Source organism: Pipistrellus kuhlii, unplaced genomic scaffold (genome assembly GCF_014108245.1).
Source record: "Pipistrellus kuhlii isolate mPipKuh1 unplaced genomic scaffold, mPipKuh1.p scaffold_m20_p_11, whole genome shotgun sequence".
NCBI lineage: Eukaryota > Metazoa > Chordata > Mammalia > Chiroptera > Vespertilionidae > Pipistrellus > Pipistrellus kuhlii.
Window position 1 is genome coordinate 9875636 of NW_023425416.1, and position 72089 is coordinate 9947724.

The 72089-nt window shown below is 41.0% G+C and overlaps 1 pseudogene; it reads right to left on the reverse strand.

Annotated features, from left to right (window-relative positions):
- Window positions 1-17784: 17784 nt before the first annotated feature.
- Window positions 17785-18828, reverse strand: LOC118715726 (annotated as a pseudogene).
- Window positions 18829-72089: the final 53261 nt, after the last annotated feature.

Below are 72089 nucleotides of genomic sequence, written 5' to 3' on the forward strand. Positions count from 1 at the left end.
ACGTCAGTTGTAGGTGTGTCTTCTCACTTGGGAGTTACTTTGATGAGTTTTTAGTAAAAGATTTAAAACTACTTAAGTGGATAAGATCTCTCTTGGCTTAGCCAATCATGCAGGAACAACTGAGTGCAGAGAACAAAAGTGAAGATAAGTTGTACACTCCCCAAAACATCTTGAGACAGAAGAACCCATGCCAGTGAATAAAGTGACATGTTTGCATTTAAAATCAAACAGACGTGTCAAAACCTATCTGTGTAGTCAGAACTTCTAGTGAGTGATTGGCAACTTTCAGAATCTCCTGTTTTGGAAAAAAAAAAAAAAAAAAAAAAAAAAAAAAAAAGAGGAATCCTAAACTTTATTTTGTAAGTTCAGTGGAGCATTGAGATGAGCATGAAGAATAACAGGATGAGAACATGGCCCGCTGTGTTGTGTATGGATAATGTGCACACACAGTCTGAGGATAAAGGAGTTTGATTCCATTCCTCTGTTCCACAGCACATGGAGGTCAGTTTCAGTCACTGGTGTTTTGATTCACAGCTGTTATGAAGTAGGGATTCCAATGATGAAATGTTGGCTACAAATATTTCTTTTCCAGCAAATGGGGTTCTTCTTTCTGAGGCGGGAGTAAAATTCCAGAGGATAAATGTGGGTAAGTGAGGAGCTTGGGTAAACTGCTGGACTAGGTCCCTCTGACATGCCCTGGAGGTGCCGAGAGTTGATTGTCAACAGGAAGGCCAAGTGTGCTGAGGCCCTGTGAGCGTGAATGCTAAGAAATTACTGCTGTCTGCGAAGTGAATTTTCTTAGCTTTCCTGGGTATAGTAGGTGAGAATTGGAAGTAAGAATGTTACTATCAGACATTCTCCTTCATTTTAGGATAAGAGCTGTAGTATGTTGGCTCAAAATATATCACTCTTAAGAAAAGCTGAGAGATTTGAGGGAGCTAGGTTCTTTTTGGATCCTGAGGTTCAAATCCAGAACAACAACAAAAGAAAAGTTGGTATCTAAAAAAATATTTAGCGCTCACCAATGTTGCTCAGTTGGTTGGAGTGCCACCCCATACACTGTAAGATGTTAGGTTCAATTCCCAGTCAGGGCACATACCCAGGTCCCGAGTTCAATCCCTGGTAGGGGTGCATACAGGAGGCAACTAATCAATTTCTCTCTCTCTTTCTCTTTCTGTTTATCCTTCTCTCCTTTCCTCTCTAAAATCAATAAAAAACAAATACTCGGGTAAGGAAAAAAATTAAATTAAAAAATATTTGAGGATCAAAGGGCAAAAATTACTAATTTTATATATACACATATGCATATATACATATTTGCTTATGCATATAATACAGTAATATACACATATGTGAAATAAAAGTATATAAATATATATATTTGTACATACATGACAGAACTAGCACATATGGAGATTAACAAGTGGTATATGCCATGGACATGGGGAACAGAAAAATGGTTCATAATCTCTTTCTAAGGTATGGGCCAGATGACATCTTCTGTTCTTCTGTTGGTCACCTCCTTCACCTCTTGCATGAAGTTCAGAAAAGAGGCATTGTTATCTCTCCTCCAGAATTGAGGAAACTGAGGTCCCACAGCTGGTGACTAATGGGCCCAGATCTGAGGCAGGCCTTTGTGACTCCCAAACCACATGCTCTTTCTGCTCCCCTGTTCCTCTCTCCTTCGGAGGGAAGGCCGACTTTGCAGTTGGTGCAGTGTGCGCCAGTTGGTAATTCTCATGCTCTGATACATAAACACACTGCTCAGTGCCCATGACAGTGCCACTGCTATGTGCCATGATAGTCTGCACCTGTGAGCTGTTCAGATACATCATATCATGCAGAACAAGAGCTCTATCTTTCTTGAGCATCACCCAACCAGCCTAGCCACTGGAAACCTTTACCATCTTTTCTGAACTTGTTTTAGAAGACAGAATTTGATGAAGGATTTTTCTGTCAGTTCCAGATACAGGAAACGGTTTGGTATATAGTTTGAATATTAAATGATTGGAGTTTTTGAATATTTGTATGATTTGTAGAGGCAGTGTGATAGAGTTTTTGTAGTTAAGTCTGTTGTGGAAAATCAAGTCCTGTGGTCTGTCATATGTAGCTGCAATGCTGGTGGGACTCCCAGGAGCAGCGATGGATGGGAGAGCTGCAGCCTGGAAGAGGTCAATGGTGGGAAGGGGATGGGAAGAGGGCTGTGGTGGGAAGGGGGCTGTGGTGGAAAGTGGACTGTGGTGGGAAGAGGACTGTGGTGGGGAGAGGAGTATGGTGCGAAGAGGACTGTGGTGGGAAGAGGACTGTGGTGGGGAGAGGAGTATGGTGCGAAGAGGACTGTGGTGGGAAGAAGACTGTGGTGGGGAGAGGAGTATGGTGCGAAGAGGACTGTGGTGGGAAGAGGGCTGTGGTGGGAAGGGGACTGTGGTGGGAAGGGGACTGTGTGGAAGGGGACTGTGGTGGTAGAGAGGGAATAAGTGACTGTGTGTGGGCGGGGTGGAAGGGGCCTGTGGTGGGAAGGGGACTGTGGTGGGAAGAGGGCTGTGGTGGGAAGAGGGGTGTGGTGGGAAGAGGACTGTGGTGGGGAGAGGGGTGTGGTGGGAAGAGGGCTGTGGTGGGAAGGGGACTGTGGTGGGAAGAGGGCTGTGGTGGGAAGAGGGCTGTGGTGGGAAGAGGGGTGTGGTGGGAAGAGGACTGTGGTGGGGAGAGGGGTGTGGTGGGAAGAGGGGTGTGGTGGGAAGGGGACTGTGGTGGGAAGGGGACTGTGGTGGGAAGGGGACTGTGGTGGGGAGAGGAGTGTGGTGGGAAGGGGACTGTGGTGGGAAGGGGACTGTGGTGGGAAGGGGACTGTGGTGGGAAGGGGACTGTGGTGGGAAGAGGGCTGTGGTGGGAAGGGGACTGTGGTGGGAAGAGGGCTGTGGTGGGAAGGGGACTGTGGTGGGAAGGGGACTGTGGTGGGAAGGGGACTGTGGTGGGAAGAGGGCTGTGGTGGGAAGGGGACTGTGGTGGGAAGAGACTGTGGTAGGAAGGGGACTGAGGCCAAACATATTTACGTGTGTTTGTGGAAGCTTCTCTACAGTATGCGGTCCATCTTGCCTCCTGCTGCCTCTGGGATGTGGCTCTTTTTCAAGATCTCAACATAAAAGGGAAAAAATAACTTTGTTTTGGAATATGTTTAATAAATGGCAGCTTGGATATGTGACTTTTCTTGACAGTAATGTGTGATTTCATATTTTGAAGGACACTTCAGGGTCCTTGTGGAGCGTGCACGGAGTTGGACTGCCCCCGATGACCAGGATGCAAACTATGTTCTTCATGGCACCTTTGGACATTCAGTCCCTCGTGCACTCTCCATGTCCCCACGCTCCTGCTATCTCCAGCCTCAGAAATGCTGAGAAACCCCATGTCCTGGTCTCCCAGGTGGCTTTCAGCGTGTCCGTCTCATTTCAGTGCTGGCTTTCAGTATCATAACCCAGGGTTTTTGCCATAGTTTTGTAGCATTGCCATTAGAGTCTACTTATTTGTATTGAGTATGATCAAATGGGCTATGCATTTTTAAAATTAATAATTAGCAGCAGAGGAATAATCGTTGTATTTGTGAAGCATTCCTTTAGTGAGAACTTGTGTGCACAGGAATAATTCAAGCATTATGTCCTTTAGGTCTGCAGCGAGTATATGTGAGGTAGTGTGCATGCTCACATAACAAGAGTAGTTGAAGTAGTGAAGCAACAAAAAAACAGCATTTGTGCTCCCGGAAGCAGACTTTTAATCATTATTTGACTATTTTAATTCTCTGGTATTGCTCCATCTCTTCCTAGTGGGTAAGAAGAAATAGAAAATGTGCACATTGTGATTTTTTCCTACCCGTTGATAAGATGTATTTATTCTTTATAGCACCATAATTTATCCCGTTGGGGAGAGAACAATGTCTATATTGTGAGCTTAGCCTGAAAGAAATGCTGGCAAGCCTGGCTTCCTCCTGTAAAAAAGCAAAACCATAATTCATCAGCAGCTGCGTTTTTATGAGTTTCAGCCTGTGTGTGGCCATGGCAAGTATCAAACCGGCATATATAAATGAAATGCTGTCCACTTACTTTTCTCTCTGTCTTCATCTCTAAGCATCCCTCGTGAGCTCACCACACGAACCATGGAAAGTGTCCTGGGTTTGGTTTGACATAACGTAACTGCCGTGACGTGATTTCGCTCCTTTGTATTGCAGACATGTGCTTTTCTCTACCCCGCTCACTCATCTTTTTTTAAAACATTTCTCGGAATGCTAACTTACCGCACCGTATTATCTTATCCACCTGTCCTGCAGGGCCTCCTGCAATGATAACATGATCTGTGTGCAGTGCCACTGGCCACGTGTGGTTATTGAGACGCAGGAACGGAATTAGCTGCCTCTGGTCCTTGTCTTCCATTTTGGACAGCGCAGATCGAATTTAGGTTTTGACAGGTAGAGAGGTTCTTGACCACAAAATAGGATAAACGGGGGTCTTGAAAGGTGTGAAAGAATTTCAAGCTCCTGTCCAAGTGTCACAGAGCAGACTGTGCTCTGTGCTCTGTGACAGTCGGCTCTGCCATTTTCTTCCTAGTCCTCCAAGGGACTGCCATATTCTAATCTCCTCTTTAGCCAAGGAAGAGCAGTCGTGGTGCTCACCTGTCAGGGTTGCCTTGGGTCAGTTTGCTACAGGCCTTGAGTAACCCACATGCTCTGAGCAGCCCGTGTGAGCCCTTTGCATTTGCCACCTTGAGAGGGAAATGGCCAAGAAGTGGGCCAGGAGGCCGCCGACTTGCTTCCCACGTTCAGAGAACACGGGGATGCACAGCTTGCTGCTGGTGTGACACATGCGGAGAGAGTGCATGGGAAATTGTCTTTATTCCCGGATTGAATGCTAGTCCTTGGTGGTTATGGAGAAAGCCTCCTGCTTGTGCAGGCAAACAGCTGTTGTTATCTGAAAAATAATTATGATGACAGAAAGCGCAGTTTTCATGTTTTCTGTCAGATCTGTCAGAAAATGTTCTGTATTAAAATGTGTATGTTTCATCTGAAAAAATTGGTAACTTAGCATATTTTTAAAAGTTCTTTGTTTGAAATAGGAGCATTATTAACTTTTTTAAATTTTTACCCACTACTGCCCAATAGAAATAAAATGGTAGTCACATGCGACTTAAAATTTTATTCAGTAGCCACATTAAAAAAGCAAAAAGAAATAGATAAAATTAATTTTAAGTAGTTGATTCAACCCATGTATCTAAAATGTTTAAATACATATCAATATAAAAATTAATGGGGTATTTTGTGTTCTTTTCATTCATGATGAGTCTTTGAAATCCAGTGACTAATTGACGCCTGCAGAGCATGACATGGACTTACCCACTTGTCACATGCCCCGTGATGGCATGTGGCTAGTGACTACCCGAAGGGGCATACAGCCAGGTCATGTTTGCCTAAATCCTTGTGCCTGGGAATGACACTGGGACCTCTTGTGAGAGTAACTTGCAAAAAGGTAAACGAGGAATTAGCAAATTCCAGACAGAGAGGGTCAGTTCACCTGCATTGCCTTCCATCAACCCAGTGATTGGGAAGGAGACGAAGATGGGAAACAATTTGTACAAACATACTCATTAAAATTTCACTAGACATTTTGGTGTGTCAGCTTTTTCTTGTTCCAATCATGACAACTTCTGACAGCATTTTTAATTCTAAGTTTGTGGAAGTTTTGTCATTTTTTTTCTCTATTTCATTACTCAAGTCATAACATTAACCATTTTCTTATGAACTACTTTTTTATATATAAAAATCAGAAATTATCTTGTGGCTATAACTCAATATTTTATTCTTATAAAACAAAATATTTCTGTTCCAATTAAGTTCAACTAATACTTTAAATGGTCTTTTTCTGACACAACCTTATTATTTTACAGTTCTATATATCAAATCTAAGTTTTTTTAAAAATTCATATTTTGTGTGGGTTTGTTGTCTAATGCTATTTTCAATTGCTAGGCATTTGAAGAGGCATTTCAAAAAAAAAAAATATGTTCCTGACATACTTTAACCACACAGTTACTTGAAAGCAAAGGAAAGTAACTTTGCTCGCAGGCATATATCTATGTTACCACAAACAATCAATTGGCTTAATTATTTTTTTTTTTAAAGTAGGCCACTTGAGATACAGAAGTTTAGCTAAAACTCACTGGCTGTTTTGGAATTGAGTAAACATACTTATATAGAGTTTTTGGATTCTCTTGCATTATCAGATATTTGAGTCTTGAACTTGCTGCTTTTTGATATGGAATGTTCACATTACATGAAAAATTTTGATGTTGGACATGTGCCAATAAGGCTTCCAAGAACAAAACACTTGTTAAATGTCATCAATGAAAACTTTGGTACCCTTGCCTTCTGCCGGAGATGGCTGGATCGCTTGGGAGAAAGTAAATATTTGATGGCTTTGAAGAATCTGTGTGACTTGGGCATTGTAGATCCGTATCCACCATTATGTGACATTAAAGGATCATATACAGCACAGTTTGAACATACCATACTGTTGCGTCCAACATGTAAAGAAGTTGTCAGCAGAGGAGATGACTATTAAACTTAGTCCAAAGCCACCTTAACGTCTTTTATTTTATAAGCTTTGTTGGAATACATTATACCAGAATTGATTTGCGACATGTTGTCTGTTTAACAGTGGACCTATATACTTTTATTTGTGTTTAAAAAGGAATTTGATCAAAGGCAAACAGTCTAATGTAATTAACCACGGAAAAAGCTTTCAGGACTTTTCAAAAGTTAACTTTTTTCTCCTGACTAGAAAATGCTATAAAGTTCAAAATAGTTAGGAATGACTTAAGCATTTTGTTTTGAACACCTAAAAGATGCTTTTCAAATATTTATATTGCCATATTCTTATTTGAATGCTTTGAATGAATACATCCAATTCTGCACCTATAACTTCTAGTATTGCTTTTTAACCTTCCTGGAATCCATTTTCTAAAAAATAAAGACATTTTCAGACCTAAAAAAAAAAAAAAAAAAAAAAAAAAAAAAAATCTCTCGGAGCCTAATTTTCTTTGAATATAAATAATACAATAACTATTGTCAGACAATTGGATGCTATGGGTGTCCCCAAGTATACACTTTGGGAGACATTTAAGCTTAGCTCTGTGTGTCTGAATAATTGCTAGGAATTATAAACAGAAAATATGTAGGATAGCAATTATTATAAATAAGAATCCATATATTTAGGAAGTAAATAATGCTATAGGAATTAAGCATATGTATTACATATATTTCTTATGTATATTTGTTATTTTCCTATAACTTGGAAACTTTTTATAACAAGTAAAGAAGCTTTTAATAGTTTTGTGGTTCCAAATAAAGATATTAAAGTTCAAATATGCCTTCAGGGCACGCCATCCTAGGTGTTTCCGCATAATGCTTTCTCTGATGTGAGGTTTGCTGTGTGAATCAACCGTGCTTACCTCTCATGCCCCATTAATAGCAGGTCTCTGTGTCTTCTTCACAAACTAGCTGAATGGTTTCCCATCTCAAATGTTACCTTTGTTTCCACCTTGACTCATAGGAGATCAAGAGTACAATTACATTGATTTTAAATCACATTTAGCATTGTGTATTGATTAGATCCAAGTGCTCTGAAGCAAATGTCACATTATTCAGCTCCAAAAAGCATCTGAATCGGATAACAGAAGCAACGCGAGCTTTCATTTCTGTTAAGTAATTCAGCCGATGTTGGAAGTCAGGAGAGTGAGGTCCATGTGGCCAGTAAATGGCTCTTAAACCTTGTTATTGAAATGCAGCCTTCAATCCGGTTTATTAGCTTGTCCTTTATTCTCATTTATCTTTTATAATGTTGGAATACAATCATAAGATCCTGAAATTTTCTTTACATAAAAATGTTCGTTCAAGTCTGTCAGGTCTTTCGCTAAGTGAGTCCAGGTGCAGACACGGTGTCGGCCAGGCCGGGCTTTGCCATGAGGGTGCGACTGTGGCAGCAGCTCTGTCCTTAGCTTGCTTCCTGTCCTTGTTTCTGGAGAGCAAACTTGTGTTCCAGGGGGAAGCGTTGCGGGTGAAGGGAAGAAGTTGGGTGTAATAAGCCTTCTACAGCAGGCCCTTGAGTTATAATGTTGATGAGGAAAATCGCTTCCTGGCTGGGCCAGTCTGTGCGAGTTTGCAGATTCTCACCGTGTCTGCGAGGATTTCTGAAACAGAGGCCATAGTGTATGTAACATACAGGCTAGACCTGTGGTCAGCAAACTGTGGCTCTTTGGCCCCTTGAGTGTGGCTCTTCCACAAAATACCATGGCCTGGGCAAATCTATTTTGAATAAGTGGCATTAGAAGAAGTTTAAGTTTAAAAAATTTGGTTCTCAAAAGAAATTTCAATCGTCATACTGTTGATATTTGGCTCTGTTGACTAATGAGTTTGCTGACCACTGGGCTAGATCTTTCCCAGAACTTGCAGCCCATTGGTGCAAACGTACATGGAGGGAGGAGAGAGGGTGAAGAAGCTATAGTTCGAGGTTCCCTGCAGATCAGTCACACAGCCAGACAGAGATAAAAATGGAAAATCAGTCCAGCCAAGCTCATGTCTCCTGCAGTATAATGTGGTATCCACAAGGGGGCGCACAGGATGGGCGTTGGGATCCCCTCAGGCTTAATAAGGGCTGCAAATCAGGATGGCCTCTGAGGGATGCAGGGCAAGTAGGAGCTACCTGGAAGGGCTTTCCTTGCAGAATGAACAAACAGTGTATGCAAAGGCCTGAGGTAAGAGCACTTAGTGAAATCCAGTGTGATCCGAAACCTTTAGACGAGGTGGGGAGTAGCAATAGGTGAGTTGGGAGATAGGCAAGACTTGGATCAGGCAGGGCCTTGGAACCCATGGTGAGGGGTTCACAGAGTCCTGGTGGCAGTAGGATGACTTGGACAGTCTGAATAAGGAGAGGTTGGGGTCACATCTGTACAATACAGCTTCGTGAGGTCTGGAGCCTTTCGGAGAACTGTGGGATGTGAGCAGGACTGAGGCTGAGATTCCACTTTGACATACTCACCTCTTTGACTTTCTGTTCTTAAGACGCTAGGGAGTGTGATGCTCCTTTAGCTAATAGCCACAGACAGTGTGCTCTGGCATTAGCTGGCAAGATGTCTCAGCTGTAAATAAGGCTTTGCAATCCAGCTCAGCCAATAACAGAACTGAAATTGATACATTGGCAATCTTTTACTTCTCTAAAGAACCCAGCAGCGTACAACCTTATACATACACCTCTTAGGCACTTGTCCAATTATTTCCTTAGGATAAATTCCTAGAAATAGGCTTGGTGTTTTCAGGCTTTTGATATATATGGTCCCAGAACAATTTGGACGCCTGGAGAGATGGAAGATGAACCAGGTGCGGGGCTTACTGCGAGCGCAGGTATAGAAAGTGTGCGGTGAGCAGTCCTGCCCACACAGGCATGCACGCCTCATTGTCCTCTGGACTTCGCACCTCTGGCTCCCTTCCCTGATTTGCAGGGAGACTCGACTGGATGAGTACGGAAGACTGACGGGGTGTTTGTCTACAATGACAAGCACTTGACTGCAGCAGCAAATGATGAGCCGCCCTAGGGAGTCATCACCACCCACTTGAGAGAGATCCACGGAGGGTTCGTGACCCGCTGGAATCCTGATCGAGCTTCGCAGACCTGACCCTCGGGAGCCAATTGTCTGGAACACTTGCTCTGTCAGTCTGAGCGATGATGGGCTTAGAATCCCTCGGAAATGTGGAGCCCAAGTGTAAAACACACAGTGGATGTTCAAGAAGATCTAAAGACTGGAAATGTTTTGTGGCCACATGCCTCAGCCGTGTTTGCTACATATATTGGTAAGACCATCACAGCCTCCAGCTAGGAGGTGCATTGACCACATCCAGCTAACAATTATTATTTGAAATGACAAGGCAATGGATTTTTTATTCTGATCATACCAAAAATTAACAAATGGTTTGTCTTTCCCTATGGGCCCTTGTTTACAGTAGGAATGTTTATTTATCACATATAATGCAAAAATGTAAACACATATATTACTAGCAGTTGCAAAGTGTGTGTCTAATCTTCTGAGTTTCTCCTACTGTTTGTGGAGGGGTGGGAGTGTCAGAGGAGAGAGGGAGGGTAGGCAGTCAGAGCTGGCCAGCTTTGCTCTTATCGCCAAACTTTGCTTGAATGCCCCTGAGGAGAGGCAGCAATGCTGGTGGTATAGCGGAGAGCCTTAAAGGTCTGTACTTTCCGCTGCTAATTACCCACCAAACTCCCTCCTCACTCATTTACATGAATCAGGCTTCTTTTCCTTGATTTAAAAGAATCTAGTGGTGCCTGCCCTGAGGAGCTAGGCGAGGGTCGTTCCTGTAGGTCAGTGGTCGGCAAACCACAGCTCGCGAGTCACACGTGGCTCTTTGGCCTCTTGAGTGTGGCTCTTCCACAAAATACCTGGGCGAGTCTATTTTGAAGAAGTGGCATTAGAAGAAGTTTAAGCTTAAAAAAATTGGTACTCAAAAGAAATTTCCATCATTGTACTGTTGATATTTGGCTCTGTTGACTAATGAGTTTGCCAACCACTGCTGTAGGTTAAGGTAGAGCGTGGTGATGATCAGTGGAGGCGGTGCCTGGTGATCCATACTCTCTGTTCGCTTTTCTGTTTGCACATGAAAATGCTCTTGTTAAAGCCCTCTGTGATGGTGTGGATTGACCGAAGTGGCCTCTGGATGCGGAAGGAGGTATTTTTGCCCTCCAGAGGCTGCTCTTGGCTCTGTTGAAGGCTAACAGCTAGAGCTCTCAGCTAGAGAACAGTAGTCACAAAAGCTTCATTAAATGTTAAAATGGTTAGCTCAACTAAAAAAAAAAAAAAAAAAAAAAAAAGAGTAGGAAAACTCCTGTGTAAGTAAGTGCGGGAAACATCAATATTGCTCTATTCTTCTCATTTGAAAAGAGCAACTATTTGTCATGGTCCTCGTCCTTGGACTGGCAGTTACCTAATTACATGCATATGAAATTCAAAAGGCTTTACTGAGGGACAGTAATTTTCTTGGTTGTTTTTAAAGTTGCTGGAACGAGAGAATTCCGTCGAGCAGATAATGGATGAGTTCCTCCATTGCATGTTGAGGTCCTGAATTGACTAATCATGCCGTGGTCATTCATCAGTGTGTTGCCTTATAATTTAAAATTAAAGACACCATTTTCATTTATTGCTGACTCTAGGGGTACTGTTGCTTCCAGCTTTTGAGGTTTGTAGCCTGAGTGGGAAAGCTGCCCGTAGAAAAGACTTGATGTATAAATCAAAACCAAGTTTCGGCATGGGATCGGTTATTGAACATTTATGAGGAACATCCTGATCCTCGGTCTTCTTTGTAATCTCTGCACAAGGCATGGAATTTGAGATTTTCATATTTTCTTTGACCATAATTAATCAATGAGTTGTTATCACCCACAGTCGTGCCTCTGCCCCCTCAGCCTTGCTCTGTGTTCCTGGGATTGCACTGCCCCGCTCCCTTAGAGATCGGATCAGGAGTTGATTGGCATGCCTGTCAGGCAGGGTATCAGAGGCCTGTAGCAGAGGCACTGGGCTCCTTCCTAGAGGCAGCACTGCAGTTGGCAGCTGGCGATGGCTGCCCTCCTGGTTGCTCTTCCTTCCTGCTCTAGTCCTCAGGGCCCTGGTGTCATCGTGGCTCCCCTTACCCTAGGCTGCCTAGTGATGCCATAGCTGGTGCTGGTGCTACTCGGAGACCCGCCTCCCTGTTGGGTTTGTTCCCTGCCTACCCTGGTGGCCATATCCTTTTGATCTAGTTTCTTTATTTGAAACACCAGAGTCGGATTCTATTTCTTCTGGGACTTGAGTTCAGTAGACAGGTCATTCAGAACATGGTAGTGGGTTTCAGACGTGCATTAAACATGCATAGCTTTGGGCTTTAATTGTCTGGAGTGAGTTCCCAGAACGATGGTGCCAATACGTTGAGGGGTCTGGCCACGGAAGAAGTTAGTGTACACCATGTCCTTGACACTCCCCTGCACAGCTCCGTGAATGTCCTCACGGAGCAGGGGCAAGCTGCTCTTCTTCCTCTTTCCCCACCTCACATGGTAAACACAAATAGGGTGTTCTTATCCAAAGTGAAATGTAGATTAATCGGTGGCAGGTACCCGGTTCTCCTTTAGCACAGATCCTCCTCAGTCATGCAGAAGGGACTGCAGGTTTTATTCACCTGCTCTGCATTTAATATCACTTAATACACTTTACCTTAAAGCACTAGTTGTATTTTGCAAGAATTTGCTTTGATCTGGGTAGTAAACAGGGGAGCTGGCTGGTTTGGGGATATCACATCCATTTATTCACTTACTCACATATTTACTTAGCATTTACCATGTGTAAGGTTGGCACTTTGCAGCTCTAGACCAAATCTGGCCCTCTGCCTTTTTTTTTTTTTTTTTTTTTTGTAAATAAAGATTTATTGAGACAATACCTTGCCCATTCATTTACATATTATCTGTGGCTGTTCTTGCCCTACAATGGTTAATTAGTTTCAAAAGAAACTGTATGTCTTTCAATCCTAAAATATTTACCATCTGTTACTTCACTGGAATGACAGACCCCTGGACTAGATCCCAGGAATATATTGTAAATAAGGTGGGCATCACCCGTCACCCACTGCTTGGTACTCTCTCTTGTGGGAAATACAGAAAGCAATAAAGAAATGAGATTATTTATAACAGAAACTGTGTTAGAGGGTAAGGTCAAGGGAGAAAATAGAGCCAGAAAGGAGGATGGATAGGTTATAAGTGAAGGTTCTGTGAAATCTATGGATGCCTGAGAAGACCTCAATAATGAAGGAAGACCTTGAGCCTCATTTTCCTGACATTTGTTTTTAGCATTTTCCACTTCTTTATCTTCTCACTTATAAAATTAACACTGCAAGATTCTATCCAGTTTAGATCTGGAAAGTAGAGTGTTGCTTTTCAATTATTGGGGTCCTTCAGTAAGAGAAACCTGGCGGGAATCATGGATTTTTACATTTCTCTTCTTCAGCTAAGGGGAGGTGTGGGTCACAGCACAGGTATGTTTTACTCCAGCTTCATCCCTTGGTTTGTGGATGGTCACTGCTACTGGTGGCTCTTGGCAAAGGCAGAGAGTTCTGGGGAGGCAGACCAGCGCATCTCTTCCATGTACTGGGTAGCAGTTAAGAAGTACTGTGAGATGGGGTGCACGAGGTGGATGTGTGTAAGATTTAGGACATTGGAGAAGTTATGGTTAGCTGTTAGCCAAATTCTGATCCATTTTAAGTGATGTGAAGTGCCTACACTAGACATATTTGTATCCTATTGCCCTTTGATTTCAAAATTTAAGTAGAAACCTGCCATTGCATGACTGATGATTACATACATTTGGAAACATTTCAAGAATAATTGTATAGGCCAAAATGTAACTACATTCAGTAAAGGAGTATCATAACATGGTTATCCTATAAAGCTAATCTGCCTGGGAACCTTCCTCTGATAAATGCCCTCTCTGTAGGACAAGACACACTGAGTCAATTTTATGCTGAAGGGGCCATTGTACTTTTACTCTGTATTATTAATTCTCTTTTTGGTTTAGTTTATTACATTTGACATTTTTTCTAGTGTAGGAATTTTAGCTACATACCTATGTTATTATTTTTTTCACCAAATCCTTTTATATAAAAATTTTAAAAAACTGTTTTTAGCAATAGAATGAATTTAGAGAGAGAAGCTTTAAAAAACAATAACACACTCTCAAGGCATTTCTGTATGCTAGATTATTACTCTGTAGCTTTCAATAATTAGATTTCTAAAGAGCAAATTTAAAACAAAATACTTTTACTAGAGGGAAAATGTATTTAGAACACTTCAGGTCTTAGTTTTGCTTACAGATGTGCAAGGAATCTATTTTAAATATATAAACTATGTCTGATACTTATATACTGCATATTATTTAGTTTATCAGGGTTTCTAGTGGCAGCCTAAACTCAATATGAGGCTTCAGGGGTTTAATAATAATAATTTCATTTGGAAGCAGCTTGCCTTCTAAAAACCCTCTGGCCACTTAACAGAATGCAATAAAATGTAATTATAAAATAAAATATGTAGAATTCCTTCATATTTCCATACTTTCAGCATGTGGTTGTCTTTCTTTAATAATCTAAAAATAATAATAAAAAGACAGAGATGAGTAATACGGAAAAACCCCAGTTTGCTGTTTCACTATATAAAGTACTGACACATTCTTTCACAAATATTAAGAATGAGAATCAGAGGGACATATTAACATATACTAATAGTGGAAATCATCTGGCCACCTTTACTGGACCTTTGGAGTATATTCATAAATAGCTACAATGCTCATGTTTATCAAATGCATGTTACTGATACCTTGTATTTCTGAGAAGAAAAAAAAAAAAAGGAAAATTTTTTAATCCCTTGAAGGTACCAGTACAGTAACTATGTCAACTTTCAAAAAGAAGGAATGGCAGAAACCGGTTTGGCTCAGTGGATAGAGTGAAGGGTCTCAGGTTCGATTCCAGTCAAGGGCATGTACCTTGGTTGCTGGCACATCCCCAGGGGGTTGTACAGGAGGCCGCTGATTGATGTCTCTCTCATCGATGTTTCTAACTCTCTATCCTTCTCCCTTCTTCTCTGTAAAACATCAATACAATATATTTTTTTTAAAAAAAGAGGAGTGCACCAAGACTTTATCATCCAAGGAAAATAAGAAAAATGTCGAAAGTGATTATCTTAAAGGAAGAAAAAAATTAAGAAGTAATACAATGAATAATCCTCAATGAACCAAATCAAGGCTTGAAGTGGATTCCTTTGACTCTCCTGCCACTTGTGTGCTGCTGCTGAGCAGGCTGTTGGGAAGAGGAGAGAACAGAGCTCCCCTCCTTCGTCCCCTTCCGCCAGAGGACCTGGCTGTCAGTACCACTGCTCTCTCCGCTGGCACTCTGACAAGCCTGGGAACATCTTCCCTTTCGCTTCGTTCAGCTTTCTCAGTAGCCAAAGGGAAGTTTTACCAACTTCCTAACACTGGCTAATGTATTTTAACTGAACCTGCACAGGCCCCAGGCTCAGAGCCTCGGGCAGGGATCCCTTCTCACCAGTGTAATATCCACTTCATTGCAAGGTTAACAGGTTAACTGTCTATCTCTGGCAAACGATATGGGTTTTCCAGTTATGGCAGAGATAGAACATTTCCATTTAAATCAAAGTGATTTAAAGACAAATTGAGCAGATGTAAAGAAAACAGACATCAAATGACAGTACAAGGTGTGACCAAAACAGTGAACATGACTCCAGTTAGGGAACTGCTCCAGGGCTCAGCCTCAGGATGTGGAGTCTCGGACCTCAGGGTACTGAGCTTTGCTTCCAGCCTGCAGTGTGACCTGGGACAAGCCACATAACCTCTCTGTGCTTCACTGTCTGTACCTTTGGGACACTAGCTTGCTGAGGTCTCTTTAATGAAACAACACCTGGAGATGTTTTGCCCTCAGGAAGTACTAAAATTGCTCAGTAGAAATCTTTAGCTCCAAAATTCTTATTTCCTCTTTATTATCCATGTGATTGACAAGTGAAAATAATTGGAACATTGCTGCTGGCTGTAAGTAAGAAGGCTGGAGGCAGGCCAAGGATGGGGAGCTAGAAGTCCCCTAATGCACCCAGAACTGTGGGAGCTGAATCCCAGTGAGCACCCTTGTTTGCTAGCTGAGCAATCTTGGAACAGTTTGTGCACCTCTGGCCTCTCTGGACCTCAGACTTCTTGTCAGTGAAGAAGGATCAGGAAATAGAGCGTCTGAGTTGCCTACAAGGTCAAGAGGTTGATGCTTCTTTTGTGCCTGTTGGCTCAAACCTTGATGGGCTGTAATAACCCGTTTTTTCCTGATTCCCTTGTCAAGTTAGTGCGATGTCATGTATGGTAAAGTGTGTGAAAGCACCTTAACTTTTTAGGCATGTCATCTATTTTTAGTATTTATGATACCATTGCGATGTAATGTTACTACAAAACAGAAATTTCAATCCTAATTACTCTAGGATCTCTTGAAATAGGATGGGATTAGGCTCCCTTCTGCACCCTTGGAGGGCATCATAAATACCTGGAGATGTGTAATAACACAGGCATTGGGCCCAGGCAGGTATGGTTTTTAAAAAATGCCATGGGGCCAAAACTGGTTAGGCTCAGTGGATAGAGTGTTGGTCTGCAGACTGAAAGGTCCCAGGTTCAATTCCGGTCAATGGCATGTACCTTGGTTGCGGGCATATCCCCAGTAGGGGTTGTGCAAGAGGCAGCTGATCAATGATTCTCTCTCATCGATGTTTCTAACTCTATCCCTTTCTCTTCCTCTCTGTAAAAAATCAATAAAATATACTTAATAAAAAATGCCATGTGAATTTCTGATGTGGCATTGGTGTTGAGAAGCAATCATAGAGCCTTTTTATATATCGGAAATATTTGATTCCAGCAATTTCCTTGTAGGCTTTGGAGTTCTTTTGTCACTTCTGAAATCTTGGGCAAGTTATTTAATCTCTCAACACTGTTTCCTCCCTCTAACGTGGGAATAGTGACATTTCTCTTTCAAGTTTCTGTAAGAAGTAAAGGCGATGTTGGCTGTTGTGTTTTGTAAGGTGTGTGCCATGTAGCAAATGCTGTAGCAACTATTGTTCTTGGTTGGGGAAGCCCTGAGCCCACAGAACAAAGAGGACCAAGCAGGTTGTGTGTGTCCCTGACCACAAAGATAGTAAGTTTAAAGACCTTTCACAATTTCCTCCTAATCTTCGCTGAAATTTGTCTGGCTGCCTTCATTCTGGTCATATCATTAGATTTAGTGTAAAATTGGACATGTTTTATTTAAAAAATTAGTTAAATGGATGATCGTTATGATTTGGGTTTTAATTGAGTCCTTGGGGCAATATTTGCTGATAAAGAAATATTAGGTAATTTTAAAGACTTATCAGGAAGATTAAAATATTAATGTTTCTCTATTTCAAATTTATATCTTCCTAATTATAATTATCTGTCTTTTCCTTTCTATTACTTATAATTTTAAATTTATAGCACAAGTTTCATAGAAATGTGTGTGTGTTTTAATTTGATTGAATGTTTTTAGGTCAGGAACGTGATCATTTTTTTTAAAATAAAGATTTATGTGAATGTCTGAAATTGATACCAGCAAGATAACTGGCACCTAATTTAAATGTAGCTTTCAGAATATACAGCCTTTCTCCCAGGACAGTGATGGGACAAGGCTTAGCACTCTAGTGTAAGTCAGGTGAAAGGCATTGTTTTTTGTGTGAACGAGTTAAAATGCTACTTTATTGAAGACTATTTATGATGTGATTAAAATTCTAGACAAAAATGTTTATCTCCAGAAAGTCATTTTTGTCACTTGTTATTGCTTCATTCAAGTTTATTTAAGGCACTTAAATATTATTTTGAGGTTTTATCCTGAAAATATTTTCTTACCAGCACTCAATCACTGTTAACACTGCTGCCGTCTCCCCAACCCTCTCCACCCCCAGCCCTTTTCCTTTGGCTTCTGAAACTTTACACAAGGACAAACAAAATTAAAATGATGCATAAGCATAAAGCTGTAATTATTTTCACCTATATCTAAACAACATGAAAATATGAATCATGGCTGGGTGATTTTCCCGGAATTTGAAAGGTTTCTTTTAAATGGTTTAGCTTAAAATAAGGCGTTGCATATAGAAAGTCAATTTACAGGGATGTCATATGTGGTGGGCCCTGGAGGTGTGGGTCCAGAGGGCAGTGAAGGTGAGAGTCCGGGGAGCTGTGTGGCCACCCCCTCCAGTGCTGGGCATCAGGGGTACCTCGGCCTGTGTTTGCCCCTTGGTGTCACCAGTACAGCTGTTGGGCGCCGCTGGTGCTGATTCTTTCCTGCAAGACACAGGACCGGTGGTAACCACATGCCCGACTCGCTTAAGGCCAGGAGCTCCATTTGTGCTCCAGAAGCTGTGATACCAACTCCTGGACCACAGCGCTGCCTCGCAGAGCCCATGGCGCCTTGAAGAAGCAGAAGAGCAGCCACAGAACAGGGTGAAAGCCCCGCGGCTCTGGGTCCGAGTGGGTGAGAAGGAGTGAGGCCTAGCAGGTGTGTGAGCACCAGCGTGTTGGTGCCGCCAGCATCTGCTCTGATCCGCTGCTTGCCTACTGTCGCCCACGCCCGGCACCTGCCTGATGGCCATGCAGTGAGGGCTCCTCTCCTTGGAGTGCATAGGCACTGCCTGCTCTGGGCCACCTTCATGAGCGGAACTGCAGCGGCGCTGACGGGTTCTGCCTGCCATTGCTGCCCAGGTGGTCGGAGCTCAGATGAGCAAGGTCTTCAAGCTGGAGGTGATGAGGCAGTCAGCAAGCACGGACTTGACCTTGGCCTGGCCTGACCTGAAGTCCTTTCTGCCCTCTAAGGCGCTGCAGGGCCACGCAAGCTCCAGTGTACTAAAGTGTCCTGCAGGGACAAGGAGGAAGGCACAGCCCTCTGAGATGCTGGCAGGTGGAGAGCAGCGTGGAGGGTGACCCCTCCAGACCCAGCGGGACGGTACCGTACGGTACCCAGTGGGTTCTCAGCGTGTCCCTGAGGCCTGGGCCAGTTTGCAGAAGCCTCCACGGCCGTCACAGCACAGTGACTCTGTCCAGCCTGCAGGGAATAGGAGTCGTGGATGTCCCTGCGGACCTGCTCCTGCGGCTGCGTGCGCTCCGTTAGCTGTGACCCGCTCTGGGATGTAGAACGAGGGCCTTGGGCTCCGGGCCCCCATGGGCGGCCCCAGCTCCTCCGCAGCCCAAATCCAGCCCCTGCTCGTCGCATGGCCTCAGCCAGGTTCCACCACAACGTGTCCCAGCTGGCAAACAGGAAGCTGTCTAGCAACTCCATGGGCAGCAGTGCGCAGGGTGCAACCGCCTGCGTCAGTGAGCAGTAACAGTGGGCCTTCTTGCAACCCATGCGCAGGGCGGGGCGGCGGGGGGCAGAAGCCTTTGTTGCATGACCCAGGGAGGGGGGGAGCAGGCCCCTAAGCGGAGCACCTGCCTGTCGGGCAGTCCAGAAGGCGAAGCCGGGGCCAGGAGTGCGCCTTGAGGACTGTTCTCGCCGCAGGCTCTTGTCCTCCGGTACTCGATGGCCTCAGAGGCATGGACCACATGGGGACCTTTGACCGTGGACTGGGCTGGGGACCCATGAGGCGAGCTGAGCAGCGTGGGTTCAGAAGGTGGAGCCTCTATGGATCACTTCACACTGAGGTACCCAAAGAGCCCTGAGGGACTGATATTTTGGTAGAGGTGCCAGGATGCATGCACCCTTGTAGTGGATTTCCCTGTTTTTTCCTAATAGAATCCTATTTAGGAAAACTCAGAGATATTGTGGGCTGAATATTGAGTAAGCAACTACTTACCTACCCTAGGGTTATAGGAAGATAACTCCAGCCCCAGAACTAGGGCTCCATCCATTCTCATGTGAAAAGACTAAAAATCAACAATCCAAAACAAGTCATAACCCCGGTGCAATCGCTACTGGGCAGGAACGGTTTCCCACGGCATCTGGAAGCTTCCACAGTTATCACCTTCGCCCAGCCTCGCGGTGCTGTGCTGCTGTGTGAGTCGGGCAGCTTTCTGTGGGCTTGTATGTGCTCAGAAGGCAAATTCCTGTAAACAAAGGAAAACCTGTAAACAACTCCTGCACATCCCAGAAAACCTGATACATTTCCCTAGCACCACTGGAATGCTAAGCGTTGTCTCTGCCCTTTTACTTGCAGCTGGTTATCCCAATCTATACAGTCCTCTGTCACCTGCGCTGCTCAATATATTTTTTTTTTTCTGAGAAACATCTCCTTGTCAGAATGTAGGCTCAGTTGCAGCAAAAATCAATTTTACATATTGATCAGAATTTGTCAGCATATCCTCTCTAGCATACCAGTTCACAGCATATCAGTTTGCCCTGCCTCACTGGCCAGGACCCCATGACCAGCTCCTGAAAAGTGAAGGGGATGGGTGGGTGGGTAGGTGAGTAAACGAATGAATTTGTTTCTAAAGAAAATTCAGAATAATGATCTCCAATTTGTCCACATCCTAATTCCTGGTCCCTGTCGGGGTTGCCTCACATGGTAGAAGGGCCTCTGCAGCTGGGATTACATTAACGGCTTTGGGTTGGGGGATTAGCCTGGATCCTCTGGGCGGACCCAGCATCACTATGGGATTTTGTAAGAGGGGAGCAGGAGAGAGAGCATCAGAGAAGGGAGAAAGAGATGTGACAACAGAGGCAGAGATTGGAGTGAAGCACGTTGAGGTCGCTGGAAGGGGCCACAAACCCAGGAATCCAGGCAGCCATGAGCAGCTGAAAAAGACATGGCAACAGACTCTGCGCTTAGAACTTCCAGAAGGAACCAGCCCGGCTGCACCTTGGATCTCATCAGTGAAACCAACCTCAGACTGGTCTCCAGAACTGTAAGAGAACTCATTTGTGTTACTTTAAGCCATTAAATTCATAGTAACTTGTTAACTCAGCAATAGGAAATTAAGAAGCTTTTAAAAAAATTTTATTGGGTGACATTAGTCAACATGAGCAAATAGGTTACATGTGTGGATTACTAATTTACAACATCTATATATAGGACTATGTGCCCACCACCCAGAGTCAGATCTTCTCCTGTCACCTCATATAGGACCCCTTTCTTCCCCCTCTTTCCTTCCTCTGGCAACTACCATGCTGCTGTTTGTGTACTTAAGTTTTAATTTTATATTCCACACTAGAGGCCCGTTGCACGAAATTCATGCATAGGTAGGCCTGGTTGGCAATCGGTTGACCTCTGGGGTGACTGGTGGGGCGATTGGGGGGCCCCTCCACTGGCACTGGCCTTGGCTGGCCTGAAACCTGCAGGCTGGGGGAAGCTCCTGCATTGAGCGTCTGCCCCCTGGTGGTCAGTGCAGGTCATAGTAACCAGTCTTTTGTCTTTTGGCCAATTTGCATATTAGACTTTTATTTTATAGGATATGAGTTAAATCATATAGTCCTTAGCTTTCTCTGTTTGACTTATTTCACTTTGCAAAAATATGCTTTTACAATATCAGTTAATAAGCACTGAAGTCAGACTGGACTACAGTTAATGGTCTGAGAATCTGACGCTTCCCTTGCCACGTCACATGGTCAGGATGCCAGTCACTATGGTCTTGACTCTCCTAATGAGGTATGTGTGTTGCAACAAGGCCCAAAGGAACAAGGACTCAAATAGAATTTGCTTGACCTTCTTCCTTATTTTTCTTTGTGTGTGTGTGTGTGTGTGTGTGTGTGTGGTGTGTTTTTTAAGCAATTGGATTTTTCCTGTGAAGGAACATTTCCCTCTCCCATACCTTTCCTGCAACTTTCCCCACATTTTCCTCTGATTTCTATTTTACTCTTGACTCAGTGCTATTACTTTCAAAGAAGAAAAATGAAACTGTCTGAAATGGAGCTGGACTTTGTTGTTGCCAGTTCTTTCTTTTAACTTTCAAGGAGAAGGGCAGGCACTCTGCTCCTTCCTGTGATTGGGGGGAGGGCGTTATTGCCAGCATCTCTCATGGCTGCATTGTCTCAATCGTTGGGCTTCATAGTTGCCAAAAATGGAGTCTAGGACTGGGACTTCCCAGGATTAAGGGTGTGTAGCACCTGTGTAACTTGGGTTCTTTCTCTTCAGTGTTCGTTGTCATACAGGCGTAGTGATTTGTTAATAGAAAAATAATATCATTTTTGTAATATTTACATGAGCAACATTTTTATGAGATTTCCCCTCATACAAACTGCATGCTGGTAGCTTTGTTGTAGTTAACTACTGCAGTTTCCATTAAATTTGGTTGTGGATGGAATTCACTTTGAATAGTAAGCAATAGAAAAATCTAAGAAGTAACAGAGGCATTTTAACAGGCCATTAGATAAAGGGATTGTTTCATTTTGTTGATGCTTTTCACGTTTATTAGTTATAAAGATTACAAATGCCAGTGCCTGGATAATAGAATCCTCTGGAAAGTTTAGTTATGCGTATATTTGTTATGGGGATTGATTTTCAAAGGTGCTTAACTAGACTTTGTTTTATGGGTCTTCATACATACCTGTAAGGAAAAAGAAAAACACTTTAAATTGATAAAAGCTACCTATAAGTTTTTTAAATATAAAGCTGAGTAACAAATTGAATCTGAGTATCTAAGAATATATCTTATTCACATAATATTTGACATGCTGCCAAAATTTATTATTATTAGATTCCTGTACAGCTGTTGTTTATACATTTTATTGTGAGTAAGAATGATTTGGAGCTATTTAATAAAATATTAGTTCTTGGACCCCTTAACTCTGAGATTTTGTTTCAATCAATTAAGAGTAGAGTCCAGATTCTCTATTGTTAGCAAGTATTACAAATAATTCAAAAACCCGTGGAATATATATATATATATATATATATATATATATATATATATGGAGAAAATTTGCTATATATAGTCCATTAATAATGCAGACAGTTGAGTGTGTGTTATTAAATTGTTTTAAGAAATTCCTTAAAATCTTTTCAAGTCTTTTCGAAAAAACAGTTGTCAGAAGTACTTTGCTGTGTGTAAGATATGCCTTGCTAAGTTATAGAACACCCTTAAAGAGGTGAATCTGTTTGGAGTGAGGTTCTGCGTGTCACTCAAAATTGTAGCGAGGCAAACGGCGTCCTTTAGATGTGTCTGTAATGCATTTAGCTCTGCGACAAGGAAGCTGGTACACATATCCATAGGCATGCTGACTGAGAAACAGCGCTGGCTGCCGTAGCTGGATCTGCATGCTCTGTGCATTTCGTAGTTTGCGTTATTTGCTTATGCACTTGTCCTAAACACTTAATGAATTGTCTCTAAGGCTTTAATTTTCAGCCAATCCTAAGTTTATTACTAAAGTTTATCAAGCAATAAGCACACTATTGCACTTATACTGTCATGTTTTTATAAAGCAGTTTATAAAAGGTGACATCTGGCAAAGAGGCAGATCTATAAAAATCATGCTGGTGTCTGTAGTGTCATTTTTCCTGCCACACTCCCAGAAAGAGTAATATTATTTTGACATGCACATACATCCCCACTGTCAAGTTTCTATTTTTATCGTTGGCTTACTGCACATATCCTTAAGCTATACAAAACCTTTGGGCTAATGCAAAAAGTGACATTTCTGCATATTTATTACAATGCTATTTTGGAAGTTGACTTTGCCTGATAGGATTTTCCCAAGAACAATGTCATCGTCCTGACAGTAGACATTGTTGAGAACAATACTATTGCACAGTTAGTCAGAAAAGGTCAAATATGGAAGGAAGAGTCATAAATAGCTTAATTCAATGTGGGGCATGCTTATTTCTCAATATTTGCTCCTATAAGGAGAGAAAAAAATCTATGTGTGGCATAATCTGGTGAATAGTCCCATAAGCAGCCAGAATGTGCACTAATGCTTTAGTCAACACCCTGCCCTGTGACCAGCAAGCCTATTCCTGGTTTATACTCCAGAGCTGTGGTCGGCAAACTGCGGCTTGTGAGCCACATGCAGCTCTTTGGCCCCTTGAGTGTGGTTCTTCCACAAAATACCATGGCCTGGGCGAGTCTATTTTGAAGAAGTGGCGTTAGAAGAAGTTTAAGTTTAAAAATTTTGGCTCTCAAAAAAAAATTTTTTTCAATTTTTGTACTGTTGATATTTGGCTCTATTGACTAATGAGTTTGCTGACCACTGCCCCAGAGAAATGAGTACATTTGTCCACCAGAAAAACGACACAAGAATGTTCATAAAGCTTTATTACAAAGTGCCAAACTAGAAGCAACCCAAGTATCTATGAACCACTGAATGGATAGATGTGGTAGACTTGTAAAATGGGCTCTTTCACAGCATTGAAAACATACCATCTACCACCCTGTGCAGCAAGATGGGCGAGTTCACAGGCAGCTGAACAAGGAAGCTGAATATGAAAGAGGTCATACTGTCTGATGTGCAGGGTTGTAAAATTTAAGAACTGACTTACTAACCTAGATAGTTTGATGATAGAAGTTAGAATTGTGGTTACCTGTGTGTGTTAGACTGGGAAGTTTATTGAGGATAGTGCCTGGAATAGGCCGGAGGGAATCTTCCAGACTGTGGGTCACAGTCTGGCTTGTGGTTACATATGTGTGCTCATATGCAAAAATACAGAATGGTACACAAATGATTACTGTACCTTCTGTTCACCTATTGCTGTGCAATGAGCTACTTCAAAATGTAATAACTGAAGACAGTTATTGTTGTTATACTTCACAACGTGGGGGTTAGGGATTTATATGGGGCACTCATGGTAGGGATGACTTCTTATCTCAATTCAATAATGTCTGGAGCCCTGGCTGGGATGGCTCAATGTCTGGCAACTCTACATGGTGGTCTGGCATGGTTATGTGGGGCTTCCTTGCAGCATGTTGGCCTCAACATAGTCAGATTTCTCACCTTAGAATGTTTCATGTCTTTAAGAGCTAGTGGTTTTTAAATTTTAAAAATGTATTTATGAGAGAGAGAGAGAGAGAGAGAGAGAGAGAGAGAGAGAGAGAGAGAGAGAGAGAGATTGAGATTGATTTGTTGTCCCCCTTATTTATGCATTCGTTGGTTGTTTCTTCTAAGTGCCTTTACTGGAGTAGGAGGGGGATCAAACCTGCAACCTTGGTGTATCAGGACAAGGCTCTAACCAACTGAGCTACTTGGCCAGGGCAAGATCAGTGTTTCAGGGTAGTTAGTGGAAACACTAGTTTGTCAAGACCTGGAAATGATAAAATCTGCTGAGTTCTGTGGGTGAAAATACTCACTGATCGCTCCACACCCTGGGAGAGTCCCCCACCTCCCAATAGTACGCATGTTACATCTTGTGTGACCATCTGCGTTTTGCCACACCATGTAGATGTTATGTCTCCATTTAAAAGGGTTTTAAAATTAAAATCAGTCATATGACTCTCAGACCTTTCTTCCCTGTTGGAGGAAATTGTGAAATCGAATCTATTGTAGTTCGGAAAAACACAACAGAAGAAATCATTGAGATCATTTCCACCAGGTCATACTTCGCCACTCCGTTTCTTTTTGAGGTTGCAAAATGTGTGACTGTCTTATTTTATTTGGAGTTTCTGGACTTTGAGTTTTATTTTTCCCAGGCTTGGGTGCACTTAGTCTTTTATTTCATCATTCACAGCCTAGAGTTGCCTGTCAGACTGAAGTCAGGTAAGGCTTCGGATACAACTGAAATCCTCAGCTCCCTTTGATTTGTGGATAATGAAATTGCCCTCTTATAGTCAAAGTATGATGGTTTTTTTTAAAAAAGAAATCCCTATATATCTTTTTAGTCATCTATCAAAAATAGTTGCCCAACAGGCCTCTTGGTAAACCCTTTTTAAGAGACCAGAGCAGGACATAGCATTTATGCAGTGAGGCTTTATATGAGATGGACTGGAAATGTTTACTTGAGCTGAATAAAGCTGTGTGAAGGCAGAGCCTTTTAAACTGGTTTCTATCTGGCGTCTGCTGAGGTAGATGGCTTGGGAAGATAGTGTGTGCACACAAAATGCTGTGTTATCAAACATACTGAAAGGTTTCAATGCCAGCACCCAAAAATCTTAGCGACATAGTTATTGCACTAACACTGAGCATATCTTGGGTCAAGAGCAGCACTTCAGTAAGATCTTTACATAACATTGTACAGCCCAGCTGGAGTGACTCAGCTGTTGAACGTTGACCTATGAACCAGGAGGTCATGGTTGATTCCCAGTCAAGGCACATGCCCAGGTAGCAGGCTGGATCCCCTGTGTGGGGTGTGCAGGGAATGGCCAATTAGTGGTTCTTGTTTCTATCCCTCTTCCTTTCTCTCTGAAATCAATAAAAATATTTTAAAAATGTTAACATTGTGCATCTCATTTAAGAACTTTTGGGGCCATATCTCAATCTTGTGCCAGTAACTTCAAAATCCATTTTATAGAGTCAAGAATAGAAAGATCTAATCTTCTTCTCCAAAATTTTCTTTCTGATTAATTGCAAAAAGCTCTTCTTTTGCCCACCCCCTCTGAGAACCAGGCAGGATTTATGCAGTAATCCCACATCACCATAATTTCAAGACTCTGCTTCCATTTGTCATTTAAAGAGTTTTGTGGCATATAAAGCCATCAGCCCAGCCCCACGGCAGTATCACTTTGTCAAAAGAGACTTGTTTGCATTTTATGTGACAACCTATTTGAATAAAGTGCCAGGGTTTGAACTAAATATAACACATGGAATCTAAGTTATAGATGATGGGTTCTTGTTTGTAGCTCACACTCTTTCTCACCAGCCTTCTACTCAGCCTCCCTGATCTAAGTCAACTATTTTTTAAGAGCTCCCCTTCATTCAGAGAATGGAAATGTCACTTGAGCCACTGCAGAAGGCACATGATCCTAGGGATTTTGCTTTTGACACCAATTCCTAACTCCTGACATTATAGACAGTTTATAAGTCAGTGCCAAGGAAGGTGCGAATATACATATATGTATATGTATTTGTATAAATGTGGTGTCTGAAGCATGTGTATATGAGAATAAACTGTGAGTCAGTGAATCTTATGGAAGCATGGCCAGAATTGGCTGGATCTAATCAGTATCCCTCCACTCTCCATCAATATGAGCTTGGACAAAATAAGATGTTTGAATCTGTTTGTTCATCTGTAATTTGTCCCAAAGTGCAGCATTATTGATGCATTGGGTTTCCTATGTGGCATATCATGAATACCAGGAAATCCCAATATTCTTTGGACTATCATAGTTAGCACATTGTCTCTGCTATGACTTGAGCTGATTTCTCCATGGAAAGTTCTCTTTCTTTGCTTATCTCTTAATAATTTAAACATTCCCATTCTGGCCATGTGGTTTTAGTTGGTTGGAGGGCCACTGTCCATTTAGCAAAAGGTTATGGGTTCCTTCCCAATTAAGGCACATACCCGGGTTATGGGCTTGATCCCCAGTACGGGGCATGCAGGAGGCAGCCAATCAATGTTTCTCTTTCAGCACTGATGTTTCTATCCCTCTCTTTCTCCCTTCCTCTCTTTGAAATCAATAAAAACATAAATAATAATAATGATTTAAATATTTCCAAGAGTTGTTGTCCATATTCCAACTGTTAGTGAATTTTGCTAACTTCATGTAGCTATCTTTCCCAATACATTAGGTCCTTATTTGGACATGGTGTTTTCATCATGCTGCTCAAAGGTCCACGGGCTGCCACCAGCAGCTTCGAGGTCCCCACAAGCCTGTCCAGAGTACGGAATCTGAGGTCCTGTCCAGGCCTATTGAATTAGAAACTGCGTTTCAACCTCCATTTGTTTTCACACAAAAGATGAGGTGCTTTTCCAATAGAATGACTACTGGGTTTTCACTTGGGAGACTACGTTCTCATGGAATTTTTAAAAGGCTTTTTACTATTGCCTTAGTAAGAAATACATTTTACATCATTTCCCCATAGAGGGGAACATGCACACTGATAAACACATGTAATTAAAACCAAAGTTTTATCCAAACATTATTTACCCATGCTGTATGCTAAGTACTCAGAATTTTATTTTTGTTTGTTTTTAATTTAAAACATGCCAGCCATGGCCCTTTAAATCAATTTTATAAAGATCTGTTGTGTTATGTGACCTTGAGGAAGTCAATTTTTCCTTCCTAGGCCCTAATTTTCTCAACTGTAAAAACATATGTGTTTGACCCATTGATTTCAAATTTCTCTCAGCTTGAATTCTGAGATGTTCTTTGGAATGTGAAAATCCACCCAACCATATTTAAGAAAGGGCATGTTTGTTGGTTATTGAACGTGTTGTTTTTACTTTTTTCATTTTTTATTAAGGTATTTAATGTGTACATATGTTACCATTGCCCACCCCCCCACTCTCATACATGCCCTCACCCCCAGAGTTTTGCATCCATTGGCTAGAACATGTTGCTTTTTAATTCAAATTCTTTATTTTTGAAAATATTACATATGTCTCCTTTTCCCCCAATTGACCTCTCCACAGAAGTTCCCCAACCCCCAAGCACGTGAACCTACCCCCCATCTGTGTCCTTTGGAAATGCTTATATGCAAATTTTGAGGCTCAACAGTCTGTTGGATGCTTCTATGTCTCTGGATCTATTTTAGTTCATCTGTTTATGCTATTAGTTATATTCCACAAATGAGTGAGATCACGTGATATTTTACCGAGCTGCCCTGAAGGAGCACATGCAAACATGGTGGCTCACAGAACAAATCTTCTGCACAGTGCAAGCTACAGTTCAGAGCGGTGGATGCCTAGACAGTGACCAATTCTGTGCATCCTAAACACATGTCATTCTTTAACACAAAACACACTGTAGGCTTTTGAAATGTGCATACTTTGTCAGTAACTAAAGCATAATGAACTGAATCCTTTCCCTGTCTAATACGTGGCAATCCGAATATCAGCAGCCTTCTGCTTAGAAAGAAATGATAGTGACTACATAGTGGAGAAACCTGGCTGTCTTGACCAGTGATCAAAACTGAAATCAACAGTGAGGGGTACCTGGACGTTGTGTGTCTCATGATGTGCTGACCCAAGAGGACACACATAGCCAACATGGTCTGTGGGCCAGGAATACATACCATGGATCTAATATTTAGGGCATTGAGTTAATTGACAAAACTGCAACACAGAAGATGATAGATTAGGTAAAACATCAAACCAATGTTACATTTCCTGAAGTTGGTTACTGTACTGTGATGATAAGAGGCTATTTATTTTTAAGAAATAGAGTGAATGCAACTTATTTCCAAAATGGCAGGACACAGCACGTATATGGAGGAGAGAATGCAAATTATAAGTGGGGGGAAATTTTAACAGTAGATGAACCTGAGGGGGTACACGGATGCTCTTTGTACCATTCTACTTCTTGGACTTGTGGATGAGTTTGAAATGAATTTCAAATTAAAAGTTAAACAGTGAGCCCTTTGCTTTCTTTCTTCTAATCAGCCTGTCTTTTGCCAGGATGCCTGGGTGCTTTCCCCTGGGTATTGAGCCCATATGCGGCCAAACGTGGTGGATCTGGAGGCTCCCATGTCCCCTGTATTTCCAAGAGATGTTGCCTCTCTCAAGGGTTGACAGAAGAGGTCTAGAGTGTCTACCTCCTGCCCCTGCCCTTGACCCTCAGGCATTGTGGTCTGTTATTCTATCAGTACCTCCTCCGGTTTAGGGCTTGAGTATATTACTGATTGGCCAGCACCTTTGTTTCTTTTGGTCTTTGTCACCTGATCTTTGGCTGGCCTTGATTTCTACCTATTCTTATCCTGTTTCTTGCCCCGGTGAACTAAACTCTCACACCCTAGGCACCTACCCGTCTCTTTAAGAGATAATCCACTTTATTTTGATCTTGAAGAACACTCCAGGATCCTCTTTTGAAAACCACTAGCAGAGACTCAGATGTCAACAGATGTTTGGACATACCAAGGAGTCCAGAGCCTTTGAATTATAGGTTTCAGGCTCTACTGAAACCAGGAATTCACAAAATACCTTTGAGAAAATAAGAAGCCCTGATCTCCCTTCCCTGTGTTGGGGGATGCCGAGGGAGTAGATAAAGTGGTTCTTCCTGGCCTCTCTGCTCTGCTGCAGGGCCACATGACTGGATTCCAGAGCAGAGGCTGCTCCGTGTTGTTAATTATCCTCTGAAGACATGCCCTTGTCTTCAAGGCATTGCAGTTCATGATGAGCTAAGCACTTGAACGTGAGATCTACTGAGAGCTTCTGTGATTAAGAGCATTCAAAGATGTTTAGTAAGTGATGTGAGGCAGGAATCTGGGGAGCCAAGAGACCAGTGGCTGTGGGGGTAACAGGAACTTATGGAAGAAGTTGGAAAGCACTGGAGATGTTTTATAGTATCGTAGAAGGAGCCCCCAAGGGTTCTACAGTGGGAAAAAAAAAAACAAAAAAAAAAACCACACACACACACACACAAAACACACACACACACACAAAAACAGCATAAGCAGGAAAGACTAGCCACTGAGGCACAGGATATCAGGTGATGAGTGAAAAATAAGACCTCAGGGTCTGAGGGGTGAGTGGAGAGGGCCCAAGGCTTGGGCTTGAGGCTGTATTTTCATGAAACCCTCAATTTGGATTTTATAAATTATATCCAAAAAGGCAGAGTTAAGGAAGTGTTCCAACAGAAATGCCAACGCCCTCTGGCACACCACCTGACCACTCACCTGCCATGCACTTTGAATCTTTTTAAAATAGGTTTGTTATTATCTTACAACTGTCTTAGTTATTCTGTATTTCATTTTTTTTAGTATTCAAATGTCTTCTTTTAAAAAAATAGAGCATATGTTTTTGGACCAGTGGTTTTTCTCTTCCTTTTTATTTAAAAAATACACCAGGAGCCTCAACCCTGGGAGTGGAGGTCTCTCGTCCTCCTGGAAGCTCAGTCCTTCCCCATTCATCCCTATAACAACTTGTACTTTAGTGATTCATGCGCCTAGGGAGGTGAATTTCCTCCTCTCCCTGCCTCCTTCCCCAGCTGCAAGACAAAGGGTTCCGAACCTCCCACTGCAAGCAAAGTTGGTGTTTAGTTTATTGGTAATTAATTACTAGCACTTCCTTGACAGAACATAATGAAACTACAAAGCAATCACTTAAGGGGGAAACAATTGTCAGTTATCCTTGGAATCCTGTTTAGAAGAGGCGATGGTGAGCTGGCTTGGCTGACCATTTGTATGCTGAATGTGTGATTTGCTAGAGAACCATTCTCAAGGCCAGATTTTAAAGTAGCTTTAGGTTTGGGCATCTATGTGGAATTTGGTTACTGTTGTCAGAACTAGTGATTAACTCTTCCCTGTTAATGTTTGAATATGAATAAACAGAAACAATTCCTAACATTAAACATGTTAAATGCTATTATAGTGATGATAACATTTATTGACATGGCCATAGCAATGATATACACTGGCCAGATTGTTATTATCTCTGAACGCATAATAATCTGGCCACTTGGTGTATATCCTATATAATGAAAGGCTAATATGCAAATTGTCCCCTGGATCAGGAGTTTGGCCAGCAGGCAGGCCAGCCAACCTCCCATGTCCCCTCCCCAGGCCAAGCTGGCAGGACCCCAACCATGCACGAATTTGTGCATTGGGCCTCTGATATAGATAGATAGATACTGTTTCCCTGAAAATAAGACAGTGTCTTATATTAATTTTTTCTCCCAAAGTTGCGCTAGGTCTTATTTTCAGGGGATGTCTTATCTTTCCATGCACTAGGTCTTATTTTCGGAGGATGTCTTATTTTCGGGGAAACACAGTAGATCGGGCCTGTAATATAGATAGATAGATAGATAGATAGATAGATAGATAGATTTAGATAGATAGATAAATAGATAGATTATATCCAAAAAGGCAGAGATAGATAGATTACACTCTGAGTGACCAGACTATTATGTGTTCAGAGATCATAATAATCTGGCCACTCAGTATAATGGATGAGATTTATTGATTTATATGTGGGAGACCCTATATTGTATATTTTATAGGCATTATCTCACTTCTCAAAATGATCCGTAGTTAAAAAAAAAAAATGTGTATAGAATCACATTCGTGGCTATTGTGAAAATATAAAATAAACACCATTTATCATCTTATTCAGCTCATTAATTGGTGAGGGATCTAGCTAGATGTTAAAATTAGTCCAAAGGTGATCATTTGATTCTATCTATCATTTATCTATCTATCTACCTATCTATCTATCTATCTAGCTAGCTAGCTAGCTATCAATATCTATCATCTATCTAGTTTGATAGATTGTTGGTGTAGACACAGAGCATTGTAATGTCCTGCTGGTCCATGACAGTTCACACGTGTCACTGTCTCCTAGCACAGTTGTGAAATGTGCTGTGAATAGTAACTGAAGCCCAGCCATGGGAACACTGTACGGAAGGAATCCAATCATCTCATTTGCCTGTTACCAAGTTTCTAATGAGTTGTCAGTTGCCTATAAGGTACATAGTGCTATAATCTATAGATTAAAAATGAAGAAACGGAGGGTTTCTGAGATTAAGTAACTTGTTCAAAATTATTCAGAGATGGAGCTGGGCTGACTCATGCCTGACTCCTGACACAGCTGACACTGTGGTAAGAGCAACATGAGTTCAAGACACTCACGGATTTGAGTTCAGCTCCCGATGTCGTTAGGTAAGGTAGCGGCCGTGCCTTTGTTTTTTCCTCTGTGAAGCAGTGTTGCTAATAGTTTTGAGCTCACATGGTGTTAAGGGGATACAGTGCATAGTGTGCCCCACAGAGCCCTAGCACTCTCCGTACATGTTGGTAGCTTTTGTCACCATTCATTATGATTGTCACAATTATGCACCACCTGTGTGTGCTGAACCTGTGTATGTCCTGAGAACAGCAATGTCCCACCTTATCCACATTGGTTAGCTATGACTGCCTTAAGAATCTGGCCACATCCAGCATATGAGCTCCAGGAATCACCTTAGCAGGGGGACTCTCTGTCTTGGTTTTTGTCCAGGATTATGACCAGCTGCAGCTGACCCCAGAAATAGATCTGCAGTGTCATACTTGAAAAAGTACCTCTTACCCCTGGGAACAAAACAGCAGTGCAATGTGGCTAAAAAACAAACAAACAAACAAAAAAAAACATTTGTCCCTGCTAATTTATAACCTGCAAGACTTTAAGGATGCATGAATCCATGATACTTGTAGCAGATGTCATAAAATTGTACTCAGAGTAAATATCAGTGTCAACACATGCTAGAGTGGGTGTTCCTTGGTGGCAAAATATCCAAGTGTGGTATTCAATCCTTCCCAGGCTCATATCCCCGTGTATCAGTAGAAATGGATTTGTAGTGTCTAAGGCTTCTTGTATGAATATTATCTCACCGTCTTGCTTTACGCAGATGAGGTGTTGGATGCATGCTGTGAATCTTGTCTTTTGGAATTAGGGAGTACCAAACACCAGAAATCAAAGGCCAATTGACACCATGCTGTGTGGCTGGTGAAGTCTCTGGTTTTATGTTACAACTGACTTCTCTGTAGATCTTGTTAAATGTTTGAGTGGATACTTCATTGGAGACAGAGTGCTCCACTGGCTCCTTATCTGTGAGGTGAGAGCCTTATTGAAGTCAGCATGTCTCCGTGTAGTTACTCAGGTACATCAATAACTTCTTTTTATGCTCTCGTTGTTGTTGTGTGGGGTAGAAGGAAATATTCATGTAAAAAGGGAAGCATGGTTTCTTGCTTTGGAATTCTTTAATAACAAATAAAATTGTCTGGCTTTGCCTTCCTGAGATGCATGTGTTAGGTTTTTGCCAAATCAAAACAGAAATCCAGCATGTAAGTCCTCTGATTATAGTTAGGATGAAGGAAAACACTCGCCTGGTCAATTCCCTGTGATTTTCTTGTGATTATGTTAATACAAACAATATGCCTGTCTATGCTCTTCAGCAGCTGACAAGCACCAAGTATATTTTTAAACATGCCAAATATGTTTAGTATTCCACCTATATATTTCCTTAAATTCAGGAAATCATGTATTATTTGTGTTTTCTTTTAGATTTAGAATTATTGCCCTATAAATTCTCTTACCATACTGTGAACAGTACCAAAGAACTCAGTTTAATTTTGTACCTATACTGTTATGAGGAATGATTACTAAAACCTTCTAGAATGGGCTGAACAGTTGTTCTTCATGGAAGTAAAAGTGGATTCAAAGAAGAAGGTGCTGGAGAATCTCTCAGACTAGACACATTTAAGAGGCTTGCAAATGATACATGCCTTTGACCGGAATCGAACCTGGGACCTTGAGTCCGCAGGCCAACACTCTATTCACTGAGCCAATCCAGTTTCGGTGAGGCTTGCAAATGATAGCCAGTCATTCCAGGATTCCCCAAATCTGTTTTGTTTTTATTGTTGTTTTACTTTTTTACTGATTTCAGAGAGGAAGAGAGAGGGAAAGAGAGAAAAATCAATCATGAGAGAGTACCAGCAATCAGCTGCACATCCCACACTGGGGATCCAGCCCACAGCTGCGACGTGTGCCCTGACCAGGAGTTGAACCATGGTTCAAAGGTCGATGCTCAATCACTGAGCCTCCCTGGCTGAGCCCAAATCTGTTTTTACAATATCTATTTTTTCATGAAAAGGCTGCTTAACCAGGATTATTTTAGCTCCAATTTCTGTTCTACATGGCTGTGATAACCTCAAAGCAAATATACTTTATATTCTGTTCTTAGATTTCCTCAAGGAAAATGAGATTTAAGTCACCTGTGAAATATTGCTGAATTTATTGACTTAGGAAGGGTGGGCATGTTTTCTAATTTTTACTTCTTTGGAAGTTCAGTTGATGTAAATATTCTTCATTATAGTTACCAAGTACTCCAGTTCTAATAAAAATCAGATTAAATCAAGAAGAGAATCAGGGGTTAATGACCTCCTGGTTCATGGGTTGATGCTTAACCACTGAACCACACTGACCAGGTATGATTCCTTTTGAAAGTAGTGGAATTATGTTTTAGTTATAGAATCATTAATTGAATTCGCTTTTTCCAAATATATAACTTTTTACATTAGCCTTCATGACCTTTATAAACATTCTGAACTAAGGTATTGATAGAATGTAAGCAATGCATTCTCATTAACTTTAATAAAGTTCGGTAAAAATTCTAAACTTAAAACTGTCTTCCTACAATAGTGTGTTATTGCCAAAGCATAAATAGCACATCAGAGTTTAAAATTATTAAAAATTACTAAGTACCCATTTAGCACAAGATTTATTTTATGATAGCAGACACCTCCAAAACAAATCGACAGGCAATTGCAGTGCATTTTGAGATGTAAAAGCACCATTAATTACTGTTAATGATACTTCTCTAATGTATGTAAATACATCATTCGCACCCCAGCTCTTGACAGTTTTTTTCTTCTTTCTAGACAGTTTAAAGATCTTAATTTATTAATATTCACAACAAGCAGGAAGATACATACATTGTTTTGATGCCCTTGATGAATGCTGGCTGGAGACACACTGTGCATGGGCCGAGGCGTTATTAGCTCTTTGGCAATAACTCATGGCCCCACTGGAAAGAAACAGAATGAGGAAGCGAGACCAAGAGTTTAAAATGATGCTACTGTGAGCCTTTGGAAGCACTTTATTCCAGGGTTTCTTAGATTTGAAAATTTTATTAGTCTGACCATATTCTGTTTCATCATTTGTTTCCAGTAGGTTTTAAACTCAGTGCCTGCTCCTGGCATGGTGAGCATGGTGCTTCATTCAGTTTACTGACTAGGACTGACTTGGATTTCTTGGGAACACATTGTGAGAACAGCGGTCCCTGTTTATTATGCCCTTTTATCTCTGGTAGAGCTGAAATATTCTCGTGGCTGTTTTAACAGATTTCACATTGTAAAATAATAATAATGATACAGAATGTTCTATGTTTTCTTGCAAATCTTACCCTCAAATTTGAACAAAGCAAATACCTTAGAAATTCACAAGTAGGATTTTCACCAATTTAGATATAAAATGTGACAACTGGTGGATTGATATGTCAGCATCTGGATCCTGCTCAAATGCCACAGGCTGTGTGCAAATAAAGAAAAAGCGGGGTTTTGTACTGAATTCTTAAAAACATATTTTTATTGATTTCAGAGAGGAAAGAAGGGGGAGACAGAGATAGAAACATCAATAATGAGAGAGAATCATTGATTGGCTGGGATAAAGCCCACAACCTGGGCCTGGGCCCTGACTGGGAACAGAACTGTGACCTCCTGGTTCATGGGTTGATGCTCAACCGCTGAACCACACCAGCCAGGCCTGAGTTTTATTTTTGCCTTTTATTTTGTAGTGGACTAGATTCAGAGATGCCCCTGCCCTGCATCTTTTTTTTACTTTCTTTGATTACTTAATAAAGTTTAAAATATTGGGTATTGATGAAAATTTCAAATCGAGCTTCTAATTTAGACTTGCCACGTTTTGCAAATGACAATATAGAGGCCCAATTAAATTCCCATTTCAGATAAGCAGTGAAGACCTCTTTAGTGTGAGTATGCCCATGTGATGGGTGGCACATACTTACACTAAACATTATTTTGTTTATCTCAGATTTGAAGGCCTCTCCTCTCTTGCCTGGAACCTCTCTTCTAGTTTATGATGATAAGCAATCGCTGCTTTTGATGAGCATGTAAATCCCGCACTCCAGGTCTCATCTATAAGATGGCAGTGAGAACAGCTAGTAGGTCTCCCAAGGCCACTGAAAGGTTTAAACACATGGGTACATGTCAAGCTCCAGCGACAGTTCCTGGCATCTCGTACGCACTGTGGGCGCATAAACTTTTGTTCCCAGGGTGCTGACATTTGTCCCACTGCTCCAGACCTCTTGTGCTGGAACCCACCGACACAGATCTGTTAGGGGGAAAGGGCTGCTCCCAGTGGGCCTGGCAGCAGCTGTAGCTCATCTGCCGAGATAGAGGCTGGCCCCAGCGGCCCGCCACTGTGCTCTGCAAAGAGTAAAAGTAGCTTCTACTTTTCATAGGGCTACTTCCTGTACCGATAATCATGATTTGTCAAGTCTGCTCTGAACATGCCAGACTTAAGGACAGGATAAACTTAGGGGTGGTGTTGGTAGGGGGAGGGCAGGAAGAGCCGCAGTTCTAGTCATAGTTGGTAGTAATCAAAATGGAAGCAATGTGAGCCTATGAGAATCTCCATCATGCTAGGTGGAAGTTCACCATGGTGTTTGCAGGTGTTTCAAACGTGAGGTCAGCCAGTGTTCCCGATTATCCATTTGCCATTCTCTGAGGAATGCCAAGTACTGGACACTCCTGCCTCCTGTTCTGACTCTGGGAGTCCCCATAGAAGTTGCATAAGGCCGGGTTACAGTGCAGTAAACAATACAAACGTCTTCCTGGCTTAACCAACGGGGAATGATTTCTTGTCCTTGCAAAGCCCACAATGGTCCATGTGATGCTCCAGGGCTGCTGTCCTCCAGGGGCACGGGATGGAGGGGGATTAAGCATTTAGCCCTCTGCTATCGTGTGGCACCTGCATCTGAGGCTTCACGGTTCACCACAGGTGGACGAGGGCAGGGATACGTGCACCTGGCTGTTCAGCAGGGCACACAGTTCCCCTGATCACAGCCTGTGGGCCAGAATTGGCCACATGGCCTGTCGTCTGCAAAGGGGATTCTGAATCATAGTCTCCCGTGTGTCCAGCAGACATTTTGGGAGAGGACCAGGTCAATTAGCCTGAGTTTGCCACCGTGGCAATCACCACTGATTTAATCCTGCTAGGATCTTCCACAAGGCCCAGAATTTATATCCACTGGGCCACAGGCAGAAGTTGGCAGTCAGGGCTGGCAAGAGAGCTGACCCCCGTTACCTTCACTGTTGCTCTCCCGGACCAGTGGAAACACCTATTGCGGGAGGTGATTAGTGTTTTAGAAAAGAGCAGAAATAGGTTCTTGCCATTTTCTCATTACAGGCTCTGTAATGACCTGAGGTTCCCATCATTCCGGACTCTGGTTTGGGAAAAAGGAGTTTTCAGTCAGGGGTGCCAATATTCCATCTTTATGACAGTATTTTAAAAACACATTTCCAATCTGCCTGACATTTAAGGCCTCCCTAGTTTTATTCCCATGCAATAAAAGTATTAGAAGTGTGTTTTTAATAACTGTGATGCAAAGGGGAAGCTTATTAATAGAACTTGCAATGAAATCGAAAACTGGGTTTTGATTGTGGGCTAAGACGGATGGCATCAAAGCTTTTCCCAGCTCAAGGCAATCTTGTCTGCGATTCCTGAAACTGCTCCTGGATGAGACATTCAGAGCAGCCCCCATTGGAGCTTAGCCATTTCAGTTCAGTTTTCACTCAGCTGGAATATTCTGCAGGGTGACCCTTCCTCCCAAGTAACTTTGATGAGCGAACAGAGCCTCAGAATTCCCTCAAGTCGGGGATGAGTTAGATGTCAGCAACATGTTCTTGGGAAACTGAAGAATAGTGAAGGAAACCTTCTGAAGTGAGAAGTTAACTCTTTAAAATTCTACTGTGTGGCTGCTCATACCACGTATAATCCACCAAATTAGTTGTTGTTTGATTTTCTTGGGCATTGCTGTGTAGTTCAGGCACTGCACTAGACACTGAGATGAACCTTACATAACCTAAAAGCCCCGGCATTGGAGAAAGAGAGAAATGCGGCGGAATAGGGAAGCAAACACTTAGCGGTGTTTTTCAGGTAAAAAGGCAGCAGAGCTCAGGCAGGAGAAGACACTCAGGTTGGAGACCTGTCGTGGGAGGGAAAGGTCAGTGATTGGCTAGGCGATTAAATGTGTGTGTGTGTGTGGGGGGGGGGCGGGGAGGGAGAAAGGATGGAGAGCACCCCACACTGTGCATCCAATCAGAAGCCTCCATCAGTCAGTCATACTGAACTCTTGGTGATTAAAAACAAGAAAATGACTAGGGTCTTCAAAAAGTAAAACACAGAAAAAAAAAAAAAACAAAACAGCATCATTTAATTCCCGCAGCATATTGATTCAAAGTGGCCTGCAGTTAATTCCTAATTGGAACCTCCTGATACTTCTTTTAAAAGGCAATTAAAATAGATGCAAAAATTAGCAGTCTGACATTGAATCATAACCACTTTTAAATACATTTAGTCAATGCAGGCATTTAATTATCTCCAGAGAACAAACATCTTTTTCTTTTATAAGATTATTTTAATTGACAAATCTATATTTAGCATTTAATGTATGCTGTTAAAACCACAGAGGTAATATGTGAATGCATCTTCATTGTTAAAAATGCAGGCACTACAGAAAAAAAAGGAGTAATCTGTACCCCCCTCTCACCCTCCCACCTCCTTCCCCAGCCCTTTAAGAAGTAATAAGCATTCAGAGTTAGGTACGTATGAATTCTTTATACTTCTCCTAAGTGTTTATTTTGCTAAAGCCTAATTATTCAAGACAATCAGGGACACAACTTGAATTTCAAGGGAGGTTTATTGCCCTGCTACAGCAAGGGGGAGCACACACCAGGAGGACTCTGGGGTGTCTGCAGAGGCAGAATTGTGAAGGGGGAGCTATCAGACTTGGGGGGCTGGACTTAGTCATGGGAAACTCTTAGAAGCTATTGGTCAGAGTTTATCAACTCAGGCAGCTTCTTGAACTGATTTTTCTGTCTATGAGGATAAACCATGCTTTGAGTGAGCTGGTGATACAAAAGTAAGTTTAGTCTGTAGCCATGGCTTGGGCATGTTTTGTGAGTACCTGTTTTGAGAGTCTCAGTGTGAGTTTGCCAGTACGATTGATAGTTCACTCTGAAGTGATATATGGGTGAGACTATTTTGGTGAAACATACAGCTCTACTGTACTCTTCCAAGTTTTCTGCTCGTCCTGGTGACGCAGTGCCAATGCCTCATATCACAGTTAATTTCCTGTTTTAAAACACTGATGTTCGCTCTTTCTTGTTGCTCATAAAGGTATTAAAGAGTTAGAGTAATGCTCTTAGATTAGATTTTGTTTGTAATAAATAATGCTCTTAGATTAGATTTGTTCATATAAGGGAACATTATTTCAATGTTTTAATGAATGAACAAAGGAAATTCTTGAGAGAGGGGGAGCTGGAGTGGGACCCAGGGACCAAAGGAACCCCAGAGAACCTAGGGAGGGTTTGGGAGATCTGATCTGAGTCTTGCAAAGGTGATTCTGGTTTTGATTTAGAAAAGAGCGTGAAACCAGGAAGACAAATACAATGACTACTATGACAGAGTAGGAGAGAAGGGGCACTGTATCAGGGCTGATGGGGCGAAGCTTAAAGATGTGAGAGATGTCCGGAAGTACAGCAGGCCCCTGATACTCTCATCAGGCTGGCGGGGAGTGGAGAGCCAGGCCCCTTATCCAACATGTCCTATATGTTTCTCGCTGGTACTAGTAGATCAGTAGTGGATCTACTAGTGGATCAATAGTGGCTGGGTCAATGCTGGAAAATGAGAGAAACTGGGAGGACTGGTTTTGTTGGAGCAGTGTGGGCAGTGGGCAGGGAGTTCATCATCGTATTGAAATAATGTGCTTTTTACTTATATCTTGACTGAAATTTTAAAAAATATATTTTATTGATTTTTTTACAGAGAGGAAGGGAAAGGGATATAGAGTTAGAAACATTGATGAGAGGGAAACATCGATCAACTGCCTCCTGCACACACCCCCACTGGGGATGCGCCCCCAACCAAGGTGCATGCCTTTGACCGGAATAGAACCTGGGACCCTTCAGTCTGCAGGCCGACACTCTATCCACTGAACCAAACTAGTCAGGGCATCTTGACTGAAAATTGACAAAATATCATCCCACGCCTATGTAAGCTTATACAGGCGTGGAACGGCTTCCAGCAAGGTGCTCTCCATCTACAGAACACAGTGAGATTGACTGAATGTTAAATGACACACATCACCAGGCTTAAGTGAATGGTCCTTGACTATAATTCTGCCCACTTCCTATCTCTTTTTTTTTTTTTTTTTTTTTTTCTCCTTGTCCAGTGAAACTCATATCCTCAAGTTATCACTCCGTTTTTCATCTCCTTTGTCTTAAATTCCCTTACCTGGCAGGGCCTGGTGAGGTAACAGGGCAGAGAATCTCACTTATTTAAGAACAAAGTTGAAGGGCCTTTCACTTCTGGGAAGAAGGAATAGTCTCTACTTGTCTTTCTTCCTCTCATTTGTTACAACTCAAAGTCCTGGGTATTAAATATCAAATAAACATTAAAAAAAAAAAAAAAAGATGCTGAAAGATGGTGAGAAGTCTGACAGATGACAACACAGTAGTAAGTTCCCTGGATTCTATTTTTGCCTCAGATATCTGGAGCTGACGAAGCCAGCAACCCTTAAATGCTCACGGTCAGGACACAAAAGGTTATAATGAAAGCCTGCTTTCTCTAGTCAAAGGATTAGGAAGGGGCAGCCTGGCAGTACAGAACATGTAGTCAGTATCTGCTCTTCTCAAATGCACGCCACCAACAGAGCAAACTCAGAACCTGTGCCCCCCTCACTCCCAGCAGCGAAGGTGGAGTGGGATCCTGGGTGTTTCCCTCCCTGGGCTGTAATGAAGCACCAGCCCTCACGTGCCTAGGAGGGAGCTGGGACATGTGTGTCTGTTGGGTGGTGATGATTCCAGCCCAGAGGAGCCTGGACTGCTATCCCCCCTGCATGGAAGAGGTGCTCCTCTGCTCCCAGAGTGGTGTTGGGGAAGGCCTAAGGGAGGGAGAGCCAGGGCCTGCACCCCTGCCCAGAGGCAACAGGCCGGCTTCTCCCCGTCAGCAGAAGTGGCACCTTGTTCTCTAACCGCTGAAAGGAGAGGTCAACTCAGAACTCTGTGCCCAGGGGAAGGATTCTGCAGGAATATAGCACAATCAAGACCTTTTCAGAGGAAGGAAAGCTATTCCCTCATTATTCATTTTACCAGGCTAATATTTGCCAATACCGAAACAATTGGAAAGAAGATAGCTGCAGGCCATAATCCCACATACATATAGATGCTAAGGTTTTTAATACAATTTTAGCAAATAGAATTTAGCAGTATCTAAAAGGAACTATACACAATGACCACGTGTGGTGTATTGAAAATGAAATCATGTAATGCACCATATTTACAGGCTATGGCAGAAAAACCACATGCTCATATAAATTCCTGCAGAAAGAGCAGGTGAAAATTCACTATTAATGATTTTAAAAAAAAATCCTCAGAGAAGTAGAAAAAGAGGGACTTCTTTAAATTGATAAAGAACATCTACAAAAAAACAAACACACACACACAACAACAAAAACTGGACACAACCTACAGGTAGCATCATTTCAGTGGTGAGAGACAGGCTGCTTCTTCCTTACACTTGGGCTAAGAGAAATGTCCCTGCTCACCCTGCTGTGCATCACAGTATTGGAGTCCTAACCAGCACAATAAGGCAAGAAAAGGAAACATAAGGGGTACATATGGAAAAGGAAGAAATGAAATTGTCCCTATTGGCAGATGACTTGAATGTTTACATAGAAAGCACCAAGGAATCTATAAAAAAAACAAAACAAAACACAACAACCTATCTTTTCTAAAAATAATGGACTAGTTCATCAATGCTGCAGGATAACAGATCAGCACACACAAATCAACTCTGTTTCTTTATACTAGAAATGGACATGTGGACACCAAATTAGAAACACAAAACTATTATCAAACACTCAAAAACATGCAATACTTACATGTATATCTGTCAAAACATGCACAAGGCATATATGCTGAAAACTACAAAATGCTGATGAAAGATCTCAGACCAGGTCTAGATAAGTGGAGAGACATATGGTTTTCATAGGTTAAAAAAAAAACAACTCGTCATAGTAAAGATCTCAATTCTCCCCAAGTTGATATATAGATTTAATATAATTCCTATCAAAAGCCTAGCAAGATTTTTTTGGTAAATATAGATAAGATTATTCCAAAAGGAACTAGAATCGCTAAAACAATTTTTTAAAAAGATTAAAGTGGTAAGGATTAGTCTAGTTGATTTCAAGACTTACTGTTTAGTTTCAGAAATTATGACTTTGTGTCATTAACAGAGATGTCACATACAGATCAATGCAACTAGAATAGGGAACCCAGGAATAGAATTCTGCCATATGTGCAATTATGCAAATTTGCAAAAGAAATTCAGTAGTGTAAACAAATGGGACTGGAGCAAATGGAAGGTATAGGCAAAAACAAATGAAATGAAATAAAATCCTAATCTAACTCTCACCCATTCAATACTAACACCAAATGGTATTAATAGATCATGGACTTAAATGTAACACTATAAATATGATATTTAAAAAATAGGTAAAAGCCTTTGGGACTTGACATAAAAAGTATGAGCCATGAAAGGAAAAACTGATAAATCGGACTTGATCAAAATTAAAATATTTTCCTCTCTGAAGCACCCTGTTAAGAGACTGAAAAAATGAGCCACAGACCGAGATAAAAGAGCTATTAATTGTTAGTTATTTCTTCAGCAGGAAGAAACAACTAACAATTAAATTAGAAAACAGGCAAAAAATATGGACAGTCATTTCACTAAATATTCACATGAAAAAATGTTCTAAAACATTAGCCATAAGGAAAATATAAATTAAAACCATGTGGAAATATATCTACATACCTATCAGAATTACTAAAATAAAAGTGGCAATATTAAATTCTGGCAAGAATATGGAGAAAATAGGTTCCATTGTAAATTTTGAGTTAATGTTTTTGTACAAGCTGTAAGGTTTAGGTTCAATTCTTTTTTTCTTTTTTGCCTATAAATGTATAATTGCTCAACTACCATAAGTTGAAAAATCTAATGAAAGACATCAATCCAGTTCCTCTATGGACTTAGATTTGTACCTTTGCTGGTGAGACTGTGACATAGTATAGTCACTCCCAAAAACTTTCTTAAAAATGAATCATACAATTACCATACAACCAGGCTTTTACACTCATGGGCATTTTGCCCCAGATAAATAAAAATGTAGATCTACAGAAAATACATGAATGCTCATAGCAACTTTATTCATAATAGTAAAAATTTGGAAAAAACAAAACAAAACTAGACATCCTTCAGCAAATGAATGGTTAGGTGAAATGTGGCAATGTTATTGGAGAAAAGCATGGATGGTCTTTCTCAGTTGCCAGTGGGAGTGGGGTCCTTGGGGTGGTGCTGGAAAAAGCATTCCCGGACCCCACTGGAGGATGAGATGTGGTAGAAAGCTTTATTTGCCTGGAATTACAGCCCTGGGTTTCCAAGTCCCATTTCCCTTAAAGCAGTCCTGGAAGATGTGCAATTCCCTAGATCCAGTAGAAGGAGAAGCAAAGCCCCTGTACAAAGTTTCCTTTCCAGGAGGAGTTAGGTCTGTTTAGCATTGCAGCCATTGGTCCATTGTGAGGGGTCCGCATGGCCATGTGGGCGAATGCAGGGGAGCCAAGAGAGCATGCCCCCTGCAGCAAGAGTCCCAAGAGTCCCAAGACAGTAAGAGAGCAAGATAGCAAACTCCTTTGTTTTGGGGATTAATTATCTCCAGTCTTCCCGCACTTGCAGTGGCCATGGTTACTCTCGCTAATGACCTTCCAAGTGCAACTGGCAGGCCAGGACCTGCCCTATGTTACCCACACTTTACTGGACATGTGTCTTTTCTTCCCCTGGCAGTCACTTCCCCCAGCCATCTGTGAGGAATTGACCTGGGGAGTGTTAAGCTGCAGCTTCCCAGCAAAGCTGCACCAATGGCATATACTAGTAGGGGTGTCGAACTCAATCAGAGAAGGGGCCAAAATCTAAAATCCAGCCTAAATCGCGAGCTGAATGGTTTACTGAACAGTCATAAACTGTCATTGTGATGGAAACGCAGCAGAGTGCAGTGATGACAGCGCGGTGCAGGCCACATTGCAAGGCCTGGCGGGATGGATTTGGCCCGCGGGCCTTGTGTTTGACACATGTGGCCTTCCCTTTGCTCTTATCCAGTTATTCACAGCTACTTCATCAAATTGGTATCAGTGCATCACATCATGGAGCTTACTCAGCATTCAGAGGAATGAACTATTGATGCCCACAAAACTTGTATGAATCTCTAGTCTAGAGGGTTATGCTGAGCCACTGTCAAATGGTTACTTGTGTAATTTTGTTTAGGTAATGCTCTTAAAATGACGAAAACATAGCAATGGAGAATCGGCTAGTGGTGAAAGAAGGGTAGGGATAGGGGTGTGGCTACACATGGACAACATGAGGCCTCTGTGTTTATGAAAATGTTCTCAAGAGAAAGATCCAAAGGTAAATAATTTAACTGAGACTGTAGGTTTATTTCTGTAACTGTTATTTTAGGTGGAACGTATAATTGTACTCATTCTTTCTACCTTTATGGTCATTGGCATTTAGAAGCTAAGAGTGGTGTAATGAAATTAGATATGTATTCTAGTCCAACTTCTGTTGCCCACTAACTTGTGACCTTGGTCACTTTCCTTATCAGCCGGACTGTAGTCTCCTCTGGAGGGCTCTGGCAGGATCAATCGCAGACATCTTTTCCAGCTGTAGAATTTGATGGCTTCATGTTTCAATGCATCAAGTGCATTTTAGTGTCTCAAAAGTACCCTCATTCATGCAAGAGTGGGTCTGTTGTTTTTTATCTTATGACATCAAGCATGGTTTGCATGGGTCATTTTAATGCACAGAACTTAGTAACCAGCATTTCTTTCAACAATGACAGAGGCTGAGACCCCAATTCTCCTTCCAAAGTTCTTCAAGTGTGGCTGCTGATCTCCCTCTTGTGCCCCTGAGACAGGGCTTTTCACTGCTCATGACAGTTTTTTGAAGGACTCATAACAAATATTGGTTAATAGGGTGGGGGAGAGGGAATATATGTAACACTTTAAGTAATAAAGGTAAATATTTTAAAAAGATAGGGGATTTGTGGTTTCAAGGTAGACTGTATTGCTGTGGTTGACTTAAAAATTCAATTTGTAATAGTTTTACTTTCTAGGGAATTCCATGGCACCATGTGAGGTATAACTTTCATTTTGAAGTTATTTATTTATTTATTTATTTATTTATTTATTTATTTATTTTTACTTTGGGTTGGCATCATGTAAAACCATGTTGATGTGATTTGAAAGCCCAATTTCTGAAGTTTTAAATGTATTTTGTGAACCCTTAAATTCCCCATCATTCTTCATCTACATTGCTCAATGTTGATTTTCCCTAAATTCTGGGAGGGAGCTGCGAGCTCTACTTTCTTAGGGTGGTTTCTGTAGCATTAAACACAAGACTACCTCATTTCTGAGGCCAAAAGCAAGCCCACTGTAGTCTCTTTCTTTATGCCCTAAAACACTGGCAAGAAAACACATATTTAGATCACTTTAAGGATTCCTTCTCAATTAACAGACATTTGTTAAACACGAGAGGCCCAGTGCACATGCACAGGTGGAGTCCAGCAGGCCAGGTCCCAATTGGGGCAGATTGGGGCTGGGCCTGTTGGGAAGAGGAGATGGTGGGAGGTTGGCCAGCTGGCCTGCCCCAATTGGGCCTGATCAGGGCCCAGCAGGCTAGGGGAAAGGGCTGTGGGTGATAGGCTCGCAGGCCCCACCCCTGATTGGGGTTGGGGGCCAATTGGGGGCAGGAGCAGCCATGGGGAGGGGCTGTGGGCTGTGGGCTAGCTGGCCCCACCCATGAATGGGGTAGGGGTGCTGATTGGGGCCAATGGTTTGAGGGAGGGGCCATGGGTGGTTGGCAGGCCAGCCCTGCCCCAGATGGGGTGGGGAGGCCAATCTGCGTTGGGGCTGGGTGGAGGGAGGGGCTACAGGAGTTTGGTGGGCCAACCCTGCCCCTTATTGGGGTGGGGGAGTGAAAGAGGTGGGACCAGGGCCTAGAGGCTGCAGACCAATTAGGGTGATGGAGTCTCATTGGGGGCATGGGAAACTGGAAGGAGGGGCTTCAGGAGGTTGGCTGGCCAGCCCTACCCTACCCCTTATTGGAAAGAGGGGGTGTGAACAAGGGCAGGCAGGCTGGGAGCAGGGGCTGTGAGCCTGTGTAGTGGAGTGGGCTGATAGAGGGCAGAGCTGGCTGGGGGAAAGAGAGGGGCCATTGGGCTGGCAGCCAACTCTTTATCAGGATGGGAAGAGTCTGATCAGGGGCAGGCCAGCAGGTGGGAGAGAGGCTGCCAGCCTGATTGCCCATAACTACCCCCCACCCTCCTTGCTGGCCTGGTTGCCCCAACTGCTCCCCTGCCAGTCTGTTAATTCCCAACTGCCCCCCTCCACTGACCTGGTAACCCCATGCAGTCTGCTGTTCAGTCATTTGGTCATCCCTCACTAACCCCCTGCAGGCCTTGTCCCCCATGCAGCCTGCTGTTAGGTGGTCCTTCTGATTGTTTAGATCGTGACAGCCCTGGTGTTTTATATATTAGGATTGTCTGTTGCTAGGAAGGTTGAGAAAGCATTTACTTGCTTCCTTCTGTGGAAACCAGGACTTTGAAGTCAAGAACTAGAATCTTTATCCCTTTCCCACCTTGATTAGCACCAGGGTGTCCTTCTTAACTGAGATTATTGACGTTCCCTTTGCTCCTTTTCAGAAAAGTATAAATAAGACATAAGTAATCTATCACTATGGATATAGAAACCCCAATAGTAAGAATTTGCAAAAGTCACAATTTCTCTTTCTACTCTTACAATTAATGACCCACTATCATGTGTAGACTGCTTTTTTTTTTTTATAGAGATGTAATCTTGGGAAAGAAATAATAGCTATAAACCAAGGTGTATATTATAGTGTATTTGAACATCATCTCTAGATTACTTATGTTTTCAAAGGCATTTTTATGCTCTGAAAGCTGTGAGTTTAATGTACTATATGCATTGGCACCGGGGGAACCAAAATGAAGTATCAGTTTGATTTAGGGTTGCCATGGAGAATATTTTAATGTTTCAATTCAATAGTTTATATTTATGTGTGCTTATACATACATACTTCAGCAGATTTCTAGTCTGGTGAATGTGTTTTAATTGACTATGAAGATGTAATAATAGCAATTCAAAACAAAGCCAACAAGCAAAAAAAAAAAAAAATACACATTTCAATTTTATTTTACAACTGTGTAAGGGAAAGCATTTTAAAAGACTTGCACACATTTTTCTGCAGAGCAGTCCTTTATGATGTTTTTGTTATGTTTATTGATGTTATTCATCCTTTGATTCCTTGCCTTTTTTAGTCGGTATTTATAATTGCTTGGGTGTAGGCTCTCTTGGCCACAATTTAATTACATCTCATTAGAATTAGTTTGCCCATCTGTTTTCGAAGGCTCTCTTTGAGCAGGACCTACTTTAAAGGCTTGGTTTATAAAAGTTTTTTTTAATTAAAAGCTCAAGAGCAGTGAGCAGCAGCCACCACCGAAGTCAGGGTGGGGCCACCTGACAGTCCCAGGTGTCTCTGCTCTTCCTCCGAAAGGGAAGAGGCCCCCCCACTTGTTGAGGATAAACTTCAGGCTTGACCCTGTGGTGACCTGGAGGTGATATCAACTACAGTGTAATGTTCACCTTCATGGAGAGCTATTATTTCTAATTGAATCTTTCACAATAACCTCCTGGAAAACTATGTTTTCACTGACTTTTCAATATTTGGCTTTGAAGGTGAATGTAGCGTTGGGGCTGTTCTCACTGCCAGTGTTGCCCTCCTGGTCCTCACTTGACTAAAATTGTGGGGAGGCGGACATGAGAACTTCAGGTAGTGGCTCTCATCGTAGCTGGGCATTAGCTCACTTGGTATTTGTGTTCGTTTCCTGGGGCTTCCATGGTAAATTACCTTAAACGTGGTGGCTGAAAACAACAGGAATTTATTCTCTCACCCCACTGGAGGCCCAAATCAAGGTGTGAGCAGGGCTATTCTCCCTCTGAAGATGTTAGGGGAGAATCCTTTGCCTTTTGCAGCTTCTGGTGGCCCCTGTTGTCCTTTGGCTTGTGACACCCTAGTTCCAGCCTTTGCCTCTGTCTTCTCCATATGTCTCTGTGTCCAAATCTCCCCTCATTTTTCTTATAAAAAGACCCCTCATTGGATTTAAGGTCTGCCTGAAATGCTGAATGATTTCATCTTCACATACTTGATTAGTCTTATCTGCAGAGACCCTAGGGTCAAGTCAAGCCACCTCCAAGTAAAGAAATGTGGGATGAGGCCACCTGGTTTTCTTAGGTTCTTCAAGCATTTATATTTGTCTAGACTTCTCCACCCCTAGCCATCTCCTGGACCAAAATGCTGAGCCACAGAACTTTAGTCAGTGTCCCACCCCTTCTCCCCACCCCTGCATCCTCTCCTGCTTCCCCTCTCTCCTGATGGTATAGATCTATTCATTTTAGTTACATCATTTCATCTCTAGGAAGTTGGCAAATACAGTATTTGAAACAGAACTCATTTGGAGAGACAGTGCAATACAGCGAATGAAATCTATAGGCTTTGGAGCTAGTAAGAGCAGGTTTCATTTATCCATTCTAGACCTTCCTTCTGTATGAGATGTAAGCAAATCATTTAACATCTCTGATATCAGTGTCTATGTCTTGCTGTAGGAACTGGAGACATGCCACTTCCAAGCTCACTCCTACGTGGTTGGCAGGATTCAGCTCTTCTAGGGTTGCTTTGCTGTTGGCCCCAGCTCCTAACCACAGGAGCCCCCACAGGGTAACTTGCTTTCTATGATGCAGCAAGGGAGAGGGGCCAGAGGAAGAGCGTGAGGAAGATAGTCTCTATAAACAAATCTTGGAGTTAACATCCTAGTATCTGTGCCACAGTCAGTTTGTGGCAAAACAAGTCACTAGGATGAAGAGGGGATCACATAAGAGTGATCACACCCTCGGACAAAGAGAGGGTCACATAAGGGTGTGGATCCCACAAGGTGCAGTCATTAAGAGCCACCAGAGAAATTGTCTTCCCCAAATCAGGATTTTCCTTTGGAGCTTCTCTTCCTATTTCTAGCTTGTGGTCCTGCTGACTCTCATCTTCTGCCACATCTTCTGAGCACAGAGGGGGCTCATGTCAAATTGGACTACGAAAGCCAGAGAGTTAAGGGTTGGCTTGGGAAGCCACACAGAGCATCAGGAGCAGTGTTGTGATAAGAACCTCAATCAGCCGATATCCTGGTGGGTCATTATCTCCTGAGTTATTTTGCTACATGATTACACATGAACGATGGAGCTGCAGAAATAAACCACTGTAGTGGGCCAGGAGGGAGCAATCTGAGCAGTCATTTAGAATGTGCTGCTGCAGAGAGAATTGTTAAACGGCTGTTCGTTGGAGCCACGTTACCAGGATATAGTTTGTATAATAAGCCATAGCAGCTACACTCTCATTCCTTGTTCTAAACGCCCCATTCTGAAACAACCATTTCAGGAGGAGGTTCTTGGGAGAGGACACTGAGTATCATTTCTAGGCATTTCCAGCTCTACATAATTAGAATAAAAAGACTTTCAAGTGGGCTGCAGGTTTTAGCTTGTTACATAAATAAGTTTACAGGAATCTCAAATGCCTCACAGAAATCTGACAGCAACTATAAAAGGCTTTTGAACATTTTTGTTGCCAAAGTCCTAGGAATTGCTGGAATCTTAAAGAGCCCGTTTTAAGCTCCAATTCAGAAGCTTTTTGTCATGTTTAATAATGTGGTGAATAATTCCCTTTCTGTTAGTCATTTTCTCTTTTATAATCCACAAGGATCTTTGAGCCATAGAATGGATATTTTCTGGAGCTATAAATTAAAGGTCCTTTCGATCCAAAACTTAAAATGGCCTTTTAATGTACCACTTCTGTAAATCCATTTATCTAGGTCTAAAGATTCATTAAAACCCACTTAAATGAAAGCATTACAAAGGTATATGTCCAGTTCAAAGGGTGATCATTTTGAAATGCATGGAAACCATTAGAGATTCCTGTGTACAGTAGGAAATTTAACAGGGACAAAATTATATTATTTGTTGGGGATATTAAAAATAATCTCCACTTTCTTTTTTTCTTCCATTTTGTTTGAAAGTATGAGGATAATTAGTAGTTTAGTCCAGGGTCCAGTGACCCCAATGGGTTCATAGATAGTGTTTATGAGACCTGTGAACTTGGATGGGAAAAAATTACATTGTCATTTACACTAATCCCTACCTGGAATTTAGCATTTCTTTCAAGTGTGAATGTATGCATAAGACCACAGTTCACATTGGCAGTAGTTATAATGTTGCCACCAATAAAAACCACAGATTTGTATAATAACAGATTGGAAGCCAAATTATCGTTAGTACAAATATCTCAAAATATCATTTTGCTTATCACTCCATTGGGCATGTAGTAATTATTAGTCCTGCTATTTAGTCTTATTATATAATATCACAATATAGTAGCACATATTAATATATCACCAATAGATTTTTAAATATCCTGATAGCTGGATTTCAGTTTAATTTGGAGTCTCTGTAATATTATGCACTTTTTTTTATTTAAAAAATATTATTCTTAGAAGAAGTACATAGGCTTCATCAGATGCCAAAAGGGGTCCAGATACAGATGGACAGAAAGACAGACAGATAGACACACACACACACACACACACACACACACACACACTTGTGTGCACACACACATTAGATTCTAGAAGGCATGTACTGGGTTGGATAAAAGTAGATTTACAGTGTGAGTACAAAAAACAGTTTATTCTCGTATTATTACTTATTATTTTGCAATATTATTTGTATTACAACCATAGACCTACTTTTGCCCACCACTGAGGAAGAATAGGAGACCCACATCCATTGAGCAAGGGCTGGATAACAGGCACTTTAAATAGATGGTGCCTTTTAACCTTCCCACCAGCCCCGTGAGAAATGCCTCATCATTGGCATTTGGCAAAAGTTGGTTCAGAGACTGAAAGGGCATGATTACTGCCCTCCTAGGATCCTCACCTTTTTGTGATCACCCCCTTGTGAAGTGCTTTTCCACACTGTATCAGGTTGATCTCTGACCAATATCAGACAGTGGAAGTAATCGTGTGTTCCTTGTGAAGCTGGGTCGTGAAATATTTCTCACTTGGGGGAAGCTCGTCCCCATACTGAGAATACTGAAGCAGCCCAGTCTGGAGAGTGGCAAAGAATGAGGTCTCCTTCCAAATCCCCGCACAGCTTCTCATACGTGTCTGAGCCATTTTTGCAGTGTTCTTCCTGCTCCAGTCAAGCCTGCAGATTATTCCAGACCTGGTGGGCGTTGGACTCCTGCCTCCAGAGATAGAGCCAGAACCACTGAGCTGAGTCACTTCCTAAACTGCTCACCTACAGGACCTGCGTGAGATGATGATCATTTATGGCTGTTTTATGGCTTGTTAAATAGATAACTGATACTTAGGGCTTATGTAGCTATGCTCTGGTCACATGACTATTAAATGACAGAGGTGGGATGGGAACCCAGATGTTGCTGATGAAGTGTTAGGACAGCTGTGCTCCAAGACACTCAGAGAACCCTGTATCCCTTCTTTTCCTTCTCTCCTTTCTTCCTCTCACACACCACATGTATGTAGTAGTGAGTCATCTGTCACTTGATCCTCTTATCTTCTTAGAGGAAATCAAACAATGTCACAGAAACACCAGATACAATTTATGAAACAATAACTCTGTGTTCTAAACAGGGTTCTAAGTGTAGAAGTCAATCCCAGTAATGATCAGGCATGTTACACTCTTGCCAGCCTAATGTGACAGGAAATAAATGAAATTTCACTTCATCTTCAAATAACCTGTTAACTAGGTCAAGAGGGCACATGTCTTTGTTTTATTTACTTTTGTTTTTTTAAATATATTTTGTTGATTTTTTACAGAGAGGAAGAGAGAGAGATAGGGAGTTAGAAACGTCGATGAGAGAGAATCATCAATGAGCTGCCTCTTGCACACCCATCACTGGGGATGTGCCCGCAACCAAGGTACCTGCCCTTGACGCTCCATACACTGAGCCAAACCGGTTTCGACAATGTCTCTGTTTTAGAGATAGGTTGGTTGCGTTCAGTATTGAAAGGACTTGCTAAACGACATTGTTTTTTCTCTGTTAGAAGCAAGAGTAGAACCAGTTTCTTCTGATTTGAGTTAATCTTCTATTCTGCTTTATATGCAAGTATGAAGAGAAAAGAGTAACCAGGCTAACTTGAACAGTATTTATTTAACATAATGCCTTTTCTACTTGTATAGCTACAAAATTATTTGAGGCCTTTACATATTTTCTTGCAAGAACTCAGATAAAGGCCATTTTACATTAAATTGATATTTTCAAATGGGGGGTGGGGGGAAGCAAAGTGAATTGGATTCTGAATTGATATCTGGATTATTTCTTGACCTTTTGGTGACATTAAAATGAGAGAAAACAAAATGAAATGATGTCTCCACATTGTTCTAAGCCATTAATATAAAAAACAACGTACTCGAAAACCACACACAAAATTTCCCTGTTGCTATTCTGTTGGATTTTAAATAACATTTTCATTATTGTTTCTATAGTAAGTTAGCCTGTTAGTTAGAAGGAAGACTCATCAAAATATATTAAAACTTGTAAATATCAGTTTATTTGAGAGAAAGATTGGGTACCGTGAGAATTATAGTAAAGTACTTAGCTAATATGCAATAATATTGAACATGTCCTTTATAAGTACTTTATTTAAAAAATCAATTACATTCAATAAAATTGCATATTGTCAAGGGACTTAGAAAAGAGAAAGACACATAAAAATGCATTTGTTTGAGAAACACACTTAATTCATATTACATTCATAAAGTTAATTTCCCAATCTTACTCAAAGCTTCTAGAAGTCATTTACAAAATGATGGTAATCCACAGAAAAGTAGCCAAAGAGCATTGTGGCATATTATGTTTTCCCCAAAGGGCCACAACTATTTTCAGTCCCACATCTTCTACTAGTATTTTGCTGTTCCCAATGAAGGGTGAAACTTTGTAATTGCCTCTATGAATGGGATGCACCTAGTGTGTTCATTTGTTCTTGCCCCCCCCCCCATCATTTCTTTTCCCCCTCCCCATCCCTCTTCCCTCCTTTTTCTCCCTCTACCCCCTCCTCTCCTTGGGATGCTTTTTTCCCTGGAATCTAACCCCCTTGTTGTGAGGAGACTAGAACCACTGAAGAGGATGGCCATGTGGGGTATGTTCTAGCTGACAACACCTGCCAAGGTCTCAGGTGAAGGCCAGCATCACATATGGGACATCCTAACTCCTCTTTTAAAAGCTTCTCACTGGTTAAGTCAGGCCCAATGAGATAATCTCCCCAAATTGAACTCAACCTATTAGAGACTTTAATAACATCTGTAAAAATATCTTGACATGTAGATTAGTGTTTGAATAACAATGGGGGACAGTAGTTCAGCTTTGCCACTTGACACATTAAAACTTATTACAGGCACCATGAAAGTATCATAATTATAAATACACATTTCATTAGGTATATGATTCTCCCCTTCTGTAATGTAACTAAAAGATACACTTCTAGGAAGGGTGAGGTGACAGATCCCTGTGATAACTCATGGTTAAACCTTTAGGACATTGTTCATGAAACCTTACTCGAGTTAATTCACCCCTCAAAAACCCTGATACAAGCAGTGAAGTTTACTCAAGTTATTATATTTGACATTCCCCATGTTTAAAATTACATTTTCAAGTCCTTAAAGTGAAGAGGCTTTTGCTCCATCATTAAATGTTGCTGTAATTTGCTGTAAGTTCCACCCCAGCCTGTCACACGCAACTTATATAAGCCTTGGTTTGTACATATTCATGAGAAAGATGTTGATTTTTTAAAAATCATTCACAGATGCTTGATGGAGGACAAAGTATTATTTTTAAAGAGTTCAAAACATAACTATAATACACATATAGATAAATGTGTAACACATCCTACTGTCTTTAATGAGGAAAGCAATGCAGTGAATGAGCATTTTGAGGAACTTGGGTACTTAACAGTTGTTTTGTTAACAGAGAGAAGAGGAAAGAATATTGAGTAAGATTGCTAGGTTAGCCCGGTTGGCATGGCTCAGTGATTGAGTGTTGACCTATGAACCAGGAGGTCATAGTTCTATTCCCGGTCATAGCACATGCCCAATGGCAGATTTGATCCCCAGTTTGGGGCATGCAAGAGGCAGCTAATCAATAATTCTCTCATAATTGATGTTCCTCTCTCTTTCTCTCTCCCTCTCCCTTCCTCCCTGAAATCAGTAAAAATTGTTAGGTTAAACAAAAGTCTGGTTGATAACAAAACCATAACTTTTGTGGCTATCTTTAGTAGTAGATAAAAATTTATGAGTTAGTCTGTATCTTTACAATAGCTGAATAATAATCAGAAAGTACACAGTGATGTTAGACATAGGTACATTCTCAAAGATAAGTAAATCCTTAGGTGGGCTTCTTAGATGATATCCTAGTATATTATTGGAAAAACATGCATCTTACTAATTTCCAAGTATATGATAATTTTTCTTAACAAGGGCCATATTAATTTTTGTGTCATAATAAGTGCCACAAATTCTTGGAGAAGCCTGTATTATTCTAGACTGGTGGTCAGCAAACTGTGGCTCACAAGCCATATGTGGCTCTTTGGCCCCTTGAGTGTGGCTCTTCCACAAAATACCATGGCCTGGGCGAGTCTATTTTGAAGAAGTGGTGTTAGAAGAAGTTTAAGTTTAAAAAATTTGGCTCTCAAAAGAAATTTTAATCATTATACTGTTGATATTTGGCTCTGTTGACTAATGAGTTTGCCGACCACTGTCCTAGACATGCTATCAAATGAATTTTATATAATCTCTTAATTCTTTAAATTATTCTGAAACAATAGGTGCAAATTATCAAAGAAGGTGAGAAAAATAAGTTATCAATATTTAGGTAATATATATAAGCATCAATGCCATAATTTTTCAATGTGTTTTCACTCTGTAAATAGGGAAAAGTGATGGTAAACTAACAAAATTTTAGTTACTTTGTTGATGAGCTGCTTTGGAAGAATAGTCAAATAGGATAGAATCCAGAATTAACCCAATAGAGCAATTTGAAATTTAACTTTATCTGCCAATAACCTCAGTTTTGCTGCAGTCACATACTCTGGGAACTTTATTCAGTGAGGTTATTCTGGTTCCATTAACATTTTGTCTAATTTCCACCTGAACAGCTACTTCCCACTTGTCTTTGCACTTACCACTTGCCAATGTCACAGAATGAACTGCGAAGATTCTTAAATTTAATTGACACCCATTTTGAAGAAATAAGTGTTTCGTCATGAAGGGTATTTTTAGATTTATGGTAAATTTGTTCTCAGTTTTAGTTTGTTCTTCAGACAAATAGTGTAATATATACTAGTCTTTCTTATTATTATTGAATATTTTCTACTACATCAATCTTTTTATGATTCTGAAATGCCAGCTTCAGTTTTTTTATTAATTCATACTGACCCTGTGCAAAGCTGTCTATCTCAACTTAATGGCTATTTAGAATGTATGGATGGCATTCCCGTGCCATTAATGTTTAATGAATTGGCTCCTGATCCAGCCGAGCCTAATAAAGGTAACCACAGAATGCATTGTCTTTCTGCAGTGCCCTAGAAACTTTCCGTAATCCCTGTTGTATACATTTGGCCTGGAGTCTCCTTTTTTTTGCCTCTTTCTTTGCACCCTCTTTCAACCCCTGTTTCATTATTTAGCCCAAATGCATACATTTTCACTCTTACTTTTTCCACATCAGGATGGCACTCATCTCGGTGGAAACTTGAATAAGTACCAGCCTATATAAGTCCTGGAGAAACAGGAACCTTCCTACACATTGAAAGGATGTAGAAGTATGCACAGAATAACATGTACCAAAATCAAGGTTTCTCCTCAGAGGACATATTTCTAGTGGACCGGATCTTTTGTGGCTGAATTTGAGGCATATGTTGAAAACAAAATTTGGATTTCAGAAGTAGATAAGGGTGATGGATGCATGACTTTGGGAATATACTGAGAACCACTGAATTTTACACTTCAAAAGAGTAGATTCTATCTATCGTATGTGAATTATATATCTGAATACAATCGTACACCTGTGGATGAGGACAGTGTAGGGGGTTGGGTAAGGGCAGAAGGTGGGGTGGGAACAGGTGAAGGGGAGGGGGGGAAGAGGAACAATTGTAATAATCTGAACAATATTTATTTAACAAAAAAAATAAAGGATAAAGAAGTAAAAATGTAAAGAAAAAAATATATATGTTGGGACTGAATAGTTGAAGGAGCAAAGCTCAGCCTCTGCTGACATTATAAACACACATATATATGTGTATACACACACACATTTTACCTGTTGCTAACTTTGAAATCAATTTTCCATATCTCTAATGAATGGATTTTGGAGTGCTTATGAAATCCACCCAGTCTGACATTTTTGTTACTGAAGAATCTAAGTGAGGCTGTATGTACACCAGTATGTGCTCTTTCTAAAACCCTTCTTCAGTTTGGATGGCTTGGTTCTGAGGGAATTTGGCTCTGCCATCCATTGCTTCTAAGCAGCTCGCCAGCTCTCCTGTTCTTTCAAATCCAAGCCCTATTCTTAGAACTAAACCTATTTCAAACTAACTGTTGTATCCAACTTGGAGTTCCATACACCTTGTTGCAGAAGACTGAAGAAACCCAAGCGACCCTTAGAGAAATGGAGTTACACAGCTTTATTAGGCCAGCGGTCTCAGAGGATTGGCCTCCAGAGTCTGAGTATACTAATATGGTGGAAGCTCTTCTTTAAGCCCCTTTGGCTTCTTTGTCCCCCAAATATGGATCATACTTCCAGACCTTTTGCGCGCTTTGCAAAAAGCCCCGTGTGTTGTGATGGGGGCCTTGAGACCATACCTAAGGGCCTAGCCTGGCGCCAGTGCTGATAATCCCCTCTGGGGTTCATGGTTTATGGCCTCTGTAAAATGTGCGCTTTTAGGTAACAGGTCTTGCAAGACCAGATTGTGGAGGAAAGGATAGTGACTTAATTATAGGTTATCAGGAATGTGCATTAGGGTACTGCACAGATTCAGATTGCTAGCCCCCCAAACATCAGGGTTACATTGGAATTAGCCTTTTCAATCTAAAGCAAGCGACTGAAATTTTAAACCCACTAAGAATCTTACTAGCTGCTTGAAATGAGGCTTTCTTGTTTCTGGATCACCCCCAGAATGCTTCATCCTCCCTCCATCCCTTCTTCTTTTCCTTCCTTTCCTTTAAAAATCAATAATTTAGTTTTTAGCACAGGAAAATTTTACAAATAGTATAGAGTTCTCATAACCTCCCTTCACCCCATAGTTTCTCTTGTTATTAATATCTTACGTCAGTGTGGTACATTTGTTTGTTATAATTAATGAACCAATATTGACACATTATTATTAACTAACACCTATAGTTTTCATTAAGGTTCATTCTTTGCATTGTACAGTTCTGCAGATTTATTGTAGATACATACATATTATGTATTCAATCACTTGTAGTATTTTGTAAAACAGTTTTACTGCCCCCAAAATTCTTTGTACTTCACCTATCTATCCCCTTCTCCTTTCTCCTGACCTCTGGGAGGTTTCTATGCAGTACTATCTTTTCCAGAATGCCAGATAGTTGAAATCATACTCGGAGCAGCTTTTCAGACTGACTTGTTTCACTTAGCAATATGCTCTTAATGCTCTTCCATGTCTGTGCATGGCTTGGCAGCTCAATCTTTTTGTCACAGAATAATGTTCTGTTGTATGGATGTGCCAAAGGGTGTTCATATATTTCACCTGTTGAAGAAATTCTTAGTTGCTTTGAGTTTTGAGCAATTATTTGAATAAAGTTGCTATTAAAATTCCCGAGTAAGTTTTGTGTGGACTTTAGCTTTCAATGCAATTGGGTAAATTCCTAGGGGTTTGATTTCTGGATTCTGTGGTAAGACTGTGTTTAGATTTATGAGAAATTGCCAAACTGTCTTCCAAACTGTCTGTACCACTTTGCCTTTGCACCAGCAAGGAATGAGAGTTCTTTCTACTCTGCATCTTTGCCAATATTGGGTCATGTCAAGTTTTTTGGATTTCAGCCATCCCAATAGTTGTCTAGTGGTATCTTAGTGCTGTTTTAGTTTGCTTTTTCCCTAATGACGTGTGAAGTTGAGCAACTTCTCTGATGCATATTTGCCATCTGTTTATCTTGATGTTTCTTGTCAGATCTTTTGCCAATTTTTGAGTTGTTTCTTATTGTTGAGTTATAAGAATTTTTTGTATATTTTGGATACAAGCCTTTTATCAGGTATGTGTTTTGCAAATATTTGCACTCAGTCTGTGGCTTGTCTTTTTGTCCTATTAACTGTCTTTTGTAAAGCAGCCATTTTTATTTATTTATTTTTATTTGTATTGTTTTCAGAGAGAAAGGAAGGGAAATACATTGTTCTTTGTTTGTATGAGTGAAAGCAGTTGACTTTTTAAAAATATATATTTTATTGATATTTTACAGAGAGGAAGGGAGAAAGAGAGAGAGCTAGAAACGTGGATGAGAGAGAAACATCGACCATCTGCCTCTTGCACACCCCCTACCAGGGATGTGCCCGCAACACAATAAACATGCCCTTCACAGGAATCAAACCTGGGACCCTTCAGTCCACAGACCGACACTCTATCCACTGAGCCAAACCAGTTTCGGCGAAAGCAATTGACTTTTTATCTTGTAACATGCTTATCACCACTTATTAGTTCCAGAAATATATTTGTCGATTTTTAAGAATTTTCTAAATAGACGATTATACCATCTGAAAAGAAAGACAGTTCTTTATTCCCAATATGTTTACCTTTTCTTATTGCATTAGCTGGGCCTTACTGTATACTGTTGAAAGAAATGGTGAGAGGAATTTGGAACTAATATTAAACCAATAGCATTCGTTTCTTGTGGATGCTGTAACAAATTATCACAAACTGGTGGCTTAAAATAACAGGAATTTATTGCCTTACAGTTATGGAAGCCAAAAGTCCAAAATCAAGGCATCAGCAGGTCCACACTCCCAAGGCTTTAAGGGAAAAATCTATTCCTTGTCTCTTCCAGCTTGTGGTGGCTCCTAGAGTATCTTGGAGGTGGACTGCATCATTTTCATCTCTGTCTCTCTTGTCACACTGGCTTCTCTATGTGTTTGTTATTTCCCTTACCTCTCTCTTAAAACAACATTTTAATTGTATTTAAGGCCCACTAAAATAATCCAAGATAATCTCCTTATCCAAAAAGCTTTAATCTTATAGTTCCAAAGGTCTTCCCCTCCCCCCCCCAAATAAGCTAATATTTACAAATTTTAAGAATTAGGGCTTAATATCTTTGGGTGGCCATTATTCAACTTATCACAATGATCTTTGAAAAGAACTAGCTTTCAGTTTTGTTCTTTTTCTCTAAACCTTGTTTTCAATATAATTGATTTCTGCAATAATTTTTATTACTTCTTCTAATTACTTTAGGTTTCAGTTGCTCTTCTCTCTCTGGTTTTCTAAGGTGAGAGTTTAAATTATTGGTTTAGATATTCCTTCTTTTCAGATATATGTTTTCAGCCTTAAATTTTCTACGCGCTGTCTTCCTTGCATTCCATAAATTTTGATAAGCTGTGTTTTTATTTAGTTCAAAATATTTTTAAAAATTGTTTTGAGATTTATTCTTTGACTCATGCAGTTTAATTCCTGTGTAATATAAGAGTAGGTGTTGTCTGATTTATATATTTTTTAGATTTATTAAGATGGGTTTTAGGGCCCAGGATGTGATCTGTCCTGGTGAATGTGCCGTATGAGCTTGAGGAGAATGTGAAATTCTGCTGTTGATAATGAAGTATTCTATATATGTCCTTTAGATTCAACTGATTGATGATGCTGTTCCCTTCAACTACATACTTACGTATTGACTTTCTTCCTAATGTATCTGTCAATTATTGATAAGTGTTGTTTAAGTCTCTAACCATAAGAGTGATTTGTTTTTCTGTTTCTATTTGCACTTCTATTAGTTTTGCCTCCTATATTTTGATGTTGTATTTTTAATGCACACATTTTATTATTTAATATTTATTTATTTATTTATTTATTTATTTATTTATATAACTGCCTTCTTTATCATCATGTAATACCCCTCTTTTTATCTGCCTTGTCTGAAATTAATATGGAAAACTCATTTAGAGTGGATTACTTGTATACAGCATATAGTTGAATCCTGGTGTTTTTAATTATCATTCACTCTGGCAGTCTCTGTCCTTTATTTGTGTTTTTAGAACATTTACCTTTAAAGTTATTGTTGATATAGTTAGATTAATAGCTACCCAATTTGTAACTGTTTTCTAGTCTTTGCACTTTTTCTTATTTCTTTTTGAATATTTTATGTTCTTTTTTTTTAAATATATTTTATTGATTTTTCAGAGAGGAAGAGAGGGATAGAGAGTTAGAAACATCGATGAGAGAGAATCATCGATCAGCTGCCTCTTGCACACCCCCTACTGGGGATGTGCCCGCAACCAAGGTACATGCCCTTGTCCGGAATCGAACCCGGGACCCTTCAGTCCGCAGGCCGACGCTCTATCCACTGAGCCAAACCAGTCCTGGCGAATATTTTATGTTCTTAATTGAGAATTTTATATGATCCCATTTTTAAATTCTATATTAGCATATCTATTATATTTTTATCTTTCTTTTTTTGAACAAAAATGTTATTTCCTTTGCTTGTACATTGCATATCTATGTAAGTTCATTACATTTTTCCTACAGTTCTATTCTTTTTTCTTTATTTATTGATTAAGGTATTACATACGTGTCCTTATTCCTCCATTGTTCCCCCACTACCACCCACTCATGCCCTCACCCCTCTGGTGTCTATGTCCATTGGCTAGGCTTATATACATGCATACAAGTCCTATGGTTGATCTCTCCCCCTTACCCCCACCTTCCCCTACCTTCCCTCTGAGGTTTGATGGTCTAATCAATGCTTCTCTGTTTCTGGATCTATTTTTGTTCATCATTTTATGTTGTTCACTGTATGAAAACATGCTCAAAGTCACTAATCATCTGAGAGATGCAAATCAAAACAACAATGAGGTACTATCTCACATCTGTCAGAATGGCCAACATCAACAAATGATAAGTGCTGGCGAGGATGCGGAGAAAAAGGAATCCTCGTGCACTGCTGGTGGGAATGCAGACTGGTGCAGCCACTGTGTAGAACAGTATGGAGTTTCCTCAGAAAACTAAAAATGGAACTCCCATTTGACCCAGTGATCCCACTCCTAGAAATATATCCCAAGAAACTAGAAACACCAATCAGAAAGGATATATGCACCCCTATATTCATAGCAGCACAATTTACCATAGCTAAGATTTGGAAACAGCTTAAGTGCCCATCTCTTTTATTTTTTTTAAAGTTTAAGTGTTTGCCAATGTGTTTTCATTTTACACTTATACCTAATTTAACTCTTCTTTCAAATACCCTTGTACTGCTTCATGGGTAGTACATGTACTTTATAAGCAGGTATTCTCTTTTTTCCCTTATCCCATTTGGAATTACTCTTACCCATTTCTTTTATGCATATGTTCTAATCATCCAATGTTGTTATTATTATTTTGAACTAATGCATATTAGATTAATTAAGACTAAGAGAAACAAAATATTTTATTTTACATTTATTTTTTCTTTGATACTCTTTTATATTTATTAAATTTCTAACCTATGCCATTTTTCATCTCTGAAAAACTTCTATTGTTAACAAGGCAACAATTCCACTGTTGATTTAAAAAGCAACCTTCAGTTTTTATTTGCTTTAGACACTTTTCAGTTCTCTTTCACTTTTTAGTGATAATTTTGCTGAAACAGAATTTGATTGATGAATTCTAAAAAATACTTTAAGCTCAGCCAGCATGGCTCAGTGGTTGAGCGTCAATCTATGAACCAGGAGGACATGATTTGATTCCTGGTCAGGGCACATGCCTGGGTTGCAGGCTTGATCCCCAGTGTGGGGCGTTCAAGAGGCAGCTGATCAGTGATTCTCTTTCATCGTTGATGTTTTTCTTTCTCCCTCCTTCTCCCTTTCTCTATGAAATCGACAAAAATATATTTTAAAAATAAGTAAATAATAGTATTTTCTTATTTTTGATTGTATCATTTATAGCAAGAAATCTTACCAGCCCTCTATAGAGGAATATGTTTCCTCTAGATACTTTTCAGGTTTTCTCATTTATTTGGTTTTCTGCAGAGTATGATATGCTTAGTTATTTTGAAATATATTATGGGTGTTCTCTAGGCTTTTTGGGTCTGGGGTTAATATGTCAACAATTTTGAAAAATTCTCACCAATCACATAAAATATTTCTTCTGTTTGTTTCTTTTTACCTCTTTTTTAAATTATAACAATTATACCTTTTTAATTTATCTAATAGTTCTTGGATAATCTATTCTATTTTTAACTCTTTGCATTTCAGTTTGGGGATATTTCTATTGACATGTCTTAAACTCACTGATTCTTTTTTATTTTTTATTGATTTTAGAGAGAGGTGAGCAGAGAGAGAGGAAGAAAGAGGTATTAAGATTGTGAGATATGTTGTTTGTCTTACCCATTCATTGGTTAATTCTTTTTTTAAAAATATATTTTATTGATTTTTTACAGAGAGGAGGAGAGAGGGATAGAGAGCTAGAAACGTCGATGAGAGAGAAATATCTACCAGCTGCCTCTTGCACACCCCCCACTGGGGATATGCCCACAACCAATGTACATGCCCTTGACCTGAATCGAACCCGGGACCTTTCAGTCCACAGGCCGACGCTCTATCCACTGAGCCAAACCGGTTTTGGCTCATTGGTTAATTCTTGTATGTGCCCTGACTAGGGATTTAACACTTAACTTTGGCATATCATGATGATGCTCTAACTAACTGGTCAGTGCCTTTTGTTGTTCTTGTTATTGTTGCAAGGTAAGTGTTATTTACTTGCAGCAAGTACAGACAAGAAATTCATATCCAACGCCCTGTCTATAAACTCGATGATAGTTGGCCATGTACATTTTAGTCATTCTTTCATATTCTTTGCTTTTGATTTTTGAGTTTCCATCTCTCTGCTCTCGTTACCCATCTGCTCTTGCATGCTGTCTATATTCCTAGTAGAGTCCTTAACGTATTAACCAGAGTGTAATGCCTGACCTGGTAATTCCAAAATCTTTGTCACATCTGAGTCCAGTTCTGGTGCTTGCTTTGTTCCTTCTTGCTTTGCTTTGCTTTTCCTTTCTTTCTGCCATGCCCTGTGATGTTTTTGTTGAAAGGCAGAAATGATGTCTCAGGTAATAAGCACTGAGATCAGCAGGCTTTTATTGTGAGGTTTTCTATTGATCTATCTAAGACGGACTGTGTTTGTTTGTAGTAGCTGTATGTTTTTCCTCCTCTGACTTCTTTAGGTTTGCCCAAGGACTCCTTTGTAAACAGAGTTTATGTCTTTCATCTCTCAGTTATAATACATTGTTTCTATAAGCCCTGTTCATGAGATCAAGACTATTGGGAATGGTTACTCTTCTATAATGTCATGATTAAATCTCAGGGTTTTTAGTGGACCTGATTCCCTGGGTTGTGGTCTTTTGAAGAATTTCATAATCTTTGGGTGTTTTGTTTTTGTGTGTTTTTGTTTGGGGTGTATGTGTGTGTGTGTGTTTGAGCGTGGGTCTTCTAGGATGAGGAAGGAAAACTAGAAGGAGCTAGAATTGGCTGATCACCCTTCCACACAGTCAGATAAAGCTATGGTAAAATAGGTTTCCTAGAATGGCAGGTCTCTATCATGAGAACAACCTGGGAAAATTTCAAGACACCCTTCCCTCTTCTTAAAGGATTTTCTCTGATCTTCATCATAAGAACGTGGTGGGATTCCTGGAGGTAAAACCCAGAAAGGTGCGGAGCCTGCCCTACAACTGGGTCCTTAGGAGTGTTTAACTCTTTAAGCTAGTTTACACTGATCCTTCAGTAATTTATAAGCACTTTGACTCTATCAGCCGATGGGGCAAGATTTCTCTCATTCAGCTTTATTTTAAGTATGAGTTTGCTAATCACATACTATGTACCAGCAACTATGCTGGTCATGGGTAATAGGATAGTGATCAAGATGACATCAGTGATCTCAAAGAACTTTCTGTTTAGTGGGGTATAAGGCAAATGTTTACTGTCAGTTTTGCACAAGATTACCAGGAAAACCTGCGGATGGAACAAGCTCATGTTTGACATCTAACACAGTAGGGGACACACTTTGACAGAATCTGAGTAGTTTCTGTCAAAATACAACAATTGGGGGAGTGCGTTTACGAAGGTTAGGGTTTGAACTGGCATGTCAGAAACTAGTTAGAGTTGGGCAGAGTTTGGGACAAAATAGCTTTGCGGTGATGCCACAGAAAGTTGAGTTTCTTGAAGAGCCTTGACAGTAGAACAATCACCTTGGTAAATGAGCTATTTTCGTTACTTCATAGCTTTTGCTCAGGAGAAAGTATTTACCTGAGAAGTAGATAAATTTTTTGCTTCTTGTCAGTAATAATGAACACAGTAATAAGAATCTACCTAGTTTCTGAATGTTCAGAAAAGGACAAGAAATTGTTCAATGAAGTTGTCACATGCAAATGAACTTAAATTCTTAAAGTGTAACCATAAGGAAGATTGAGGTAAAGCGCAAAAACTTACCCTGTTAAATGAAAAGGAATGGACTTTGTCTTCCTTGCTAGTCTTTTTTTTTATTTTTTAATAATTAGATGAACGTGGTGGAAATTTTTTTTATTATTGTTATTCTAACATAATTCTATTTGGATGCAAAGTAAAATATAATCTTTTTTTCCTGAAGCAGAGTTATAGACCTCTCTAATGAAAGCAATTTTTTAAAGCCGATTGTTGTTGGAATCATCCTGCTAAGTTTGCAGACTTGAGAGTTTTTTTTATTATGTTTCCACACTCTGGCTTGCCTAGTCTGGCCACATCTCTGGACTGGGCACTCAGGCCTGTGCTGTGCACACTTCTCAAGCTTTTCTCTCAAACTTGTCTGCGCTAAACCCAAATATACTAAAATTCCTGGAGCCATTCCAATGAATTGCAAGAGATGGCCTGTTCTCTATTTTTCTTACTTTTTTTGAATTTGTTGGGGTGACATCGGTTAATAAAATCATATAGGTTTCAGACATACAGTTCTATAATGCATCATGTTCTCTATTTTAATAGATCTGTAATAGCCAGGCTATTTTAATTATGGAGGCATTTGTTGTTATGATATATTTTTGTTATCACATTTTCACATCCATAAATTTCAGCCATCGAAAATGTAGCTTATGACTATTATTCTCAAATGTGCAAAGAGAAGAAAAGCATTTCATTGGATATACCCAGATAACAAACATTAAATTTATTTCAGTCATCCCATCCAAAAGCTACATTCTGAGGCATATATTCAGGTAAAGTTTTCTGTCTGCTCCTTCTTCAAATATTTCTTGAGTGACTGATACACAGATGGAAATATATAATCCAGGTCCTGGGAATTGGGCGTTGGAAAGTCAGTGGTGAACTGAATGGAACCTATGCCTGTCTGCAGAGAGTGTATGTTTTAGTGAGGGAGACAGATGTTAGGCCGAGAATGAGATACAGAAGTTTAGTATTAGAGCTCTAAGCCACATGAAAGAGGGTGATCTGATGTCATAAAAGCCATGACCTCAGTAACATGCCCTGTTAATAAAGGTTTTAATAAGGAGATGCAAGTTGAACTGAGGCTTGAAGGAGAATGGAAGGAATAGAAGATAATAGGGCAAAAAGTAATCTAAGTGGAGAAGAGAGTCTTGCAAGAATCCTTAGGAAGTCAGTGGCCTGGCTGGACAGCTTATCTGGTTAGAATTCTCCCAATATGACAGGACTGTGAGTTCCACTTCTGGACAGGGCACATACAGAATCAATCAATGAATTCATAAATTGGTAGAACAAGAAATCTCTCTTTCTCTCTCTCTCTCTCTCTCTCTCTCTCTCTCTCTCTCTCTCTCTCTCTCTCTCTCTCTCTCTCTCTCTCTCTCCTGCCAGACTGTCATTTGTCATAGCTGTGCTCTTTAAATGAAATTTTTAAAATGTTATTTAAAAAATGTTAATGATTTTAATGAGATTTTTTAAGCATTTCAAAACATTTAATCTATACAAAGATGAAATGCTTTCATTAATTTCTCTAAATGTTTCAGAACTTTACTCTTTGTGATTTTAAATATTGGTGAATATCCTTACCAAGTCCTTCATAAAGACTCAGCACTCATCTGTATACTTGCCAAGAGAAATAGTGCTTTCACATTAAATAAACAAACCTAGAATTTAGGAGATACCATTATGTTAATTGCCGCCTTGAAATGGTTATTTACTGTCATTTTGTTTATTGACAGTGACTAAAATTACACCAGCATTATAATCATCCTAAAGAATAGTGAGGCTTTTCTTTTAATCAGGAGAATTATACTTCTAATTTAATAAAATTTCTTCTAAAGGAGAATTGGATATTAATTCAAAGAAATATGACTTTTTTTTTATCCCGTGCTTATGCAGAACATTAGAGAAATCCCAAAATCTCTAAATCTTCGATAAAATTGAAAATGCAGCGATAAAATTGCCTCTGTAAGCTAATTATTTCTTACCATAGAAGTTCTCTTTATGTAAACATTGCATTTTATGTATAGTGCCTTGTTAGGTCTGATAGATATAATTGTACATCGATCCTTGTTTATCTTGTTGGAGAAATAGTGGACAGAGTAACTACAAAGAGGTGAGTCAGTTAAATTCAAACTGAATCCTTGGTTATGTGATTCTGATAGTGCTGCCAAGGACCAGGTCAGAGGATCCCCCTGACTTAGCACAGCCATCAGCCCTCTGCTGCCGTTAGTGGTGGGTGGATGGCGCTCCCCAGGTCCACTCTCAAAACCACTGTGCATTTGCGCCCAACATAGAGGGAGGAAAGCACCACACAGTGTCTGCTGAGGCATAGTAGTCAGAGATGTGTCTTGATTAGTAGGTCCATCCAAGTTCCTTTTTACTGAGCTTAGGATCTGTCGTTCTAACATCTGTTCTAGGACCTCAGACTCAGTGTATTCAAAAATCACCATTCAGTGGCATCCTCACCCTCACTGAAGTTCAGAACTTCAGAGTGTCCTCTGATTAGTTTTGGGGGTCCTTGGTCTGTCACCTCCTTATTCCTCAGGATTAGATGAGAGACTTGGTGGAGTATGAATAAAAGGGAACCAGTCATTTCTGCTTCCTAAAGCACTCTGTGCCCCTGAGTGGTCCCAGACCCACTGCTTTCCCTGGTGTGTGATGATTTTGCTGAATATTATCTGCCCCTCAACTCTGCAAGTCTACAAATCTCTGTTTTCGAAGGCCAAACCTACGTGTTCTTGGTCCACACCGCTTCCACTCTTTCTCCGACCCTAGCTGAGAGCTGAATTCTGCACTTTGAGCCTCATTTCTAAGACTACTCATCAGATTCTGTTTCATGTTGGAATTAATTGTATAAGTCCCTCTCAACTCTGACTTCTCAGAGAGCAAAGTTATGACCTTGTTTGTTTTTGTGTCTGTCAGAGCCCTTGCCGTCAGCCAGACCATCAGCCAGCCTCTGGAGCTGAGTAGACCGTGAGCAGCAGCACTGCAGAAGTGGGGCAGGGCTTGAGCTCTGGGCCAGGCTGGCTGGGTCTAGATCTCAGCTCCACCAATTATTATTATTACTACTACTATTATTGTTACTATTATTATTATATTTTAGTGTCTTGTATGACCTTGACCTAGTACCTTAGTTTCCTCATTGGTCATGAGTTTTTGATGAAACAGCACACATAGAGTACTGATTGCCACATTTGGAATTTAGTAAGTGGTCACAAAATGTTAACAAGTATAATGGACAGGAATTCATAATGTGCATGAAGCCTAAACATTGCTGCCTCCTCTTTTACACATTTGTAGCTCTGTGCTAGACACTATACTGAGCACTAAGACTGGAAATGAACACTATCTTTGTAACATGGAAGGGAAGGCTGAGTGTCACCTACAAAGGCTCAGCATGGCTGATCATGGGACTCTTCAGTGGCAGAGGTGTGAGGGAGTGAAATCCATGGTAATGGAGAGCATATGTACCACAACATGAGTGCCACTTGACCTTGGTATTTCCTAAGCAATTGAAAATGGGTAAGGACCTGGACCGCAACATTAATAGATTACATATGATCTCTAGTTTAGCCAAGTTTTAACTCCTTGATGACAAAGTCTATTATCAGATACTAGAGGCCCGATGCATGAAATTCATGCAAGGACCTTGGCCCCAGCCCCCACCTGCCACTGCAGCCAGGGCCTCTGCTGCCTCTGCCTCGGACCCCGCCTGCTGCAGCTTTGTCAGGAAGGACATCCAGTCTAATTAGCATATTATGCTGTTATTGTTATAGATGTTAATTGGAAATAAGTTCAACTGAGGTTTTAGTTCCTCATCTTTCTGTGCTAGCTTGTCAGTGATAGTAAGTTCATAGTGACCCCAAAGATGACAGGAGAAGGTAGCCCCGAACAGCAATTGTCTGCTGTATCATTCCACACATTCTTGATAATAGTCAACAGGAAGAAAATCCCCATAGGTCAGACATGATTTTAGTGGAGCACCCATTCTGTCTTTGAAAGTTGACTTTGATGCTCCTGGTATCTCTTGGTGAAAGAGGAGAATTGTTGGTACAGCCTGCTGCACGGCATGGACTAATAGCCAGATAGGCTTTCTCGGAGAAAATGTGGCCCTTTCAGTGTTCACCCCTGTGCTTCTGCGTGATTCTCTCTCTCCACTGCTCCCTCATTCTCACTCTCTCCCCTCCACACTTTGAAATGGCTAAAGCGGAACTAATCTTTGAAGCTGGATATAGTGCCCTGCTTTGAATCATGGCCCATTTTAATTTGAGCCTTTTCCTACCTCGTTTTTGCTGAAAAATCCTTCCATTTGACTTTTAATAGAGGGTTATTCTGTGAACAATATTTCAGACGCAGTTACAGTTTTCAAAGTTTTGCATTTATATGATAATTTAGAGTGCAAGGGCTTTTATGTTTGCACATGCATTATGAATTCCGCTGCCTGTTCCCTGAAAGGGGAAATGGCTTCCCTCTCCCCACTGCAGGTGAGCTCACTGAGGCAAATGCCTAAACTGGAGTGAAATGTGGAATCTGTTTCATGAAGATAGAACTACCTCACTGTTCAAGCAATAGAAACCGCTCAGGGTAACTTCAGCCAAAATGAAGATTTTATGTTAAGGACACAGAAATATCTCATGCAGTAGGAAATAGTGTACGGAGGCCTTACCGGGCAAGGCAGAGCAGAACTGCATCATGGTCTGTGTCTCTACTTCACTATTGCTTTTCTCTTTGCAGCTTTGCTATTGCTCTTTGGGCTCCACTTTCCTGCATGACACCTTCCTAGGCCACCTGGTCTCTATCACCTGGGTTCTTTAGAGCAGTGGAAGCAAATTCATTCTTTGAATTCTGATTCTCAATTCTCTATATGGAGAGAATCTGATTGGCTGGCTCAGTGTGGGTCAGAGGTAGTCTCTCAGTCATTTCCATTCTGGATGCATATGGAGTCTTCTAGAGTTTGTAACTAACTAGAGGCCTGGTGCATGAAATTTGTGCATGGGGGGCTGGGGGTGAAGAAGAGGGTGCCCAGCCTGTACCCACTCCAATCTGGGACATCCCTCTCACAATCCGGGACTGCTGCCTCCCAACCACTTTGCCTGCCTGCCTGCCTGCCTTATTGTCCCTAACTGCTTCTGCCCGCCAGCCTGATAACCCACTAACCACTCCCCTGCCAGCCTGATAGATACCTAATTGCTCCCCTGTGAGCCCGATTGCCTCTAACTACCCTCCCTTGCTGGCCTGGTCACCCCTTACTATCCTCCCCTGCCAGCCTGATCACCCTTAACTGCCCTCCCCTGCAGGCCTGGTTGCCTCCAACTACCCTCCCATGCTGGCCCAGTAACCCCTAACTGCCCTCCCTTGCCAGTCTGGTTGCCCCTAACTTCCCTCCCCTGTAGGCCTAGTTGCTCCCAACTGCCCTCCCCTTCAGGCCTGGTTGCCCACCACTGCCTTTCCCTGCAGACCACCTTGTGGCGGCCATCTTGTGTCCACAAAGGTGGAGGCAGCCACCTTTGACTACATGGGGGTGGCCATCTTGTGTGTTGGAGTGATGATCAATTTGTATATTACTCTTTTATTACATAGGATTGCAGGTTCAGAATCTGTTCATCCCTAAACATGTAACTCCTTAATTTTTTTATGATTTGGAATACATTTTTTAAATGAAGCAACTCATTTTTCCTTCTGACTCCCCATAACACTTTGTGGGTTGCTCTCTTGCCCTTGACTTTATCTGACACACTTCTGACTGTTGCCCTCATGGACTGAGCTTCTTGAGGACAGTGGCCCTGTGTGTTCATCCTTCTGATCCTTAGTGCCTGGCACAATGCTAGCATGCTGTTAGTGCTCAGTAACAGCATGTAAGTGGTCACGTGCAGAAACAGACACAAAGTTGTCTCTGTCAAAGGCATCTCTTTGTGTTCACACATTTATAAAATCTGTTTTGTGTTTAAATCATGAACAACTAAAAGATAACTGGACCAAAATATCTGCCTGAAGTGATGAGCAAAAGCATCTTCTGTGCTGTCCTGCCCCATAATTCAGGCACAGAGCAGTAGGAAATGTCCAGATCATCCCGTGGGGAACCAGTGGGAGAAAACTATGTACAGTCAAAGGAATTGTGGATCTCAAATGAGAAGACAGAAAAATCCAGTGAGGTTTCAAAGAATTCGAAGATGTAGTCCCTTTCTCCATTGTCAATGCCAGCATGGCTATCAAATCCCTCGCGCTGCTTATTACTGTGGCCTTGTCATCCACCTCTTCCATGTTTCAGGACCCTTGTGATGATGCTGGACCCACCTCGATGACATAGGAGAATCTTCCTGCTTTAAGTTTAGCTGAAACACAACCTTAATTGCAACCGCAGACTCAATGCCCTGTGCCACACAGACTACATGTTCCCAGGTTCCAGAGGGAAGGAGGTGGGCATCTTTAGGGGCTCTGACCACACCTGTTGTGCACAGAGCCAGGTCCTATAGAGGATATGAAGGTAAACACTAGATTACAATTAAGGAGATTTGTTGTCTAATGAAAAGCCTACTGCAGATCATCTAATTTATATCTGATGGCAAATTCTCTGTCTCAGCATTTCCCGCACCTCTTACTGAAATGTCCAGTTCTCAGTCTCTGCCTACTCCTCCCAGGTCATGTTTTCCAGCCATAATTTGTGGGGTGCATTTACAGTCATTACACTAAGACATGCTGCTGCAAATAAGATATCACTTTTTGACTAGACAATTGAAAATATTTAAGTAAATTATGACATAAAGTAATTTCTCCTGAGAATAGGAAGTAAAATTTGCAAATTATCC